General features: G+C 32.7%; 2 protein-coding genes across 5 annotated transcripts in view; one reads left to right on the top strand and one right to left on the bottom strand.

Annotated features, from left to right (window-relative positions):
• Positions 1-19,239: 19,239 nt before the first annotated feature.
• LOC18104241 (zinc finger CCCH domain-containing protein ZFN-like) lies at positions 19,240-37,453 on the bottom strand. Of its 3 annotated transcripts, XM_024583673.2 has the most exons (8): positions 37,040-37,453; positions 36,170-36,327; positions 35,389-35,451; positions 33,329-33,448; positions 31,288-31,581; positions 28,976-29,302; positions 26,502-26,642; positions 19,240-19,849 (listed from the first exon to the last, which is right to left on the bottom strand). In XM_024583673.2, exons 1-8 carry the CDS (start codon positions 37,131-37,133, stop codon positions 19,568-19,570), a joined length of 1,479 nt encoding a protein of 492 aa, XP_024439441.1. In that variant the 5' UTR covers positions 37,134-37,453; the 3' UTR covers positions 19,240-19,567. The 3 variants fall into 3 exon arrangements, with proteins under 3 accessions (XP_024439441.1, XP_006376056.2, XP_024439444.1); XM_006375994.2 differs by lacking the exon at positions 26,502-26,642 and having other exon boundaries at positions 37,040-37,449; XM_024583676.1 differs by lacking the exon at positions 19,240-19,849 and having other exon boundaries at positions 26,550-26,629; positions 37,040-37,451.
• Positions 37,454-70,360: 32,907 nt separating this feature from the next.
• Positions 70,361-72,089, top strand: part of LOC18104240 (GDT1-like protein 4) — a 6,510-nt gene continuing 4,781 nt past the window's right edge. Inside the window, exons 1-5 of one of the 2 annotated variants that reach the window (XM_006375993.3) lie at positions 70,361-70,681; positions 70,764-70,829; positions 70,905-71,009; positions 71,178-71,276; positions 71,478-71,550. In XM_006375993.3, coding sequence (XP_006376055.2) covers positions 70,592-70,681; positions 70,764-70,829; positions 70,905-71,009; positions 71,178-71,276; positions 71,478-71,550 — 433 coding nt within the window. In that variant the 5' untranslated portion in view covers positions 70,361-70,591. The remainder of the gene's footprint in view (positions 70,682-70,763; positions 70,830-70,904; positions 71,010-71,177; positions 71,277-71,477; positions 71,551-72,089) is intronic. The other variant, XM_024583057.2, reaches the window with a different exon arrangement.

Here is a 72,089-nt window from a genome sequence, read left to right as displayed (position 1 = left end):
AAATAGAACCAATCTTAGCAACGTAATCCAAATATGTATATATGACTCAAGAAGCAATAAAAACTAGAAAACAAACAAAATGAAACTGCGATGATAGTCTCACAAGTAGCAAGCGAAACTATCCGAAATACGAACGAAACTGAAGACTCGAATAAAAACAGAAATGAAATATGCAAAAATGATGAAACAACACCCAAATATGTTGGATATGTTGAAGATATACTGCAAGAAATGAAAACAACAAAAAGAAAGCGAATTTCAAAAGTTGACCCAAAACATACTTGTTTACGACAAGTTAAGTCTCAACCTGGAACCTAAAGTAAATAATGTCCAATTGAGCTAAAATTTCAGATATAGTGCGATATCAACCCAAATAGATAGAATATAAAGTTTTATGTCTATTAGGATTCAACCCAATAAGGTAGAGATTTCCTCACGAATGGAAATCTACCTTGAACCTTAAACGAGACCAACGAATAGAAACTTGGCCTAGAAAAACACTCAAACAACAATGTAGCGTACCTTAGGTAGGGTGTATGGGGTGATGCGTCTTCCCCTTGCACAACCAGTCTCTTACCCAGACTCTCGCAGACTAGAGGTTCCTAGTAATCATAATATTAGGCGGCGACTCTTGAACCTTAATCATAATTCTATGATTAAACTTAAAACTATTTCCTTCCCAATAACACATCTCTTAGGAGGCACATCATTTAAGCGCGTCAACCCTGATGTCGCCCCCACGACAGACATAATGCATGTTACAAGTTACTTTGGTCAGGTAGCCAAAACCCTACAAATGTTTTTCCTATATAATACAGTTAAAGAAATATTTTTGACAAACTAGCAAAGATCAAAAAGATTTGGGGAATAGCACGATTTGGTCAAAGTTGTGATTGGAAATAGCAATATTTTAAAAAACATTATTGAATTGACTGGCACAAGTTCCAAAAAGGAGAGATGAGAGAGAGAGAGAGAGAAGTAAGCAATCCATCATCTTTGAGAAAAGCGTGTGGCCCACTCCAGCCACTGTTGTTGACATTCTTTGGTATCATTAGATTTGTCTTGTCAAGATCTTTTCAATTATGCCAAGGATGTCATCATCAAGGTTTTTATATGTCTTTGGAGTCTCATTCATTCTCTCTTTCTTTTTCTTTTATCTTTTCTAAGGATGACAATTTTATCCAAACATGATGGATACCGACTTGAATGGGTGTAAAGTGTTTTTACCCGTTCAGGTTAGGGTATGGTATGGATATTTCCTTGCCCGACTCAAAACACTACCCAAACTTGACCTGAAATAAATAAAAAAACCTTCAAGTCTGAAAAAATTACATTTTGCACCAATCTATATAAATGTTGAATATTTAGGGTTTCCATATACTCCAGCGGTCACACTCAACCAGTTACTTGTCTTTGGCTCTCTTCCTCCCACTCTCTTCCTCTCACTCTCCTCTCCAATCTCCACTTCTCTAGCCAGTAGTAGATGTTGACAACAATACTAAGCTGGTTAAATAACTCTCAACTCAACAAGCAGTAACACTCTCTTGAAGATTATAGTATAAGTTGTAGATCCTTGCAGATATTATAGATATTGAAGATTAATTGAGCAGATACTGCAGCATCAAGATACAATATACAAGATCCTGTAGCTATTATATTTCTTATATGTTATGTTATTATATTTCCTATATGTTATGTCTATTTCCTATTTTAGATGATCATGTAATTAATATTTATTTTCTTCATAACCAAGGATATAATCAAATCTAGTAGCTGCCATGTTAGGAATTGATTCTAGCCTATATATATTTGTACTCTGCCATCATTAAATTTATGATTGAGAGATTATACTTCTCTAAATTTCTACATAGTATCAGAGCTAGGTTTCTATCACTAATTAAGCATTAGTCTATGCTCTTATGGAGGAATTTTCTATAGCCACTATGGAAGAAAGTTCTAGCTCAAAGGTAACTCCTTTTTTCAACAATAATACTAATGACATTAATATTGCTCAACGATTGAGTTTAATATTACTAAATGAATTCAATTATCTTCGTTAGTCAAGAGCCGTTACTATTGCTCTCGGTGGAATATCAAAATTAGGATTCATCAATGGTTCAACTTTGTCTCTATATGTGGACTCTCCCGAATATGAAATATGGTTACCCATAGATCAGTTGGTGATGTCTTGGATTCTTAATTTTATGGAATGAAATTTGGCTGAAATTTTCAGCTATTCTGAATCCGTACATGATCTTTGGAATGCCATTCGCAACATGTATGGCAACCAAAACAGTGCAGCATGGATTTTTCAGATTCACCATGAAATTACAAATCTTCATCTAGACAACAGACCATTTGTTCAACTATTGGGAAATTTGAAAAGTCTATGGAATGAACTAGAGATTTATCACCCTCACACCTATGATGTTGTTGTCCTACGTAGAAGAACAGAGGAAGATAAAATTTTCAGCTCTTGGCAAGCCTCAGTTCTGACTTTGAAGATCTGCGGAGCCACATCCTAATGAACCCAGAACTGCCATCTCTACAGTCAGTTACAGCAACGGTTCAACGTGAAGAAATTCATAGGAAGGTGATGAATCATGAAACTCAGTCTAGAACAGCAGCTAATCGTGGTTATCATGTCAAGACAATGCCCCGTAGTGAGTACTCCAATTCTAGTATGCCTGAGCATGCTTTTTTATCAAAACAAGCGGGTGATGGCAGATCATTCAAGGGAAAATGTTCAGAGTTGAAGTGCAACTACTGTCATAATACTGGACACCTCACTGACTAGTCTTGGCAGCTGTATCCAGAACTCAAACCCAGATTTTCTAATGAGCAAAGAGGACTCCAGAAGAGAACGAATTATAAAGCACATATGGCATATTCAACTCTATCAACTGATAACTTCACTGCCAACCCCGTTGCCTTGATACAAGATTTTGCCAATTATCTGCAGGACAAACACAACCATGGGAAGATGCAGTCTAGAATCACTAGAACTCCTGGACAGGAAACATCAACAGAACTTAACTGCATTGATAAGTCACCTCACGAATTTTCTAGCAAAGACAGACATAAACACCAGCCAAGGTATTCTGACTGCTTTTATGACTGCATTAGAACTTAATAATATGCATGATCTTTGGATTGTTGATTTTAGAGCCACTAATCATATGTCAAACAAGTTGATAAATTTCTCTAACCTTGAAAGATTTGTTTCTCCATCCTTTGTTTCGGTAGCAAATGGGAAGGGGTCTCTAGTGAAGGGTAAGGGAAAAATTAAGATTGTCTCTGAAATCATGTCTAATGTTCTATATGTTCCTTCTTTTCCTTTTCAATTACTCTCGGTCAGTAAGATAACTTCTACTTTCAATTGTGATGTAATTTTCACTCATCACAAGGTTATATTTTAGGACCGATTAACCAAGAAGACAATTGGTGAAGGTTTTTTTCTGCATGGTCTCTACTATTTTTTTCAGCATAATCGCGTTCCCCAAAGCCTTCAAACTAGTTTCAAAACATCATATGAGCCACTCCTATGGCATCGTTGTTTAGGACATCCGTCAGATTATGTACTTAGCAAAATAAATTCAGTTTCCATCTTGAAACCTCTTGAATGTGAGATCTGCCATTTTTCCAAATCATCTAAACTTTCGTTTAACAATTCTACTACACATGTATCTCATTCGTTTGAACTTATCCACTAAGATGTATGGGGACCTTTCGATACGTCTCTTGATGGTTATAAATATTTTGTAACCTTTATTGACGATTTTTCTAGAGTCACATGGGTGTATTTGTTAAAGGCTAAGAGCGATGTTTTTTCCTGCTTTCAGGATTTTCATACGTTACTTAAAAATCAATTCTCTGGTCATCTTAAAACATTCCGATCAAATAATGGCTCAGAATACATGTCCAAAGACATGACACATTATTTACATTCTAATGGCATATTGCATCAGACTAGTTACGTTGGTACACCACAACAAAATGGAGTCTCTAAACGGAAAAATTGTGATCTGCTTGAAAAAACTCGTGCTATAATGTTACAAATGCACGTTCCAAAGGCGTTTTGGTCATACGGTGTTCTTACGGCTATTTATCTCATAAATCGCTTACCCAGTCGTGTGCTAGATTTTAAATCTCCTCTTGAAGTTTTGCAGGTTACAAGTCCTAAATTGGCACATCTAAAGGTATTTGGATGCTCATGTTTTGTGTACTTACCCTCAACAAAACGGGACAAGCTTGATTCCAGAGCTGTCAAATGCATTTTCTTGGGGTATTCTCAAACACAAAAGGGATACAGATTTTATGATCCCTTACAAAAGAAAATGTATGTTTCAAGAGATGTTAGATTTTCTAAAGATACTCTTTATTACCCTGCCACAGGTCAAGAAGAGGATGATTTTAACTTGTTTTCATTGCCTAGTTCCAGTTATTATGATCAGAATGTATGTTCATTACCGCAATAGGTTCCTGAAGTTCCAGATATTAGAGATTAGCCCGTTGTTGATCAATCTCCTTCCACCACTGCTGCGGATCTTCTGGGTGCATGTCCAGCACCTGATGTTCTTCAGCCCAGTATAAAAGCCCTTACTATTCAAGTTGATGAAGTTCCTAGAAGAATGTCTCACAAAACACGTCAGCCTCCTCCCAGATTACAAGAGTATGTAACATATACTATCAAACATCCAGTCTCTAAAATTTTGTCATATGATAAATTGTCCTCAGATCACCGAGCCTTCCTCACCTCCATCTCTGAAGAACATGAACCCAAGTCATTTTAAGAAGCTCAATCCCAAGTTGTATGGCAGCAGGCTATGACAGAAGAATTGCGTAAACTTGCGATAATAAGACATGGAGCATCATGCCTCTTCCTGCAGGTAAACATGCAGTTGGTTGCCACTGGATTTTCAAGACAAAATTCAACTCAGATAGAGCAATTGAAAGGCATAAAGCCTGACTTGTAGCTCAAGGGTTCTCGTAAAAATTTGGAATTGACTACAAGGATATCTTTGCTCCAGTTGCGAAAATGACTACTGTATGTGTCCTGTTATCTGTGGCAGTTAATCAAGGTTGGTCATTGTATCAAATGGATGTACGCAATGCATTTCTGCATGGAGAACTTAAAGAGGAAGTATTCATGAAGCTACCCCCAGGACATCCACAAAGTCACTCTCCTAACCTGGTATGGAAACTTCACAAATCCATCTATGGATTGAAACAGAGCCCACGAGCATGGCATGCCAAATTAAGTGTTGCTTTACAGACACTTGGTTGCACAAGAAGTAATGTTGACTCTTAACTGTTTATTCAACAGAATTCTGCAGACAAGCTAATTGTGCTTGTATATGTAGATGACTTAATTATCACGGGAAGTAATGAAACATCTGTTGCAAAATTAAAGGCTAATCTGCAGCGGCAATTCTCTATTAAAGATCTTGGGAAGCTGAAGTATTTCTTGGGGATATAAATGGCTACTTCCAGCAAAGGTGTGTTTCTTAACCAACGGAAGTATATCCTAGACATGCTACAGGATGCTGAAATGTTGCATACCAAGCCAGCTATTACTCCTCTGGACAGCAAGCTGTGGTTGGATTCATCAAGCAAACCTCTCCTAACATTCACTACTTATCAAAGGATTGTTGGAAAATTGATTTACTTGACAATCACTAGACCAGACATTACATTTGTTGTTAGCTTATTGAACTAATATATGCATGCTCCTACAGCTCAACATCTTGACATGATAAAGCGTATTTTGCGATAGTTAAAAGGAACTATTGGTCGAGGCATTGTTATGACACGAAATGGACATACAGATATTACAGGATACACAGATTCTGATTGGGCAGGAAATGTGATTAGTACTTAAAAGTGCATTTTTATCAAGGTTTTATATCATTATTTTGCACTTAAAGTATCAATAACTCCTTAACTAAAGCATGTTTTATAATAACATATCTAATAATATAAGATACCTTTAATTTATGGTAAATGTTCATCTTAAATGCAAGCCTATCACATAAATGAAAGAATTGATTGATGAGTTGAAGTACTGAAATTGAAAGGACAAAGAGATGGCCAAACTTAGAAAAGAGATGATTGGTGCAGTCCAAACTGGAACACTGTTTGGTAATCGGGTCATATCTAGAGCTGTAGATCTCGGATTTAGGTCTGCCTTATATGGATTGAAAGCTAAGACATAGGCCTACAACTTTCATGAGGAGTCAAAGATTTAACAAGGCCTTTTTCAAGTCCAAATTATAGCAACAACGAAGAAGTCTGAATCTGTCCTGCAGCCCAGACACTGTTCAGTGTTCAGCCCATATCTCGAGTTCTAGAAGACCAAATGATCTCACATTTTTACCCTGGAAAGATGAGACAATTTCCTAGAACTTTCATGATTTAAGTCTGTTCAAATTATGACGTTATCAATGACGTTTTTGGCAGACAAGAAGATAAGAATTGTCACCAAGTCAAGATATGGCCACCCATTCATCAATTAGTCGACAAATCAATAGTTCTGAATTTTGGCCTATAAAAGGAGGCACTTGCCATGTATTTAGGCATCTTGGTGTTCAGATCAAGATCATGCTCTTGCTCTCTCTTTTGTAATACTTAAGTTTTGTTTATATTAATCTCTTGTTTATGCCTTTCATTTCCTTTTCTTTACTTAGTTAACTTCTTTCTCATTTATGTTCTTATCTTGTTTATTTATCTTTCATTATGTCTAGCTAGGTTAATTATGTCAAGGTGAAAAGGGTACACTAATGGTGTAAGAATAAGTATAATATAAACTTAACATCGGACCTTAATGTTGGATACTAACATGCTTTATATTTGTTATCTTGTTCACTTTAATACTTTGCTTGTTAAATGGTTAATCTAGATTTATGTTGTATAACACTTGGTACAACAAATACTTGGCACTTTCATAGCCCATACTGTATGGTATAACCGACACCTGAGCTATGAAAGGAACTTGATTTGTTGTTAACATAAGTTATAATCATGAATGGCCTGACAACATTTACAAGTATTAGCATTATTCGAATAAGATAACTAATGTAATCATGTTAACAATTTATAATCTGATTGGAACCTCCTTTGTGTGTGGTTTCCAATTGAATAATAAGAGTTTATATTATACTTGTTTGAAATACCATTAGTGGATCCTCTAATCTTGACATTTGTTGTTATCATTGTTTAATCCTTACGTTAATCTTCCATCTCAAAGTTCTCATCAACTTCTTCTTCTTCTTCATCTTTATTATTATCATTATTAATAGTATTATTAGTATTATTATTATTATTACTACTATTACTATTACTACTACTAGTACTATTATTATTATTATTATTATTATTATTATTATTGTTACCATTGTTGTTGTATTATTGTTGTTTATAATTTATACAATTAACCTCCCCGTGGTTCGACCCCGGTCTTCCTGGGTTATTTATTACTTCGACACTCCTGCACTTGGGAGAAGATATCAATCTTTTGGTCGTGTCAAGTTTTTGGCGCCGTTGCCGGGGAGGTAAATTCTTGTACAAATTATAGTATTTATTTTATTTTGTCTTTTCACTTTTCATTTTATCTAACTTTTGTTTCTTTTCTTTTGTTTTGTTTCTTTTTCTTTTCTTCTTCCTTTTATTCTCTTCCTACACGTGCATAAGAGTGTGGTCACGTACATTAAGTGGTAGACTTTGTAGGGTATCCTCATCATTTTCAGAAAATATGGCCGAATAGGATAATCAATCGCTTCATAATGAGAATATTCGGGTTAGAACACTTAGAGACCACATGAATCCCACAAGAACAAGTGCACCTTCATGCATAGTTTTTCCTCCTGATGCATCCCATTTTAATTTTAAGCCAGGCATTATTCAACTTTTACCTTCTTTTCATGGTTTAAATTTAGAAAATCCATACTTGCATTTAAGGGAATTTGAGGAGGTCTGTAACACCTATAATGACTCAAATTGTAGCATGAACACCATTAAGGTTAAAGCTTTTTCCTTTTTCATTAAAAGATAAAGCTAAAACTTGGCTACAAAATTTGAGACCTGGATCCATTCGTGCTTGGGATGAAATGCAACAACAATTTTTAAAGAAGTTTTTTCCAGTCCCACAGAACAAACTCTTTCAAAAGACAAATCATCACTTTCACTCAAAAACCAGGAGAATCATTTTACCAATGTTGGGATAGGTATCGAGACTTGCTTAATACTTGCCCTCATCATGGTTTTGAAACATGGAGATTGGTTTCACATTTTTATGAAGGGTTAACTCCTAGAGATAGGCAAATGGTTGAATTGATGTGCAATGGGACTTTTAAGGATAAAGACCCTAATGAAGCCATGGAATACCTAGACTTGCTAGCTGAAAATGCACAAAATTGGGACACTACATGAACTTATGAGGCACCAGTAAAACCCAACCTCATACATCTAGTGGAGGTATGTACAACCTTAGGGAAGATCATGACCTCCAAGCCAAGTTTGCATCTTTAGCTAGAAAATTCGAGGCACTAGAATTAAAAAAGAGTGGTCAACTAAAATATGTTCAAGACATTATGTGTCAAATCTGTGAAACCAATGAACATTCAACCAATGAATGTCCAACTTTGCCTTCTTTTAAGGAATGTCTCCATGAACAAGCCCATGCTTTAAACAGTTTACAAAGGCCCAATCATAACCCATACTCGCAAACATACAACCCTGGTTGGAGAAATCACCCAAATTTCAATTGGAAGAGTGATAATAATAATGCACAAACTTCACAGCCACCATTTCAAGCACACCATAATTTCAAAAATTCTCATGGATATGCACCTCCTTATGCTCCACCTCCTAGAAGAAATCTTGAGGAAACATTGCATGCATTCATGGAAAAGCAGGAGACAATCAACACTCAACTTGCTCAAAGCATGACAGATTTTAAAGATACTCTTGCAAAATTGACATCTGCTCTCAGTTTCCAAGAGAAAGGTAAGTTTCCATCTCAACCACAACAAAATCCCAAGGGGCAATACAATATGAATACAAGTAGTTCTGGAAGCCAACACATGGATCAAGCCAAATCAGTCATCACTCTTCGCAGTGGTAAGGTTATTGAAAAACCCATTCTTGAACCTTGTGAGAAAGATGATGAGTCAATCTCTGAGGGTAAGGAAGGGGTTGAATCTGAACATTGTAAAGAAAAGACTGATTCTTCGCCAGCAATTCCATTTCCTCATGCCATGACCAAACAAAGGAAAGTCAATCACAACTCTGAAATATTTGAAACTTTCAAACAGGTAAGGATTAATATACCTTTGTTGGATGCTATTAAACAGGTTCCTTCTTATGCTAAATTTTTGAAAGATCTGTGCACTGTGAAGAGAAAATTGAATGTGAAAAAGAAAGCCTTTTTAGCCGAACAAGTAAGTGTCATTCTTCAGAACAATAATGCATTGAAATATAAAGACCCTGGTTGTCCTACAATTTCTTGCTTTATTGGAGAACATAAAATTGAAAGAGCCTTACTTGATCTTGGAGCTAGTGTGAATTTACTTCCATATTCAGTTTTTCAAAGTCTCAATCTAGGTGAGTTAAAACCAACTTCTGTAACTCTCTTACTTGCCAATAGATCTGTAAAAGTGCCTAGAGGAATAATTGAAGATGTGTTAATACAAGTCGATAAATTCATTTACCTTGTGGGTTTTATTGTCTTGGATACACAACCTGTTGAAGCATGTAATTCATTTTCTATTATTTTAGGACGTCTGTTTCTTGCAACTTCTAATGCATTGATTAATTGTAGGAATAGACTGATGAAGCTATCTTTTGGAAACTTGACATTGGAGATGAATATTTTCAACATTTGCAAGCAACCTGGAGATGATAATGATTTACAGGAAGTGGACTTTACTGAAAAATTAGTTCATGACCAATTTCAAACCACTTCTAGTGAAATTGAGATTGATAAATCTGATGATTTGCAAATGGTTTATTTTCAGGAAGAATCAAAGGCAAATAGTTGGGGACTGAAAATTGAGGAATTGCCACCACAATCAATTGAGTCCATACCTTCAAGTGTTCAACCACCAAAACCGGATTTGAAGCCGTTACCATTCAATCTCAAATACTCATTTTTGGGAGAAAATAAAACTTTTCCGGTAATAATCTCTTCCAAACTTAATGCACATCAAGAAGGTAAGTTATTACAAACTCTAAAATGCACAAAAATGCATTAGGATGGACCATAGCTGACATAAAAGGAATTAGTCATTTGATTTGCACACACAGGATCTATTTGGAGGAAAATGCTAAACCCTCTAGAGAAATGCAACGAAGGCTTAATCCTAATATGAAAGAAGTAGTGAAAAATGAAGTCATTAAGCTTCTAGATAATGGAATCATTTATCCTATTTCTGACAGCAAATGGGTAAGTCCTACCCAAGTTGTACCCAAGAAGTCTGGAGTCACTGTGATAACAAATGAGAAAAATGAGTTAATTCCAACTAGGACTATTACTGGTTGGCGCATGTGCATTGACTATAGGAAACTAAATTCAATGACTAGAAAAGATCATTTCCCTTTACCTTTCATGGATCAAATCCTAGAAAGAGTTGCAGGTTATGAATTTTATTGTTTCCTAGATGGCTATTCAGGTTATAACCAAATTGAAATTGCATTGGAAGATCAAGAGAAGACTACTTTCACATGTCCATTTGATACTTTTGCATATCGAAGGATGCCTTTTGGATTATGTAATGCACCAGCCACGTTTCAAAGATGCATGCTCAGTATATTTAGTGATATGGTTGAACGTTTTCTTGAAATTTTTATGGATGATTTTTCTGTTTTTGGTGATTCATTTGATGATTGTTTGACTAACTTAGAAAAGGTTTTGAGCAGGTGTAAAGAGAAGAATCTTGTACTGAATTGGGAAAAATGTCACTTTATGGTAACAAACGGTATTGTACTTGGTCATATTGTTTCATCAAAATAAATTGAGGTTGACAAATCTAAAATCGAGTTAATTGCTAACTTGGCAACACCAAAATCTGTTAAAGATGTTAGATCATTCTTAGGACATGCTGGTTTTTATAGAAGGTTCATCAAAGATTTTAGTGTGATATCTAAGCCCTTGAGTAACCTTTTAACAAAAGATAATATTTTTGAATGGACTGAACATTGTGAAGAAGCCTTTGTTAAACTTAAAAACCTGCTTACTTCCGCTCCTGTCATTCAACCTCCTAATTTGTCATTACCTTTTGAAATAATGTGTGACGCTAGTGATTATGTCGTGGGTGCTGTCTTAGGACAAAGAAAAGATAAGAAATCCTATGTGATTTACTATGCAAGTAAAACTTTGAATAATGCTCAAATGAATTACACCACCACTGAAAAAGAATTACTTGCAGTAGTATTTGCATGTGAAAAATTCAGGTCTTATCTTGTTAGCTCACCTGTTGTTGTTTTTAGTGATCATGCAGCATTGAAATATCTTCTTTCTAAGAAAGATTCTAAGGCTAGATTGGTTCGGTGGATTTTGTTACTTCAAGAATTTGATATCACAATCAAAGACAAGAAAGGCACCGAAAATGTTATCGCAGATCACTTGTCAAGATTGACAACATATTCGAGATCTGACATCACACCAATCGATGACTACTTTCCTGACGAATCTTTATTTTTTATCTCTATAATGCCTTGGTATGCTAATATTGTTAATTTTCTTGTTTCAGGACAATTGCCGGCTCATTGGAGTACCCAAGACAAAAGAAAGTTCTTGAACAAAGTAAAGAACTTTTATTGGGATGACCCTTATTTATTCAAATATTGTCCTGATCAAATATTTCGAAGATACATTCCTGACAATGAGGTAAGTAGTGTCATTAAATTTTGTCATTCTGAGGCATGTGGGGGTCATTTCTCATCAAGAAAGACCACTGCAAAAATCTTACAAAGTGGATTTTACTGGCCCACCATGTTCAAGGACTCACATGCATTCTGCAAGACTTATGAAAATTTTCAAAAGTTGGGATCTATTTCAAAACGTCACATGATGCCCTTAAATCATATTCTTGTCATTGAGATCTTTGACTGTTGGGGTATAGATTTCATGGGTCCCTTCCTCCATCATTTGGTTTTTTATACATATTAGTAGCAGTAGATTATGTTTCAAAATGGATAGAGGCAATTCCAAGTCGAAACAATGACCACAAAACAGTCATAAAGTTCTTGAAAGAAAACATTTTGAGTCGATTTGGAATCCCTCGAGCCATGATAAGTGATGGTGGAACACATTTCTGCAACAAGCCATTTGAGTCTTTAATGAAGAAATATGGAATCACACACAAAGTTGCCACCCCTTATCACCCTCAGACAAGTGGACAAGTAGAGCTTGCTAATAATAGGGAGATCAAACAAATCTTGGAGAAAACAATGAACCCTAATAGGAAAGACTGGTCTTTAAGACTTAATGATGCACTTTGGGCTTATCGAACTGCTTATAAAACATCATTAGGTATGTCACCTTATCGACTAGTCTATGGAAAACCTTGTCACTTGCCTGTGGAACTTGAACATAAAGCTTATTGGGCTATTAATGCTTTCAATTCAAACCTTGATGATGCTAGTCAGTTGCGTAAGTTACAAATAAATGAGCTTGAGGAAATAAGAAATGATGCATATGAGAATTCAAAAATTTATAAAGCAAGAATCAAAGAATTTCATGAAAGAGAATCTTGAGAAAAACATTTGATGTTGGTCAAAAAGTTTTGCTTTATAATTCTCGACTTCATTTATTTCCTGGGAAGCTAAGATCAAGATGGAGCGATCATTTTATTGTGAAACATGTATATCCATATGGGGCCTGTGATATTGAGAATCCAAAGAATGGCAATGTTTTCAAGGTAAATGGACATTGTTTGAAAGTTTACTTTGACAATTTTTCAGTTGAAAATGACTATTGAATTGAGTGATCCTGTATATAAAGAATGATTCTTTTTCTCACATTGTTTTGTGTTTTGTTTTGGTGTGAATTTTGTTTTGCTAGTCTCTCTCACCCCGGTCAAATGGCGGATAACGGTACTCCGTGACTTCAGTCGGTTCTTTCAGTTTCCCATAATAACTGATATCTGTATATATTTGTGCAATTCTTTGCTCTTTCTCCCTTCTTTGAATCTCTTCTCCAATTCTCATTTGAAAATGGACACCACTCTTGAAAAATTGAAAAAGTACTTTCTCGCTCTGCCTCATAATGCGATTACAAAAATTTACCGTGCTAGGTGTGCAAGATTGAGGTTGTCAATGAATCATGGAATTCCTGAAGATATCCGTTGGTTGATTGAAGCAAAGGTCCGATTATCAGGTGAGTCCTCCAATTCTTTCATCTCATACATGCCTGAAACAAGTAAAAGCACTTTTGCAAAGAAACGTCGTGCAAAACGACTGAAAGTCTGTCACAGATGTGCCAGATGGACTTGTAATGCAACATGTTGTTCTTTAGGAATGGTATCTATAAATCATGAAGATAAAATACAATTCATTAAGGATGGCCTGAGTAAGGGGTCTTTAGATAATCTTCTATTAACCCTTGAGACGCATCCTAGTGGAGATGTGCATCGTGCTATTCATGATATATGGCCATAATTCCATAAAGAACACGATCGACTTAGTCTTGGGAATCTGACTATAAAAGACCATGTTTGCCAGTTTTTAAGAAAACTGGATGGGAAGCCTATCCCCGACCTATAGAGGGCGTTTAAGCCGTTCTTGGACGTAAAACCAAGGGAACATGTGAGCCACAATCACAACTACCTGTACATACACATGCTTTTTCAAAATAAATAAATAAATAAATAGAGAGAGAGAGAGAGAGAGAGAGAGTGTGAGACTCCAGCTGGCCTACATATAGATGGTATGATTGCATCTTCAATTTCTCATCTATAAAATCTTCTCTTCCTTCCCCTCATTTCTATTCAACCCATACATTTAACAAATATAGAAGTGTGTAGAAATGGCAGGTTCCTCAATTCATCACATCAGAAATATTTGTGTTTTCGGTGGATCCAGTCCTGGGAAAGAAAAAGAGTTTTTAGAATCAGCAAATCATCTTGGTCAGGTATTAGCTGAGAGAAAGATTCATTTAGTGTATGGAGGAGGCAGCCTTGGGTTAATGGGGGGTGTGTCAATAGCTGTATTTTTAGGAGGAAGTCAAGTTTTGGGGGTCGTCCCCAAGGCTTTAGCAAAAAGGGACATCATTGGAAAAACAATTGGAGAGGAACTACAGGTCTCGACAATGTTTGATCGAATGAATGCAATGTTTAACCATGTTGACGCCTTCATTGCCTTACTAGGAGGTCTGGGCACATTGGAAGAGATCTTTCATATTTCCTCTTGGGCCCAACTTCACATTCACCATAAACCTATAGGTTTGTTAAATGTTAATGGTTTTTATGATAATTTGTTGTCTTTTCTTGATCAAGCTGTGGAACAGGAATTTCTAACATCTTCGGCATGACAAATCATAATCTTTGCTGCTACTGCTGAACAATTGATCGACCAACTGCAATCTTTCACCCCTGTAATTGATCCTTCCATGAGCCGCATAAATTGGTCAACTAAGAAAAGCCGTAAAAAGCTTAGATTGGATTTGATTATTAGCATATTATTTTGTGAATCCTCGTGTCTTTTGGTTTTATTATTAGCATATTATTTTGTTTTGTTATATTTGTTTAAGTGTGTTTCAGGTTTGTCAGTGTTCGTTGTTTCAGGTGATGTCTTCTATACTCTATCTTTCTATCTTATGACATTGAGGACAATGTCTCATTCTGGTTGGGGGGAGAGGGTAGTAGTTGACATTACAAAAAAAAAAAACTAACTTACTAACTGTTTTTGCTATTATTAAAAATATTTGACAAAACTGTTATTAGGATGGCAGAGTAAGGAGGAATTTTATTGACTCTTGAGACGCATCTTAGTAAATAGTCTTATCAAGGCCTATCATAATACTTCTTGAAATATTCAGGTTTGCAAATTCTCACATTGTTATCACTTGATTCTGCTCATATACTCATTTAACAAATATTCTTAAACCTTCATTTTCACACACACACTTTAACATATGATTGTGGGTTGCACATTGGATTATTACATTATTTATGTTCTTTTGTTAAAGGTAACAACTAAGGGAAAAGGATAGTATATAATTTTCAAAAAAAAAAAAACAAATCGATAATATTGATGATAATAAAAACATAGATAAGTTTGGTTTCATAGCCTCCCTAACCTAAGCAATTAAGCCCGAAGGGGTTTTTTAACACCTAATACCCTAAAGTCAACTGACTTGGGAGTTATTAGCCCAAAGCTTGTTACATGGGTTAAGGAGAAAAGCTTAAGGGAATCAAACATTGCACTATCTACGTATCAGTATCTGCAACCCGAGTTACTAAGCTCGTAGGGGTGTCTCAACACCTAATGCCCTAAGACCAACTGGTCTAGGAGTCATTAGCCGAAAGCTCGTTACATGGGTTAAAGATGCATTGTGTTTTAAGTTATATATATTTCAAAAAAAAATAGTAATAATAATCCCAACCCAAGGAAGTTAACCTTAAACATTAGAACAAAATATTGTTTTCTTCCAATAAAAGCCTCATCATCTATGTTTTCATACATTGAGCACATAATAAGGAAGGTTTATTAATATTTTGTTTAAGAGCTATTGAGCAGATATATAAAATTTAATGAGAGTTTGTTTATCTGGATAGATTAATGAAAGTTGAATGATGAATGCCTTGCTTTGTGGAATTTGCAAATTGTTTTTTCTATTTTAACGCTTTGATTACTAGGGACTAGTAATAAGCTGGTTGGGGGGTGTGATTAGTACTTAAAAGTGCATTTTTATCAAGGTTTTATATCATCATTTTGCACTTAAAGTATCAATAACTCCTTAACTAAAGCATGTTTTATAATAACATATCTAATAATATAAGATACCTTTAATTATGGTAAATGTTCATCTTAAATGCAAGCCTATCACATAAATGAAAGAATTGATTGATGAGTTGAAGTACTGAAATTGAAAAGACAAAGAGATGGCCAAACTTAGAAAAGAGATGATTGGTGCAGTCCAAACTGGAACACTGTTTGGTAATCAGGTCATATCTGGAGCTGTAGATCTCGGTTTTAGGTCTGCCTTATATGGATGGAAAGCTAAGACATAGGCCTACAACTTTCATATGGAGTCAAAGATTTAACAAGGTCGTTTTCAAGTCCAAATTGTAGCAACAACGAAGAAGTCTGAATCTGTCCTGCAGCCCAAACACTGTTCAGTGTTCAGCCCATATCTCGAGTTTTAGAAGTCCAAATGATCTCAAATTTTTACCCTGGAAAGATGAGATAATTTCCTAGAACTTTCATGATTTAAGTCTGTTCAAATTATGACGTTATCAATGACGTTTTTGGCAGACAAGAAGATAAGAATTGTCACCAAGTCAAGATGTGGCCACCCATTCATCAATTAGTCGACAAATCAATAGTTCTGAATTTTGGCCTATAAAAGGAGGCACTTGCCATGTATTTAGGCATCTTGGTGTTCAGATCAAGATCATGCTCTTACTCTCTCTTTTGTAATACTTAAGTTTTGTTTATATTAATCTCTTGTTTATGCCTTTCATTTCCTTTTCTTTACTTAGTTAACTTCTTTCTCATTTATGTTCTTATCTTGTTTATTTATCTTTCATTATGTCTAGCTAGGTTAATTATGTCAAGGTGAAAAGGGTACACTAATGGTGTAAGAATAAGTATAATATAAACTTAACATAGACCTTAATGTTGGATACTAACATGCTTTATATTTGTTATCTTGTTCACTTTCAATACTTTGCTTGTTAAATGGTTAATCTAGATTTATGTTGTATAACACTTGGTACAACAAATACTTGGCACTTTCATAGCCCATACTGTATGGTATAACCGACACCTGAGCTATGAAAGGAACTTGATTTGTTGTTAACATAAGTTATAATCATGAATGGCTGACAACATTTACAAGTATTAGCATTATTCGAATAAGATAACTAATGTAATCATGTTAACAATTTATAATCTGATTGGAACCTCCTTTGTGTGTGGTTTCCAATTGAATAATAAGAGTTTATACTATACTTGTTTGAAATACCATTAGTGGATCCTCTAACCTTGACATTTGTTGTTATCATTGTTTAATCCTTACGTTAATCTTCCATCTCAAAGTTCTCATCGACTTCTTCTTCTTCTTCATCTTTATTATTATCATTATTAATAGTATTATTAGTATTATTATTATTACTACTACTATTACTATTACGACTACTACTACTACTACTACTATTATTATTATTATTGTTACCATTGTTGTTGTATTATTGTTGTTTATAATTTATACAATTAACCTCTCTGTGGTTTGACCCTGGTCTTGCTGGGTTATTTATTACTTTGACACTCCTGCACTTGGGAGAAGACATCAATCTTTTGGTCGTGTCAAAATGCATTAGATAGACGTTCTACCACTGGATATTGCATGTTTGTTGGAGGTAATTTAGTGTCTTGGAAGAGCAAAAAACAACAGGTGGTCGCGCATTCAAGTGCTAAAGCTGAATATCACGCAATGGCATCTGCTTCATGTGAATTAATTTGGCTCAAAAATCTACTTGCAGATCTCGATTTTGGCTCTCATACACCTATGATCTTATTTTGTGACAATCAAGCTGCCATGCATATTGCCTCTAATCCAGTGTTTCATGAACGCACAAAACATCTCGAAGTATTGTCATTACATTCGTTAGCAGGTTCAAGCTAAACTTATTCAAACATCTTATGTGCGTACCCGTGATCAACTTGCTGATGTATTTACCAAAATCATGTCATCTGGTCAGTTTCATCGTTTGCTCAGCAAGCTTGGATCAGTTAATCCACTAGATCCAACTTGAGAGGGAGTCTTGAAGATTACAGTATAAGTTGTAGATCCTTGCAGATATTGCAGATACTGAAGATTAATGGAGCAGATACTGCAACATCAAGATACAATATACAAGATCATGTAGCTATTATATTTCTTATATGTTATGTTATTATATTTCTTATATGTTATGTCTATTTTCTATTTTAGATGATCATGTAATTATTATCTATTTTCTTCATAACCAAGGACATAATCAAATCTACTAGCTGTCATGTTAGGAGTTGATTCTAGCCTATATATACTTGTACTCTATCACCAGAAAATTTATAATTGAGAGATATACTTCTCTAAATTTCTATACACTCTAAAGATTTTTCTTTCCAAAGAGCTGAGTTTTTAAGACAGATCTTGAAAAAAAAATTGCTAGTGAGTGTTGCAAGCAAACAAATCTTTGTTTTTTCTGTGGTGTAACTTGTTGTCCCACTAGCAGCAAACTTCACTCGCAATGATTTTCAAGAACTTTTTGACTCAAAATCTACAGTTTTAGTTTTATTTTTTAAGGATTGCTTTCATTTTCCACTCAATGGGGATGGTTATATATCTGCAATAATAGAATTTTCTTTTTTCTTTTTTTTTATCAATAAGAATTAGTCAAGTATTTTTTGTGTCTTGGAAGCCTGTGCTGTTTTTTTTATAGGTGTGGAAAATTAAAAAAATTGCTGGTATGTACTATTTATCAATAGTACCATCGTCTTTCAAAGTTTTATTTTTCAAATTAATTGTGCAGAAACTGGAGTGTGTTGAAAATATTGAAATCATATTAATTGCTTGCTCGTAGTCTCCGATTTTCTTTGACAAAAATCATATCCTCAGAGTTTCGTTGCAGTTTAGGCATTAAATTAAAAAGAAAGAATTACAAAAACCCTTCTTTGATCTGAATTTTACTTTTTCTCTAACAAAATACATTGTTAAGGATATAAATTATTATTGAATTTATAAACTAACAGAAGTAAAATATAATTTATAAAAATATATAAAAAAATAAAATTTATATCAAACTATGAAAAAAAATTTATAACTATCCCAATTAAAAAAAAAAATCCAAAAAATTTATACTTTCAATTTTCTTTAATTTCGCTGATATAAAATTTCTTTTCTAACATGCAAATTTAAAAAAAAAAAAAATACCATGCCCTTTGCTTGTCAGAGAGGTCCCATAAATGTTCTTGAATCGTTGGCAAACTTTTACATTATTGAGAGAAAAAAAAAAACCCCCTTGTGACTAAACCACATTGAAAAATGTAATTCCGAAAGAAATGCTTTATATAACAAACTGAACAACAAAGAATCAGAAATTGGGAATTCTGAGAGATGAGATGTTCACACTGGATTGACCAGATGTGACAATATTTTACATATTTTTATACAACGCGGCAATATGAAGTTCGCAGTCCAAGTCCCTCAGCTGAATTGCATTAGCAACTTGGCATAAACCCTGTACATCTCCAGCAATGGGAAATGAATTTACAGAAAAGGCTTCTTCTTTTTTTAATCGTCCATAAGATTGTAAAAAGTAACTGGACGATATCTTGGGGCACCGGAGTCATTCACCGGCATCATTCACCCGCCCGTGTCAATATTATCATCACCCGGGGGCATTTGTCTAGGCTCTGATAGTGAAAGTCGCCTTGGCTTTGTCGGGCCTGCTTCAACAAGCCCTTCTGATGACAAAGTTAATCCGGGGGATCCTGATGAGGACCCCAATAGCCGTCGAACTGGGGCATCAGCTGAAGATGATGCTGTGAGATTGTATGTGAAAACCCCCATGGGGTGGTCAAACTTGCAACTTGGACCAAACTTGCAGATACCGTAACGAGAGTAGAAGATGCATAGAGGTTCTCCCTGTCATGAACAAAAACATCAGCTTCCACAAGAATTATAAAGTAAAAAATCAGAATCGAAGCACAGATCCCTGTCATTTAATATCAGCACTGGCACCCATAACTATTATTTTTATTATAGACAAATAAGATTTGTAGTAGGATCATAAAATCAGTTCCTGATTATGAGTTCCTATGGAAAATTGGATTCATGGTTTCAGATTGAGGATGGTTCACAAGGCCCGCACGAATCTCAATCATGAATAATCCATGCACATCCCTTTTATTGTTTTCTGGTTATTACCATATTATGGTCTAATCTTATGCTGCTTGTCGCCATATTATTGTTCAATTTCAAAGCTTCCTCGTCAGTGGAAGCCACCTCCAAATTATGTAATTCTTGCACTTCTACATTTGTTAACTACTAACTAATCGAAGCATTACACCTCTTAATACAAAACTGTCTTATTCTTGAGCTAGTAGCCCAAATGATAATAGCAATTTAGTAATTTTGATACAAGTATCAAGGTTTGAATTTTTCTACTATATCAAATTAAAACAAAATGAATTCAATTTGATGTAAACTTGACTTGAAAATACGCAAGTTTAATTTTACATAATCAAGTCTTTATAAGATTTAATTTGACATTACAAAAATAATTTTTATCCAAAAGAATTTTTATTGCCGAAGCATATTGAAAAATACTTCATGAGAAAATCTTTTATTATATATTTCAGCACTATTACTCAAATTCATTCTTTTTAAATGAAAAGCATAAACTTGATCAAATAATTTCTTCTATTTTGATCATACTAAAATTTTTTCATCCATTTCTAACTAAGTGGTTAAGTAGTACTTTAGATGAGTTGAGTATAATTTATTTTACACTCAAAACTCAAAACAAAGAGTGAACTTGTCTTGAACACAATACCTAACTTGTTTTATACTTAAAACTCTTATCATAAACAACTCTTTGTTTCTAACAAAAAGCTACCTAGTTGTTTCTACAATGATGGAATACCTTAAAAATTCAAAATGTTGAACTCTAAATTTTGGTTTGTGAGTAACGACTAAGAATTTCATTTTTGTCTATAAATATTGCTTGTTCACTTCATGTGAATATACACTTGATGCTAGCCAACTCTTTAATCTAAAAAGCTTTCATCACTTCCATAATTCTTTTAAAGCTTTGAACTTTATTTGCATCAATCATCTCTTTCACATTCTTCAGCTAGATCATTTTTTATAGAGACTTGACTTTAATTCATTGTAATTTTCTTTTTATTGTGAGGTGTGAGAAATCTGTGAGAAATTATTCATTATGTAAGTATAAGGGACACTTGAACCACTTGGAAAATTGAGTGAAGGGTTTTTCTAGTCTTAAACCCGTGAAAAAAAAATAATGAGGTATAAATTGCAAGACAACCATGTGTTTTTAGTGAATACTTGAACGGTTGTTCAACAAGTGAAGTAAACAAGATTGGCTGAACAATTATAAATTTGGTCTCTCCTAATCTCTATCACCTTTACTTTGTGCACTCTTACATTGAATCTTTGTTTTGGCATTTTGAAGTGTTCAAGGATCTAATTTTTTAAGATATCAAATCTTCAATTAAGTTTTTTGGAATAGAATGCAAACTTTTCTTGAGACAATAGATATTGAATTAAATTATTAGATGTTGAGAGTGGATATACTGGACATACTAAGATAAATTTGGATGGAAAAGTTAGTCCAAAACCCACAAGTGAATGGGATGATCAACAAAAAAAAGAAAAAGAAAAAAAAATACATGGTTATAATGTTAAGGCTATGAATTTTTTTTATGTTTAATCATGTGGATTTCACTAGGGTAAGAAATTGTAAAACAGTTTATGAAATTTCAAAACTTTTAGAAGTCACCCTTGAAAGAATAAATCAGATTTATTAGCCTCACTAGAGAATATAAACTTTTTAAAATGGAGCTGAAAGAAAGTATTTGTGAAATGCACACTAGGTTCATTACCTTTGTTAGTGGAACTAGTTAGCTTGGGTTAAAAAATGTTCAATGAGAAAATGGCCAGTAAAATCTCGATGTCTTAACCTAAAGCTTGGGAACCTAAAGTTACAACCATAGAAGAGGCTAAGAATCTTAAGGCAAGTGACTTTGATGAGTTTATTGGATCGTTAATCGCTAAGCAAAGATCAAGGAAGGAGCTTGAGATTGAAAATAGTGGAACTAAAAAAAATCTTTAGTGCTAAAATCGTTGACTAATCTTGAAAAAGAAATGGAAATAGTGGTGAAGAAGATGATGACATATCCTTGATTACTAAAAGATTCATGAAGTTTTTAAGGATGGAAAAGTATAGCAACTGATGAAATTTTAGAAGAGAAAAGGGTGATAAGGGAAAATCAAGCAAGAGAGATGTTATTATATGCTATGAATGTAAGAAACCGAGTCATGTGCAGCGTGATTGTATTATTGTTAAAAATAAAGTAAAGTTTGACACAAAAGAGGCAATGAAGGCAACTTGGGATAACATGGATGATAACTCAACCTATAGTGGAACTAAGAAGAAATCTAGAGCGCTAAAATTGGTGACGAATCTTAAAAGATGCATCTAATTCATTTATCTCCTATAAGAACTTAGTCAGAAAATGAGATCTTGAAAGCTCAAGTTAGTTATTTAAATTCTGCTTTAACTAAATTCACATAAAAAATAAGAACCTAGATCATGACTTTTAGGTAGTCAAAGATGTGTATTTGAAAAAAAATGGTTTGAGATATAATCAAATGAAAAACGAAAAGCTTCACTCAAATTTCTTGTAATTCAACATCTTCAAGCTTATGTCTTTCTTGTGGGAAAAATGAGTTTCATGAACATGCACAAAAATATTTCGACTAAATTCAAATATGTTTGGATGTCAAAATGCACATTTACTAATCCAAATGGACCCACGAGTTTATGGATAACAAAACCAATAAGTTGAGATTTGTCCTCGTAGAAAAAGAAGGATAAGTGGTATTTGGATAATGGATGTTCAAGACAAATGACGGTGACAAATCCAAATTCTCTTCCTTCAAAGAAAAGACTGTCAAACATGTCACATTCGAAGATGATACCAAAAGGAAGGTAAAAGAAAGAAGGTAAAAGGTATCAGTAATGTTGAAAATCCCCCTACTATTGAGCATGTTTTACTTATTGATGGTTTAAATTATAATTTACTTAGTATTAGTCAATTATGTGATAAATGTAATAAAGTTACGTTTGAATCTTTACATGAAATTGATAATGATGTTTAGTGTTTTAGTGTATATTACTCACCTGGCATTTGTCAAAGAAATTTTGGACTTATTCGATCCTCTTCATGTTTCTAGTCTTATTGGTAAAAATTTTGTATTTGTTATTATTAATTATACTAGATTTACATGAGTTTTATTTCTTACTCACAAAGATAAGGCAATTCAAGCAATCTCAAATTTTTCCAAAAGTGTTTAAAATGAAAAAGGTTGTTTAATTTTCAAAATTAGAAGTGATCATGATGGAGAATTTGACAATCTTGCCTTTAAAAATCTTTATGTAGAAAATGGATTTAAACATGAATTTTCTACTCTAAGAATTCCACAACAAATTGGAGATGTTGAAAGAAAAAATCGTTATCTTCAAGAAATGAGAAGAACTATGCTAAATGAGTATAGTCAGACTCAATATTTTCGGGTGAAAACCATAAACACTTCTTGTTATGTTTCAAACCAAGTTTTCCTTTGATCTATTTTACATAAAACTCCATATGAGCTTTATTTTGGAAGAAAACCCAAAAAAAAATTATTTTCATGTATTTGAATCAAAATGCTTTATTTTGAATAACAAAGATAATTTAAGAAAGTTTGATATCAAATTCGATGAAGATATATTTCATGGTTATTCCTCTACTAGTAAAGCTTATAGAGTATATAATTATAGAACTCTAATATATGTAGAATCTATACATGCTGTTTTAATAAGTATACCTCATTTGATCTTTAAAAAGCAAAAGAGGTTGGTGTAGATGTTGTTTTTGATAGGTTAAACTTAAATGAAGCACAAGAGAATGCCTTTAGAAAGAACAACAAAAAAACCTCAAGTGACTCCTTAACAAAATGATCAATATAATAAAGAGCAAATCTTTCCAAAGCAATTCAAAAACCAAAAGGACTTTCTTAAGATTCAATACTTGGTGACCTATCAAGTGGAGTTAGGACATGATCCTTTATAACTAATCAAGATGGTAATTTTGCTTTCATCTCTAAGATTGAATCTAAAAATTGTTGTGCTCAAATACTTTGGATGAAGCAAACTCTAATGGACTTTGATCTCAAGTCAGACCATATTCCAATATTTTATTATAGTAGTGCTATATATTTGATCAAAAGCCCTATCGAACACTCAAACTAAGCATATAGAAATTAGCATCATTTTATTTGTGATCATATTAAAAAATGTGACATCTTTCTCGAGTTTATGGTAATGGATAAGCAAATTGCGAACATCTTTACCAAGCTATTAAGTGAAGAAAAATTTTGTGCTCTTCGACTTGAACTAGGTATGGGCAACCCTCCTTGAACTCAATCTTTGTAATTCTTATTGCATACATAGCATTATTGCATGGTTGATTTCTTAAGTAAAATCATTACATTGATTGCATATCTATGTACAATGAACTAAATGATGAAAGCAAGAATATAGTGTCACTCTTAATAAATTTGGAGCCTTTTCAAAAGTTTGTGGGCTAATCAACCATGCTCAATGGTCCACATCCATGAGGTATATGTGCACATGGTGAGACAAATTTATGCCAATCTTGGTGCCAAATCAAGGGCAAATGGCAAAACTTTTGAGTTAACAAGTATGGTGAGCAAGAAACCCACCATCACTCTTGAAAAAGTAGTTCTCTACTTGGTCTTGCCAACTAGAGGATATGATGTCTTTAAGGAAAATGATCTTATGGACATGGATGTTTCTTTCCCTCCAACCAAGCAATATCAGCTCTTATTTCTTATTCAATCACAATGAGAAAACTCAAGCCACGAGATCTCAATCAACCCATCTTCTCACAATTTTAGACCATGTACTATTTGAGGTTGTGCATCATATTCTTGTTCCTCGTGGCAATCAAAATGGTGAACTTGATTGGATTACCATTTGGATTATGGCTTGCCTTAAGTCACAAAGGAAAATCAACCTTCCAACTCTTCTTCTCCACAATGTTTTGATTGTTTCTCACTCTCCAAATGTTGCCCTTATCTATGGCCATCTCCTCACAATGTTTTTTTTCATCAATAATCACATCACACTCAGAGGTCTACAAGTTGAATCTTCCATTTGTCTTAACAATAACTACTATTGTAAAATTAAAGATTTTATAAATTAGGAAATAGATTTGTTATTAATCAACTCTTATAAATTAGAGGTCACTTCTAATAGGATATATGATTTGATTTGGTTCTTGGTTTCATGCTTGTATTCCCTTTAAATAGGAACCTTGTTCAGACTATTTTGAACAAGTCAATAAATTGATTTCCAAAGAATACTCTCTATGTTCATGATAACAGAGCAAGGAATTGATCACTCGCTCTTTAAAAAAAAAACCGATAACTTTTTCCATCCTTTTGTTTCTTTTGTTCACCATGTCCGAAACAAACTCATTGTTACCCAATTCTCCAATAACGAGCCACACTTAGTGTCCGTTTGGAACTCTATTTTAATCAGAGTTTTCAAAGATTTTAATTTCTTTTTTGCTTCAAATTATTTTGTTTTTTTTTTTATTGTTTTGACAAGCTGATGTTAAAATAAATTTTAAAAAATAAAAAAAATATTATTTTGATGCATTTCCAAGCGAAAAGTACTTTGAAAAACAACCACTATTAATGTCTCCAACACATCCTTAGTCTAGATCACCATCATCCACCTTAATGGCGACAAATTCTTGCATTGGTCTCAATCTGTGCGCATGTATATTCGAGGGCGAGGAAAAATAAGTTATCTTATTGGCTAGAAAAAAGAATCAACAAGGGAGGACCCAGTGTATGCTACCTGGGATGTTGAAAACTCCATTATTATGACATGGCTAATGAACGCCATGGACGAAGGCATCAGCTCCAACTACATGTGTTGTTCAACAGCAAAGAAACTTTATGGTAATGTTAACCTAACGTATTCTAATATGGGTAATCAATCCTAAGTCTATGGCTTGACTTTGAATCTTCGTGAGATCCGGCAAGGAGAAAACAATGTCACAAAGTATTAACACACTAAAATGATTGTGGCAAGACCTTGATTTGTTCAATGATTATGAATGGAAATCTAAAGAGGGCTACAACTAGTACAAGAAAACAAAGGACTTCTGGATTTACAAGATCCTAGCTAGACTCAATATTTAAAAGAAAATTGCTATCTTGATTGTTTATGTAGATGACATAATCCTGACAGGTGATGAAAATGTCGAGCTAGAAAGACTTAAAAAAAACTTGTTGGGGATTTTAAGGTCGAGGATTCAGGTGCTTCAAAATATTTTCATGTAATGGAATTTGTCAATTCTAAGGAAGTTATATTTGTCACTCAACAAAAAATATGTATTTGAATTACTTTATGAAACAGGGCTATTGGGATGCAAATCAATTGAAACACCAATTGAAGCCAACTTGAAGCTCTAACCTGCCAAAACTGAAGAAGAGGTGAATCGAGAGCAATACCAACGACTCGTGGGCAAATTAATTTATTTGGCCCAACATGCGTAGATATAGCCTTTGTAGCAAGTATGGTCAGCCAATTCATACATTCACCTGGCATGGAACACTTTGATGTCGTTAATAGAATTTTGAGGTAAAGGGACTCCTGGAAAAGGTTTGTTGTTTAAGAAACATGGACATTTACAGGTTAAAGTCTACTCCAATACAAATTGGACTGGAAGTATAACTGATAGATGATGAACTTCCAGTTATCGTACCTATGTTAGAGGGAATTTAGTGACTTTGCAAAGCAAAAAACAAAATGTTGTGGCAAGGAGTAGTGCATAAGCTGAGTTTAGAGCAATTGCACAAGGAATTTGTGAAGTTAGTGTGGATTAAAAGGTTGTTAGAATACTTGAAAATTCTTAACTCCTCGCCCATAAAGGTATGTTGCGACAATAAGTCGGTCATCTCAATTGCTTATAATCTATATCTTCATGATAGAACAAAGCACAAGCACATGGAAGTTGATAAACACTTTATCAAAGAAAAAATTGATAGTAGAATGATTTGCATGCTATATGTTCCAACTACCGAGCAAGTTGTTGATGCACTTACAAATAGGGCTTCACATGATTCAATTTGACTACTTGATCGACAAGCTAGCAATGGAAGATGTCTTAAAGTCAGCTTGAGGAGGAGCGTTATAAAATAGAAGATTTTATATTAGGTTGTCTATAAATTAAGAAATGGATTTGATATTAATTAACTCCTATAAATTAAAGGTCACTTCTAATTAGAATATATGATTTGATTTGGTTCTTGATTTCATGCCTTGTATTCTCTTTTAAATAGGAACCTTGTACATACTATTTCGAATCAAGTCAATAAACTGATTTCCAAATAGCATTCTCTGTCTTTAACTACTTTCTTTGTACTTGGTTCATTTACAAGAAAAACCCTTCTCCTATTCAAAATGTTACCTGACCATTTTTAAAAAGATGGAATACCTTAAAAATTCAAAATGTTGAACTCCAAATTTTGATTAGTGAGTAACGACTAAGAACACCATTTTTGCCTATAAATACTACTGAATATATGTTTAATGCTAGCCAACTCTTTAATCTAAAAAACTTTCATCACTTCCATAATCCTTTTAAAGCTTTGAAATTTATTTGCATCAATCATCTCTTTTACATTCTTAAGCTAGATTACTTTTTATAGAAACTTGAGTTTAATTCATTGTAATCCTCTTTTTATTGTGAGGTGTGACAAATATTTGTGAGAGATTATTCATTGTGAAAGCATAAGTGGCACTTGAATCACTTGGAAAACTTCGTTTGTGAGCTATTGAAAAGTTAAGATCTTGATCCTTGAAAAAGATTGAGATTGAAGGGGTTTTTAATCTTGAACCTGTGAAAAAAATTAGTGTATCGGTAAGATCTCACCCGTAAAAAAACCTTGAATTGTTAGTGAATACTTGAACGGTGATTTAAAAAGTGGAGTAGGAAAGATTGGCTGAACCACTATAAATTTAGTGTCTCTCCTAATATCTATCTCTTTTACTTTGTGCGCTCTCATATTGAATCTTTGTTTCATCATTTTGAAGTGTTAAAGAATCAAAAACTTTAAGATACCAAAGCTTCAATTAAGCTTCTAATGCAACCTCGTCTTAGGTGCTTTTAAGACTTTCAATTGTCTTAGGTGCTTTTAAGACTTTCAATTCTGTCGACTCCAACCACTACAAAGAAAAACTTTTACTTCTGTCATTGATTTGTGTGGGAAAAATTGATCTAATAAGGTGGTTTATGTTTTCCTTTCGTTCTTTCTTTCTTTTTTTAAATGTGCTTAGCTGATTTTTGACACTTCATTTCTCTTTACAGAACCTAGAGTGTGTCACTACCTCACCATATTGTCCTAGATTTTTTTGGTCTTTTTATTGGAGACCCTATTTGTAGGGTGAGCAGAAGTGCAATTTCAATCATATTGTTTACATATTGAGTGGGAATTAAAACTCCATTTTGATAAAAGAATTTGATTTGTTACCATTTGCTTTTTAAGATGCACGCAACAGAAAAATAAATTAATATGTTTTTATTTAAATTATAGAATGCAAAGGTATTTTGGTAATTTCCAGGTTTGCTGGAAAATTTGTAATGTTATAGCTCTAGGTTTTATTTTCTATTTAATATTTATTAGTGCTAATGTAATTAGCTCTATTAAGGTTTTTCTATTCTAAATAGGATTACTATTATTTTCTTATATAGGAATCTAAGTCTTTCTTCTAGGAAGCAATTTTGTTTTGCAATTGAAACACAATCTCTCTTAAGTGTGACTCCTACGATTTTGAAGCTCAGTTTTTCCTCCTCCTAAGCTCAGGTTTTGGTAAAAGCACTTCACATAAACTAAATGGAGATAATTAGATGGTAAGAAAAAAGGGATGATGAAAAATGAACTCACTGGACGTAAAGGCAGCCCAATTGGACTCAAGACACAGTCTGGAGCAGGAATTAGTCTCTCCCTTGGATGATGGAATCTACAAACTGCACCGAACTTACAGTCTCCAGTCTTCATGTAAAACTGGCATTCAGGCTGACCAGGTCTCTCAGGAAAAACACTCTCTCTTTGCAAGGCATAAAATCCCAAGGGGGCAGAGCCAGAACGGTATGGGGAAAATGTCCCTTGAGATCCTGCATTAACTGATTCACTGTGGCGTGAGGTTCCATATATCTGACTGTTTCCTGTTTGTTGCTGACTCTCTGGAGATGATACCGACCCAAGCTGACCCTGGAAATTGACCAACAAGCAAGTCACATTTCTTGATACTCAACTCAAGCATGCAGAAAGCTTACATATCAACTGCAAAACAAAAGTGCATTGAGAAAAATTCATTATGCCTTTGATGCAGCCATAAATGCAGATGTCAGAGCCTACCACCAATCCATTCGTTGGAGCACAGCCCAAAATAAAATTAGAAACATCTGGAAATGTACTTATTGAACACAACCAACCTTAGAGATCAGGATGGATGGTGTATTTGCAGGCCTTGTTTCAACTCCACACACAGGTACCAAAATTTTCAGAGGAAGCTTAGTTCAAATGCATTAGCTAAAAGATTGGTCACACTTTTTTGGAAACATTAACTTTGCCATTTTATTTTGTTCTTTGGAAATCTTGACACTTTCATACATTCACAGCTATGGCTGCATATATTAGAAACTTCCCTGCAATTTGTAATCCCAAAATTGGACTATGTCATGCATTAAAATGCAAGATTTCCTCTTGAAGCAGAAAAACTGTGCCCCTGTTTGGCTATTTCATTCTGAAAGCATAGCACACCACTAAACACCTCTAAAATAACACAAATTAATCGCACAAGCAGTGCCGGTGCGTGAGTAAAAATTGTTGGGAAATTGTTGGTGGTCAGAGGAATTAGATATGTTAGGACATAAGAAAAGAACTACAATTTTAGGAGGGGGCAAATTAGAAAATTACAGGGTGTGAAAAATATAACAACTTTCAGGGACTACAATGAGCTTGGGGGCATGGTGCTCTTATGAATGACCTAAGTGTCGCCTCTGTGCACGTGAAATATTGAAATTTCACTCAATCAACTTTCCTATTGTTTTCAGCACTCTGTCATAACATCTATCATTAAAATTACCAAAAACACCCACCTCCAAGTCCAAGATCACCATTACCCCAAAACAAACACCAGCACCTTTTACCCCAAATAAGCAGAGTCACTCCATCACCACAATGAGTAGCCATGCAGCCATCATCACCAGCCAACTCCAATCAACTTTGACTAAGCTTCAGCTCCAGACTCATCCCCTAGTGCAAACTACTGGGCAGCTGATTCTTACATGCCAAAAGGTTGAATGGCATTTTGACCCAGAAAATAAAATTACCAGAATTTTCAGCAGAACAAAGAAAATATCTGTATAAGGCTACCAAAACATTATTCCAATCATAATTGGAAGTAAAGCCTCTAATCACTATTTATATACAACTAGCAACTTGTACAAAGAGTTGAATAAATTTAATGTATGAAAAGAAAAGGAAAAGAAAATTAAGTCCCAAAAAGAAATCAATGTGCAACCTGAGCAACATCAAAAACTAAGTACCATGACTGAAGGACCTTTTTGACATATGCAAAAGACATGAGCTAATGAAGTCAGCAATATTTGTTAGTGGAAACAACTGTGGACCCAAGATTTAAGACTTGGAGGGGCAAAGAAATTTCATTTAATATTGAGGTGGATTTGGTTTGTGATCAAGTGAAATGGTGCAGGAGGATACATAAAGCCAACCCCGACTAGTTTGGGATTGAGACTTTGTTGTAGTTGTTGGGTAGTAGAAGAAAGCACTTAAAAATGTTAATAAATATCTCTTTTAGGGATGGAACAAACAAAACTTTCCTTCTTAGGGATGAAACTATAATCTTTTTAAGGAAGGAAAAAACTTTGCATCCTTGAGGGCTAAAATATGTTTCAGAATCTTTGGGGATTGAAGGAAAATTTTATGCATCAGATTGAAATCTTTTTCAAGAGACTGAATTTACCATAATATTAAAAGGGGAGGCAAAATTTTCTTCCTGGCAAAATCATCAGGTAGCATACCAAGTGACCTAGGATAAAAACCAGTCCATGCCCGGGATTTGAGAGATTAAGGGAGGTGCCTCATTGTGTGGTCTACGCCCAATAGCCTCCAATTTAACCCAAAAACTGTTCTTAATTGCATTCTCTGACAAAAGATAAAGAGCAGCTTACACTGTATGCATTCCAGCCAGGGACTGACACGACTCCCTGAGGTAGAATCAAAGGTGTATAACTTGAAGGAGCTTGCCAGCGTGGGCTAGTAATAAAAGATGCCCTTGACCAGGTTGTTGCAAGTCCTCCTGGATAGGATTGTTGACCAGGGGTAGTTGGAGAGCTGACAGTAGGGTAAATAGGAGAGCCACGCAGTGGAACCATCATATTAGTTGGCTGAGGATGGTGAAATTTACAAGTGCTACCAAACTTGCACTGTCCTGTTCTTAAGTAATAAGCACACTCGATCTCATTCTGCAGGAAATAAAAGAAAAGAGAAATGAAGAAAAAAAATGCAATTCATCCTAGGAAGAACACACAATATAGAAGTGGGGAGACAGGAGATTTGCAAGGCAAACACATCCCACAAATGAACAAAGACATTATTTATTCCAACAGAAGCATTGCAGATTTGAATGCTACAAACTTAAAACAAGCCAAATCTTTAATCTTAGTTCGAGGCATGAGATAACCATATGAAACTAATGAGTTCTCATAATCTAAAATATATTTCAACCAATCACAGTTGATTTTAAAGGCCTGACACTGCAGCTTGTTCATTACACGACAAAGATTCTTGTACTCATGCTCTTTGGAAATATCAATATAAAAATTATTGATGTCACCGGTACTTAACAGGCAGTAACGATCATATATTTCACCTGTTGGCCCACTTAAGTAACCCCCTGTTAGATCAGACAAGTTTCTAGGTGTTTGACCCGACGGGCATTCACTACTCCAATCTATAGGTTTGCATAAGGAACCCTCAAACAGTTTTCAACATGAAATATCTCCCATTCATTTCCAAGAAAGCCCTTGGACATAGATAGTGCAAAAATATAAAACTAATGGAAGAAGTACGGAGATTAGTAAATTTGAAAGTCTTAAAAGTAAAAACAAGAAAATTGACACCTAAGAGTCCACCAAGCTCTCCTAGACATTTCTTTGGCTTTTCTCCATAAATTTATAGATTCTTCGTATCTTAATTTCTTTTTACTCTTGCAATTAGCTTCCAATTTACCTCTCACTTTTGTTTTCACATTGTCAGCCCTATTGAATGGACTGCAATAATTTATGTTAAAATTGTATCTAGATAATTTGGTCAAAATTTTGCACTTCTCATCAATTATATGCTACATGATAATTATTGAATGTCTACACAGCAATGCATGTGTCCTAATTTCTTCAGGATAAAAACGTCAAAATGAGATTCCTAGTCTTTTATGCCCACAAAAGTGAAAAAAAAAAAAGAGAAAAGAAAAGAAGCTAGGAAGCAAACAAACGTATGTTAGACTATAATGTCAAAATGTTATCATAATTATTTGATTGTTTGTTTGTTTAGAATAAGTTTTATTCGTAAAGAAAAGAAAATGATATACATTATGATTATAAGGGATTCTCCACAACAATAAAAGGCACTATCAAAAACACCACTCCATTCTCTCTAAATGTCAGCTAGAAATTCCTCTAAAGCTCCTAAGAAAATACCTCCGGCCCAAGTACATTGATCATAGAGAGTATCAAACTTTCCAAATTTGACTGGCTAAAGACAAGGTTCAAGGACCTCTTCAACCACAGAATCCAAAAAACAAAGATGCAGAGGACCCCTTAAATGATCTAAACGCCATCTTCAAATGACACATCAAGCAGATAAATAAAATTGAGGGAGACATTGACAATAGGTGAATGCCTGTTAAACATTTTTTGCATGTGTTATTCTTCACTCTAGAAACTTTCTCAAAGATTTGTGGCAGGGAAAACATATTCAAGAAACCATCTGAATGATCATATATGAAAATTGGAAACTGCTAATGAAATGCCATAGTACAAATGCCAGCATGAAAAGCCTTCACAAGATTCCTCTATGTGCCTTTACAAATAGTTCTACTCAAAGAATCATCAACAAGAGTGAATAGAAATGGAGATAGAAGATCAATCAAATACATCAAGTAACAAAAAACATACAATTATTTAATTGAGTTAAAAAGTAAAAGGCCCATACCGGTTGGAGTGGATAGCCCAAAATATTTAAAGACACTCTTCCAGAAATCCCAGCCTTGTCTCTAGGGTGATGAAACTTGCACGTGGCCCCAAACTTGCAAGTTCCTGTCTTCAAGTAGTACTGGAGAGCAATTGAAGTACAAAATTAGTTTTACAAACAAAAAATTACAAGAAAACGAAATTGCTATGACTTACAAGATACCCAAAAAAAAGGGATAAAAAAATCCCTGATGGCATAAAACAAGATAGTGGACATTAGGAAGGAGAGGAGAGAGGACACAAAACAAGAGAAAGGAGAGAAACCAACAAGAATTGTAGTAGAGAGAAGAGAAAGAGATCTTGACATCAATTCTGAATCATCAACAAGGCTATCTAAAATATAAAATCAGAGCTCTTAGTCTCTTAGAAAACACCAAGAACTCAGACAACACCCTTTAACCATTAGGAATAGGACTTCCCAAACTCACAACAAAACTCTACTAGTAAGAAAATGAAATGAACTTCTAGTTAACACCTAAGTCCTCAAATGATTAGATAAGAACAACTAAAAATTCTAACTGATCAAAAAAAAAATATCAAATAAGTGAATAATAGTCCTAAATTTTGATTGGTTCAACATCACCATATCAGATCTATGAACTAGAACTTCAAGCACCACAGGCTGAATTTAACTTGTACCACAATCTTCTATCACTCATTCTGAAAAAAATAGTGAATTAATGATTTATCATAAATTTTCAATTACCTGACCAACTCAGTACTCGAAATAAAGTGTGAATCCTGATAACTATCGGTAAGTAAAAGATCATGGTTTGCAATTATACAACTAACAAATATTGACTCAGTCATCAACATCATTTTTGGTCTTTCATTGTGATTGTTGGAAATTAGTCCATCTCTATTGTGAAAGCATAAAGGAAATGGAGAGTACCAGTTAATCTTCTTTATTTGCATATATTTTCAGGCCATCAACCTTTCTAATTCTATAATTTCCGTCTAATATGTCATCTAACATATATCACTTAGGAGATGTCCAGCAATTAGTAGGTGGTAGGCATTCCCATAATCTTTTTAAACCTTCCAAAAGCTTCAACTAACCATATCTTTCCAGATAATTTATGAAGGAAAAATATGTCATGAAAAAGTCTTGCATGGTGGGATAAGATCTAAGTGGCAGAATGGTCAGGAATCAGACAAGGACCCAGCCAGGACATTTGTAAGAGAGAAGGTTTAAAAATCAACTAGAATATGTACATTCATATTGAGTCATTTGACACAACTATTACACTGTAAACAGTCAAAGAATTAAGCTTCCTATAAAGACACTTCGAAATCCCAAACTTGACGAAACAATTCTCCAAGACACAACCCAAACAACTAGAAAACCAGGGGATTTTGGACAACAGAACATGTTAGGTAAACCAGCTCATGGTCATACATCGGAAGACTTTAGAACCATACAAAAGAGAAGTTAAATATCCATGTGAGATAAATAGCATCTCTCAAGGGCTTATGGAAACCTAATCCTTAAAACAAAATACAGGTTTCGCCACAGCAAATACAAATGAAAAGCTTCACACAAAAAAATTCATGTCCTCATTTACTGTTAATTACAAAACTTCAAAAACATGTGAGGAGGGTATGGGGGCCACACCTGATGAATTGCTTCAAAACATTCACATCAGAGTAAAGTGAACTGATGAAAGTTACTTTGAACAAAAAGGTAAAGTCAAACTCGTTTGGCCCAGTCCCTCAGTTTTGCAATTATGATGAGTATTGTGATAACTACATTGAATAAGATCTACCAAACAGCTAGTTTTTATGAAGAGAGAACTAAAGAATACTAAATAGTAGTTTCCCACTGAGACAACTATCATTCCCACTGATACAATGGTAGGATTCAGATCAATTCCCTTTTCCTTTACAATAACGAAAGGAACAAACACAGTTTTCTGATATTAATTCCTCGTGGTAAAGTAAGTGACACAGTTCTTGAAGATGGTAAATTTGAAAATGAAGTCTACATAAAACAAGCTAATAAACAGTTGACACAGAATATACCTGGCATTCTGGTTGTCCTATTCTTTCTGGAAATTCCCCCTTCATCCTGGCTGCTGCAATTGCCTGGAACTCAACAGATCATAGTTCAAAATATCAATCTTATGTGATTTTTTTTGTATAACAAGGAAACGTAAATATTAAAAATGCTAAGTGAAAATGAGCATGCCAAAACATGCATTGCGATTGTGCATCTCCATGCAGGTCACCATTTACATTCTCACCAATATATATGCATATGGAAAACAATTGTCAATACAAAAAATCCCCCCATTCCCACATCCAACCATTCATTATTGGATATGTCTGCATTCAATCAGACAAAGAAACACATGCACAGCTAGGTGTGTGGATGTGTGATAGACTGACAAGGGAAAAGCAAACAAATACACCCCAAAGGAAAATAGAAAATTCAGAAAGCTTTCTCTAGGATGTTGACTATACTTCCCTAATAGGGGAGTTCAATGCATTTTGCTTTAACTTACCAGTAAATTATCTTTTACAAGCAGACTACATTCAGAAACATTATTTGATAATAGAACCACTGAAATCTAGTACATAAGTACAGTTAAGTATATATAATTGTTAATGCTGATTGTAAACAACCAAATAGAAATTTATGTAATAATTGTATAACATTTCTATAAAAATAAGCCAGAAATCACAATCTGCAAAGACTCAGGTGCTCAGTTCAATTGCCTTCATTGATTCAAGCTAAGAATCTAATTGAAAATGTAGTAAAATTACAGTAGTGTTTGTGTTCCAAGAACACTGCAGCTCATACCAGCTTCCGATTAGGGGGGTGATTAAATCGGCATGTAGCCCCAAATCTACAGAGGCCTGTTCTTATATAATATGAACAATCTGGCTCTCCAGGACGCTCAGGATATGGCCCAGCTTCCATTGTTTCACTCGATCTCAGGTTCATTTGCCACATTGCATCTGAAAATGAAACTGGATAACTGAGTTCAAACATCTATGAGAAATATCAATCAAGGAGAAACGGAGAATAATTTCCCAACAATCATTTTCTCCATAATCTCCTCCTATAATCTCTAGAATTCTGTTTTCGCTGTCTCTAATAAGTAGAGTTGCTTCAATTAGAAAGTAAAGGGTCCAAAAATTGAGAAAAGTTTTCAGTGAGGGATAAATACTTGGGATTTTGCATAATAAAGAAAAACAAACTTGTTAGATTCTTGAAAAGTTGAAATTGTTGTCATTCATTACATGCAAAACATTAAAAAAAAAATGTTACAGTGATTAAAACAGAGGTAAGAATTCCGACCGTTTAACCAAACAAAGTAAAAGCACCGACAAAAACCAGAATTTCTTCCTACCTACAAGATTTAAAAAAAAAAAAACGAAACCTATGTTTTTATACAGAAACAAGCTGGAAATTGAACAAATTCAGACACGATCAAGCAAAATCTACGACAGACAGAGGGTAAAACAGAGAATTCCCAACTAGCACCACCAAGGCAAGCAACACGTGAATTGCATTTTTTTTCTCTCTCTTCTTTTCTGCATGAATTTTATTTTCAATGAAATACCACACAAACCTAATTCCTAATATATATTTTTTTTACTACTACTACTACTATTATTATTATTATTAAAAAAAAACAGAGAGAAAGAAAAGAAAGAAAACGAGAACCTTCGCTTAAAGACGGTGACATAGAAGTTCCCTCGGTTACAGCTGGTAGACCAACACCACTACGAGACATCGGAATTCCGGCATCAAAATCCATTTCTTACTCTGATCGTTCTGTATATTACGAAACTGACACTTTACCATTCTTTTCCAGAATCCCCATTCCAACAAATACACAAAAGCTGTCACTCTATCAAACCCTCCAAAAAACCAAGAATTTGTGTTTTTTAAGTGAAGGGGAGAGTGTTTTAGAGGGAGAAAGAGAGAGTATGCTTAGTTGTTTTCTTTTTTTTCTTTGTTTATTTATTTTTTAGAGAGGAGGAGAAAGAGAGAAAAAGAGGGCGTAGTGTCCTCCTCTCCACAAAAACTCACGGAAGAATAAAAACCAACCAACAAACAATCCAAACAGAGACACTCCTCCCTTTCTTTCTCGCTTTTCTTTTTTCTTTTCCTTCTTTACCCGCGTTCTTACATGATAAATTACAAATTAGTCCCTTTAGTCTTCTAAAATGAATTGCATAGTCCCTATAGTTTCAGAATCTAATTAACTAGTCCTTATCAGTTTTGTCTTTTTTTTCTTTTTCTTTTTTTTATTTAGCAATAAAGATATCATAACACGTTACACGTCAACAAAGATTAAGTCTCTCCTAACCATCTAGTAGGTGGCCCAGTGGTAAGAGTTTGAGACTAAGAGGTTTACTCTCCCTGTGGTCTCAGGTTCGAGCCCTGTGGTTGCTAATATGATGGTCACTGAAGGTTTACATGGTCATTAACTTCAAGGCCCGTGGAATTAATCGAGATACGCGCAAACTGGTCTGAACACCATATTAATAAAAAAAATTAAATCTCTCCCTGAGCAAGTAATCATATAGATGCACAGTCTATATACTAGTGTAATGCATTTAGAAGAATTTAATAAATTTTTCAAGATGCTGATATGAAGTTTGAACCTAGAAAATTAATAAAATGAGCAAGCCTCCTTAACCTTTTGGAATTCCTTAATTAGCATTGACCATGTTTAATTTAATATTATTTTTGTTTAAAAATATTTTTCTCTGATGGATCTTTTCATAATTTCTATTTTTTCTTTTTTTATTTATCTGAAAAAAAATTGGAAAGGGACATCAAATGGATAAAAAGGACTGATTAATTAATTTTTAAATTAGAAGGACTATTAATTTATTTTGCTAGGAGAGCTAATTTATAATTTAGTCCGTTTCAACACCAATGTCACATATTCTCCCGTCTGTAAATAATTTCTCTACTCTCTTTCTTTTAAGGACACGTTGAGGTTGTCTTGGCTTCTTTATTCATGTGTATGCTTTTGTTGCTTTTCTACACTTGACGTCAAAGCTGATATTTAGCTGGGATAACTAACATATTAGTCACTAACTTTCAAAATTTTGCTAATTTTTCCCCTATTTTAATTGCCTTAAAATAAAATTGAAATTAAACAAACTTTATATTTCAATATATGACTAAGAAAAGAGTTAATACTAGAATTCATAGCTTTATAAGATTACATAGTTAACCTTATTATTTTTAAATCTATTTTAACAGTCCTTTCCTCAATTTTATATTTTTTCCTTCTTCCTTTTTTGAGAAATAGAAAAAAGAATAAGAGTGGATAAATGGGATATTTTAATGGAGCAAGAAGGAATATTTTTTATGATAGTATAATGATGAATTTTGCCTCGGAAAACATTTGAACTAGATATTAAAGGTAAGGTAATCATTTCATCATGACATAAATATCTTTTATAAATTGGATAGAGTTAGATTAGTTATTTTGTTTTTTTATTGCATAGTAAAATTATTAATTTAACCCTAGAATAAAAAAAATATAATGATTGTCACTCATGGGTGTTTTGGTCTTTTACTTTTTTTCAAAATAGTATAATTACTTTAATGTCTTTAGAGACAAAATCAACACAACTCTTTCTCCTTTTATATTGGTTTTATTGTTAATTTAAAGGTTATTCACGAGCATTATTATAATTGACCATATATTAAATATTATTAAAAAAACATGTAGGCACTTGTGTAACACACATCAATGAGTAGAGAACCCTCGCACCTTTTAGGAAGCACGTACGAGGTTTTTTGACCATCTGCAAGGCAGCGTTTGAAAGATCGCAGCGCCCCCTACACGATGAGAAGAAGCGTGTTCCAAACGCACCACTAGTTTGGCACCGATGAACATTTCTTTCTTCTTCTTCTCTCTCCTTGAATCTAGCACCAACTTCTTCAAAATTTAAAACCAACCCCTTCAATTTCGTTTTCCTTCATATTTGGTCCTTATTTTTTTATCACTATTTTTTATTTTGAATAATTTATGAAATTTAAAATGTTTTTTATTTCACCCCCTTCAATTTTTTAATCTTTTAAATTTGGTCATATTTTTGTTATTGTTATTTATTTTATTTGGGGTCATTTTTTAGATTGTTTTTTTTCTTACAATTTCATCCTTCATGGTTTTTTTTATTAAATTTCATCCTCATTTTTTTATGGCTATCTTTTATGCTTTATCAAGTTTTTAAAATTGATTTTTTTTTCACGATTTCATCCTTGAAAATTAAATTAGTTAGAAATTAAGCTTCTTAATTGAACCTAAGTCTAGGATTTCACGAGTTGCAAGTTTTAGATATCATACCAGGTTTAAGAGGTTTGCCTGAGTTTGCATGTTTTTTTTTCCTTGTTTTAAGTTGGTGTTTTTTTTATTTTTTAGCTGTTTTTTTTAAGATTTTTGCTTTGTTATTTTTTATGGTTTGTCTTCTATGGTGTTATTCTCGAGTTCATGACCAAAGTCACTAGCTCAAAGATTAACACAGGTTGACTTTTATTTTTTTTTATCTTTTTTAAAATTGATTTATTTTAATTTTATCATTCAACATTTGATGAAATGAAAATTAGTCTTCGTGCTTATTCCCCCATTTCTTTTCTATTGTGTTATCATGACCTATGTCTGTGATCGTGAGGTTAGCGAGTTAACCCAGGTTAACTCCAATTTTTTTTCATAGCTTTTTTTAATTAAATTTCTTTTTTTTGTCCTTGAATATTGGTTATTCGATGATTGAATTTCATGATTTTATCACGATTTGGTTAAAGATTTTGCATCTTAACCCAGGTAGGCTCACATCGATAACTTTTGACCTTTTTAAATTATATATTTTTGATATTTTTTATCATTCAATATTTTATTTGCTATAAATTAAGCTTCATCCTTTTTTTTTCATTTTATTTTTGATGGAGTTATCACGTTCTTATTTGATTTATTAGAAATTGGCTTTTATACCTTTTCTCTTGCTTTCATTTTATAGGCTGCGAGTTTTAAAGATTCGACTACATTTATTAGGTTTTTCCAGGTTTTTTTGGTTTTTTTCCCTTTTTTAAGCTGATTTTTTTTCTTTTTCTTTTTAATTATGCTTTGTTATTTTTTATGATTTGCTTTCTATAAAGTTAGTCTCGGGTTTATGACCAAAACCACCAATTTTAGAAGTCAACGCAAGTTGCCTTTTGTTTTTTTTTTCAAATTGATTTATTTCGATTTTAGCCTTTATTTATTAGAAATTGTTCTTCATGCTTTTTTTTTTTCCATTCATTTCTATTGGGTTATCTTAATTGTATGGTCATGGTCACTTGATTAGTGGATTAACTTAGATTAACTCAAAAAAATTTTGTTAATTTTTTCAATTATTTTCTTGTTTGTTTTTGTTCTTCAACATTGGATTGTTCGATAATTAAACTTCATGATTTTATTTATTTTTCTTTCAAACACGATTATCCTAGTATTATAACTAGGTCAAAATTTTGCATCTTAACCTAAGTATGCTCAGATTGATTTTTTTTTTACCTTTTTTTAATTATATATTTTTTTAATTTTCATCATTTAACATTTTATTTATTAGAAATTAAGTTTTATTTTCTTCGGTTTTGCCCATCATCATTGGGTTGTTTAGTAATCCGGATAGGTTCAAGTCAGGTTTTTTTTACCTTTTTTCATTGTCAATATTTTATTAATTTATTTTTTATCGTTGTGTTTTTTTATTCATATTATTTAAATTAACAATTGAACCAATGACTCAAGTCTCAAATGTTTTTTCTTTGCATTTTTTACGTCAAAAACTTTTTTATTAGCCTACACCATAGCACAAACCACAAATCTAAGTAGAGACTAAGTTATAATTAACACCTAGACAATAAAATATTTTTTTTCTTCTATTCATAAGAACAAGACAACTACTTTAACTTTTTGCTGTTTTTAATTTTTAATAATCAAACACATTTATTTACGTTCATCAATTTTATGCTTTTTTTTTTGAGAAATAGAAAATAAAAAAAGGAATAGATTAATGGAAAATTTGAATGGAGCAAGAAGGAATCCACTAAATTGAGGACAGAAAAATAGCCAAAAGGACTATTCAAATTTTCTCACACTACAAGATTGATAAGTTTGAATAAACTATAGAGATTAAATCATAATTAACACCTAGATAATAAATTAACACTTTTTCTTCAATTCATAAGACCAATACAACTAATTTAACTTTCTCCTGTTTCTAGTTTTTAATAATCAAACACATTTATTGTATATGTTATGTAAATATTTTAATTGATTAAATTTTATCATTGAATAGAATAAACTTTTATTAAAAATTAAACGGATTGTTAAAAGACAATTCCCATAATTGCTATTTAGAAAAACAATAGTTAAATTAAGAAATTTAATATATGTATATATAATTTTAAAAGGAAACTGAAAGAATTTAAATGGAGAAATTAATATTGTTCATGTTTTAAAAAACCATATCCCATTTTATTATATTCTTTCGCTAGTTTTTTTGAAGCTCCTAATTTAACTATATTTCTAAATAGTATTTTTTATATAAAAAGATGTTTTGGTAATATTGGTTTTATTAAATGGAGAGGGTTTTTGTTGAATCTTCGAATTGGATGGTTTATATAATTTCAATGGAGTAAATGTAATCTATCCTAAAAATTCTATATGTTTTTTCCACTTAATTTTTCTCGATAATAAGATTTATGTAATAATTATATCTTGTTCAATAAATTTACATAACTTATAAAAATATTCATACAGTCAGGATTAAAAATGTATTTAATATAAAAAAATAAAATTATTTATAAAAGAATGCCTTGTTTGCAACTGCATATATAATTGCAAAATTGGTGGCAACTAAATATATAAAAACTTTTGTTTACTTTTCTTGTATATAAAAAAAATTGAAAATAAATCTTTTCAAAGGATTGATTGCAAATTTGAAAATAAGATTAAAAAAAAGGTGCAAATGAAAGAAAGGGAAAACATATAGAATGTTCTTCCACATTTACAAGGTGATATAATCCTAATATTATTTGTTATTTATTAATTTCATCTCTATTTTGTAAAAGAATTAAATTATTTTTTTATTAAAGACTTGAGCTTTTCTTTAGTAAATCTACTCTTTGATTGTGAAATTTATTATCATTTTCTTTCTTGAATAAAATTCTTGGCAAGGTATAAATTTTTTTAATATCAATCTTTAAGAAAGATTTTTATTGTAAAAATGTGAGACATCATTGTTGAGTAATAATAGCTTACTGTTTGCGGAAGACAGTAAATGATAGGATCAAACTACTGTATATATCACCATGCAAAGCTCTTTTTTCCTTCTCCTTTAAATTATTGTTCCATGTTATATTACTGTTAAATGCATGATTAGAAAAATGGGCTAATTTGTGTTTATTGGAGAATTAGTTTAAACTTTGGTCATATCACCTAATTCATTCCTCTTTTTAAGTATTTGGGTTTACATATCACATAATGGTGAAACTAAATTTACTTTTCTTGTATATTATAATGCTTATTAAGTGAAAATTTTAAGTTATTAGACCATATGATATCTTTAAATCTGATATATTTGATCAAAATTGGGAATGAGAAAAACCATCCACTTTTTATTTTTTAATGAAATTTTCAAACTTGTTATTTGGTTTTTTTCCTATCAATTTGTGATTTTTAAAATTAAAAATATATTTAAAAAAAAATTCTTTGTAAATGTAGAAAAAATATACTGACACTCCATGTGATATGTAATTTTTTAAAATGAAATTGTTCCATTGATTTTTGAAACCATAAAAGTAAAGGTACAAGATAGAGTAATAACTCTATATGCGACTCTCAAATCTATAAATAAAAACTCGGATGGGGCACTTATAGTGGTAATTTTAATATGAAATTTTAACAAACTCTTTTCATTCCTTTTTAACTCATTGATCATATCAAGTTCTTTCTATTCATTTATAACTTTTTTATATGTTTTCCTAAAAAAATACATTCGAGATAGGATGGAACTGATGTTCAAAACTCACAAGTAAAGATTAGATAAGTAAAAAATATATATTTAGTTTATAATCATGCAAACATATAAAAATATGGTAATAATTATAAAAATGTAGCATGCTTGCTAAGCAAATACATAAACTTGCAAAACAAATATAGGAAAAACAATTATAGCATGCAAATTAAACAAGTATTAAAATTATACTTAAAAAAACTAGTTTAGAATACTTACTTGTTGAATTTCTTATGTAATTGCTTGTCTATTTTCATAGTGAGCAATTGACTTTTTCTTCAAGGAATTAAAGGAGTATAATGAATCCATACTGAAGTGTTTATATATTTCCACAATAATGTGAACTCTTGATGTTTTCTCAAAGATCTGTAAGAGGAGTGTCCTAATAATTTGAATGTTAAATTTAATCAGCTTTAGTCAATTCAAGGCACATTTTACTCCTCATTAACTGATAGCATACTCGCTTTTAAATCAATTGTACTTTTGCTAATAGTAAGTAAAACAACTTGAATTCTTCATTGTGCTTAAGATAGTACCTTTACTAGGGCTTTTAAAAGAATAATATTTCAAAAGTGAAGACCATACAAAATAAGATTTGCCTTGATTATAGCAAAATGAAATTTGTGAGATTTAAAGATATTAAATTAGGTATATTTACAAGGTTTGTTTCTGTGCTTTAGTGTTAACAACCTATCACTTGTTTGAAAAACATAAAAAACACAAACAAAACTTTCCACACACATATTTTTTTATTTACAAATTTTATCTCTTTTAAGAATTAATGCATGTCACATACACCAATAACTTTCCTAAGAAATTAAAATCATAGACCATCTAAAAGTTTCGTTAATAAGTCGGTCAATTGATATTTGATGTTCATATATTCTAAAGACATAATATTTGATTCAACCAAGTCTCTAATGAAATGATGTCTTATATCTATATACTTGGTTCTTGAATGGTGCACAAGATTTTTGAAGATACTAATTGCACTAGAATTATAACAATAAGTAGTTATAGTTTCTTGCGAGAAACCATAATCCTCTAACATCTTTTTCATCCAAAAAAGTTGTGTTTAACAACTTCCTGCTACAATGTACTCAACTTCTGCAATGGACAATGATATTAAATTTTGTTTCTTACTCATCCATGCTGTCAAGTTGTTACCAACATAAAAACACTCTCTAATACTTTTTTTGTATCGTCAATATTACATGTCCAGTCAACATCTAAATAATCAACTAGAGTCAAGTTTGAATCTTTTGAATACCATACACCATAGTCAATTATAGTACTAAGGTATTTTAAGATTTTTTTAATTGCTATAAGGTGTGATTCTTTAGGATTAGATTGAAATCTAGCACAAACACCCCCATTAAAAGAAATATCAAGTCTGCTAACAGTAATTTAAAATAGACTCCTTATCATGCTTCTATAAAGTGTAGAATTAACAAACTTACCTGTAGAATCTGAGCTAATTTTGACAGATGTGCTAATAGGTGTCTGAGTATGACTCTTTCTTTCTACAACAAACTTCTTAAATAAATCTCTAATATACATAGATTTAAAAAAAAAATTCAATCTTCACTCTACTTAATTTGTACGCCAAGAAAAAAGTTTAATACACCAATCATACTTAATCCAAAGTATGATTCCACAAAGCTCAAAGGGCTGACTAGAGATAAAGATAATAAATAGGTAAGCTTGAAAGACTCAATCGATTCAAAGAATACCTAAATCATTTCCTAGGTAATATTTTGTCTATGGTTTCGCCTCAAGTGTCATCAAACAAGTTCTAGAGTTTGTTAAGATCATACAAATTTGTAATATTTGTATAAAATTTATCTAGGTATGCAGAACAATTGATAAGCATGATAAGCATTCATTGAATATAGAAAACCTTAAATTAAGGATTAACAAATAAACTCAAGCAATAAGAGTTTTTTTCCCTAAAATTATAATCAATTTCAACCATATTCTTATCATATGAATATTTTTTTATTCATCAAGCTAATTCTCTCTCTCACTCTCTCTTTTAACATAAATTAGCATAAAACTAACTCTCTTCCCCTAAACTTAATTAAAAAATTGTCCTCGATGAGAAAGAAGAGAAACGAAAATAAATTGAGAAAAAGTAAGAATTGCTCCCTTGATTTCTAATTGAAAGTTGTCCTTGAAAGCGCAATCGTGTAACTTATTGGAGAGCCCTAAACTTACACAAACCTATAAAATGACATAAATTAAAAAAAATCTAAAAATTAAAGAGAATAATAATATAAATAAATAAATAAAAACTTGGGTTCCGTCTAAAAAAGTGCTTTGTTTAAAGTCTATAGCTAGACTTCCCTTGGTTCTCATCATCCTACATCCAATAATTTTAATACTTTAGCCTGCACCACCTCTTATATAGTTGGGTTTAATTGCCATTGTAGTTGGGTAGTTGGTTTGGAATTTTCTTTCATCAAAACCTTATTCATAAAAAGAGTTGAGTGGTCGCCTTTAATGTTTGTTATGGTCCATTCCAATGCCATTTCATGCTTTGCCAAAATCTTAAGCATCTTTTCTCTTTCCACAACACTTAAATGGGATGGTAGAGGCTTAAGTTCATTCTTAGGAGTCTCTTGAATGAATGATTTTATATTTTCAGTGTTAGCCCTAATATCTTTAACTTTTGGCTTCCTTTCTTAAAGAAATGGTGAAAAGGATTTCAAGTATTCATTACATTCTTTAATCATGACTTGCTTGGCATAAAAAACTTGAGAGCTGGTAAGACATGCTTCAAGTGACATCTTTGGATTCTCCTCTTTAAAAGTGTTGGCTACTAACCTAGCAATGCTATCCACCTAAAAATATGAATCATAACTAGATGAAGATTTTATAGACTTAAACACATTAAATATTACTTGTTCATCTTGAAAATTCAAAATCAGTTTTCCTTATTAAACATCAATTAGTTTTCTCCTCCAATTCTCCATATTTGACTTGGTCTCCTCATGATCATCAGCTCTATGTTGCTCAAAACTTGTTGTTTATTGTTGCTCAATTGTCCTCCCACTTCTCAATGATGTTGCTATGACATGTTTTTTTAGGATTGGTAATAGTGTTATTTAGCAAAGTTCTCTATTTCCTCTCTATAAGAATGTTTGAGAGCTGACCAATTTGAACTTCAAGGTTATGAATCAAAGCTTAATCATTTTGGATTGCTAATTCTTTCTTTTGCATGTATTTCATGAGCATTTCCTTATGTGTCGACTTATTTTCTTGTTGTTGAAAATTTTGAGGTGGTCTAGTTGCCCTTTGATTGTTACTCTATGACAACTTAAGGTGATTTCTCGATTTTAAATGTGTTTGAATAAGAATTGTTTTGACATTGAAATTGAAAACATAATTAACTTCCTCGTGATTTAGTTGAGCAAAAGGCATTGATACTTGAGTGATTTTATGCATAATAATCACACATAACATTAGTTTGAATAACATTAACATTCATCTTACTTAGTTGTTTAGATAAAGTTGCTATTTATTCTGTCAATATGGTAATAAAATCAAGTTAAAAAACTTCATCCATTTTTTCTTTTGTATTGCTTTCTCAAAAGGCCATTGGTAGTTGTTGGATGCCAATTCTTCTAAAAATCCATAAACTATTTCAAGAGTTTTACTCTTCAAAGCTCATTTAACTACTACATCAACCATGACCTGCTTGTAACTCTTAAACCATTCTAGAATGTTTGGACTTGAAGTCATGCTAGGAGTTTATAATGCGGACACTTTCTTAATAAATATTTGATATCTCATACAAAGACTTATTCTTAAATTAAGTGAAAGTTGTAATATCATTCATTATCTTTGTTATTTTGGCTAGAGAAAAATACTTTTCCAAAAACTTTTGTGCTAACTCCTTCCAAGTAGTAATGATACCAAGTGGTAGAGAATTCAACCATGCCTTCACTTTTTTCTTTAAGTGAAAAAGAGAAAAGTCTCAAAGAATAACATCATCCTTCACTTTGTAATACTTGAAGGTGTCATAAATCTTTAGAAAACTTACGATATGAACATTAGGATCCCTCTGTGATAGCCCTTAAACTAAACAATTTGATATATCATTAGAATTTTCATTGGTTTTATCTCAAAATTATTGGCTTGTATAGTCGGCCTCCTTATGATAGATGCATACTCATTAATCGAAGGCATATAATAATATTTTAACGCTTTATTTGCCTCTTCATTTCGCTACTCCGCCATAATAATGACAGACGTGGTGATTTATTTTTTCTTCTCTTTATTGATCTAATGCAAAGTTCTCTCAATCTCGGGAGATAGGTTCAAATGGTTTAGAACGGGGCATACACTTCTAAATATTGAAATAAAAAAAGAAAAGAAAATTTGAGATCTAATCAAAGCAATATTTAATGATGATGAAGATGATGACGATGATGATAATGATAATAATAATAATAATAATAATAAATAATAAATAAATAAATAAAATTATTAACAATTTAGCTAGTATCAATATCAATAACAAATAATAAATCCTCGGCAACAATGCCAAAACCTTTATGTGATAATATTTGCAAATGAACAAAATCACAACAAGTAGTAAAGTTTTTGTGAAGAAAAGAGTATTGAATCCATAAGTATTAATTACGCTATTAAGTATTAAAATGTACCAAATTAATTACCATTTAGAAATCAAACAGAGATTTTATAGAATTGACCACCTAAATCAAACTAAAGTGATTGACAAAAGTAAATTAAAAGAAATAGAGAATAAAACTTAAGGTTTTAGAGATAATAAAAATAAATCTAAAGCTTTTGATTTCACCTTATTAATCCTACACAATTTATTATTTCTTGTTATAAAATTCAAAATCCTCATGTTAATGATTAAAAGATCCCTAATTATTCAATGTTTTCTCTTCAATAGCATTAAAAATATCTCCACCTAATAATCCAACATATCTCTATGTAAATTAAATTATTTAAACATTCATTAATTTCTTTGATTTTTTCTACAATATCACTAATCACAATAAATTATCTTTATATTTCACTCAATTAATGGTGTTTAATCTTGAAAGTTTCTAATCATAAATTACCTTTTAGTCTCATTATGATTCAATAGATCAAACAATAATTGGTTAGAAAATTATAAGCAATAAGATTAATTATAAACACTCGACATGAAAGATATTGAAAATAAAATAACTTGGAATCTAAATTTTCCAAGTTACCTAATAAATAGGCCTTGGATACTACATAGATTATAAAAAAAGGTAAAAAGAAAATAGCCTCATGTGTTAATTAGGTTGTTTACAAGAGGTATATTAAAGAGATTAGTACTTAATATGATTTTACCTACTCCTATTATCATCTTTGCTAAGGAGAGGGTCATTAAACAACCATACAATATTGATAAAAAGGGTGCAGAGAGTTCTTATCTCTACACCACCTCGTATTAAGAGGTTATAATAGACCATGATCTAATAAGAAAAAAATAACATAAGAAATCTATAGAAAAATAGACAAAATTATCACTAAGATAATAAAAAAGATGGTGAAAAGTAGTCAATCTTAAGTTGGAAGAGTAACGTATGTTATCAAGGTCAAGGTTGAGATTAATCAACAACCACAATGATCGAACGAAATTGTCCAAAGTGTTAGGCCAATAACCTAGAAGCTTGAACACGGGAGACAAACACCATAAAATTAGCCCAAGTCACTATTTGATATATATATATATATATATAAAAGATGACATTAGCTCTTAAATAATAGCAACGAGAAAGTGTTGTCAAGAAAGCCACCATAATATAAGGAGAACAAACACCAGTTTTTGAAGAGATAACACTGATAATGCTTGAGGACAATAAAATTCCCAAAGCTCTAAAAAACCCTATAAGTTATGTGAAGGCTTTAAAAATTTTTTTTGTTTAAATGGAAGACCAACTAGACAATGAAAATGATTTGATTATCGATGCAAATGATTTTCTGAATGATGAAATTATAGGAAAAAGTTTGGAAACCCCTTTTGATGATAACACATAATTAAATGAGAAAAAATAACTATATTTCTCAGTCCTAATACAATAAATAGGTGAGTAAGGTGTATTAAAGGATAGAGATTTGGAAAACATTTTAATATAAAGGTGAATTACCATAAGGAAGTTACATTAACTGACATAATGTTTAATCTACTATATTCCCTTAAAGCCAGACCTAACTAATTATCTTATTTGGACAATGATCATGAAGATAAAGAAAAAAAAGGAGAAAATAGTTGAGGTCAACCAATGAGAGCCTATGGTTGAACAAAAGCTTAGAATCACATTCCCAGGCTAACATTGGTAATAATTTGCTATTTAAAACCTTTGTATATCACAATTATCTTTAATAGTGTACAAATACATATGGTTATAATTGATGATGGTCTCATTTAACAATATGCCCTAACATTTGATTGCTGAAGTTGGTCATAACAAAGCTGATATGATCCTATTAGAAGTGGTCATGTCCAAATTCTATAGGAGGCATAAGAGACACTATGAGGGTGTTATATGGAGACCCAACTATTAGGTCAAGAACCTCTAGTACAACCTTCTTTGTGATAGAAGCAAGGATAAGTTATAACATGCTATTTAGGCGAGACTAGATACACGCTAACATGTATATATGCCATTATATACACATCAAGTATTGATTTTTTAGTTATCATATAGATCAATTAAAATAGTTCATATAGAAGATAATGTTAGTGTAATGGCTTGTGGTCAATTTAGTAGTTACATGTGGTATTGATATTATTCATGTAAAACATATATTTTTATATATAAATGTATTTTTTTTATCTTTAGTATTTATTTAAGTTTGATTATTGAATCTAAAGTAAAGATATCCCTTGAGATAAATTTTTTTGTAAATGAAAACTTAATTGGTTATAATTATGAGAATTTCTATTGAATCAAAGCATTGTTCCTAAATATTCTTGGTCAATGCTCTATTAGAAGTGAATATTAATTATAGTGGTTGAGACTAATACTTATTATGCTATTTCCTTTTATAAAATAAAGAAAATATTCTCATAGGATGAGATATGAGAAATACCTGGAACTAATATGTAGGTGCTTATTAAATAACAAATATACTGAATTCATATATATATATAAGGATTCCATATGGAGAGATTACAATAAGTTTATGGAAAAAATCATATGGAAGTTATGAGTTTTTTTTAAGCTATAAAAATCTATTATGGACTTAAGCAAGCTTCAAGAAGTTTGAATATGCATTTTGATGAGATAATCAAACAATTTGATTTCATAAAAAATATATGAAGATGACATATATTTACTTTAGTTAGTAAAGATCTAGTTTTTTGAGAATTTCAACATGAATAATATGAGAGAATTAACCTATAAACTAGGAATAAAGATCTATAAAGAAAGATCTAGAAGGTTTTTTGGATTGTCCCAATCCAATTATATAGACAAGATGCAAAAATAGTTTCGCATAAAAGAATCCAAGAAATGATACTTACTTATTTCAAATGAGATTTATTTTTTCAAGGTTATATACCCTAAAACATAAATTAAAAGAGATAAGGTGGAAAATATTCCTTATGCTTTGGTTATAGGATCCATTATTTATGTGATATTATGTATAAAAGCAGATGTATCTTATACTTTGTGTATAACTAGTAAATACCATTCTAATCTAGATGATGGTCACTAGAAAATAGTGAAAAAAATTCTTAAATACTTAAGAAGAACTAATAATGTTTTTGTAGTTCATAAAGAAGATAAATTGGTAGTTCTTGGTTATTTGAATGCTAGTTTTCAATCATATAGTGATGATAGAAAATCCGAGTTTAGATATGTTTTTACTATGAATTATAGTATTGTGAGTTTGGAGAATTCTAAACAAAAGAAAATAATAGATTTTACAATTGAAATTAAGTATATCTTTATGCATGAGGTGATAAAAGTTCATCACTTAACTACGTGTGGTCCCTAACATTATTAATCCAATAGCCCTATATTGTGACTAAAATAGAGTCATTGCACAAATATAAGAATGAAGGTCTCATCAACAGTTTAAACATGTACTAAGGCGATACCATTTGGTTAGAGAAATCATAAAAATAAAAGATGTAAAGATAAAATAAGTGTAAAGATAAAATGAGTACCCATTAAATTTTTTTTATAGATCCTCTCACTAAGATAGTATCCTAATAGAAGCGTGATTACTATATAGAGCAATATGGTATAATATTCATTAGTGATTGACTTCAATACAAGTTAATGTATATATCTTATAGCCAAATCGAGCAGTTACAGATGACACTGATATGAATCATGTAAAACATAGATTTTTATATAAAAAGGTATTTTTTTTATCTTTAATACTAATTTAAGTTTGATTAATGAATCAGAATAAAGATAAAGTCTTTGAGACAAAAATATTTTACAAAGAAAATTATAAAGTGGTTATAATTATAAGATTCTTAATGCATCAAAGTATTGTTCCTAAATATCCATTGTCAATACTCTATTAAGACATTAATTATAGTTATTAAGACTAATACATATTATGTTCTTTCCTTTATTAAAGGAAGTAATTGTTTTTATAAGGTGAGGTATGATGAGATACCTTGATTTAATATGCAAGTGCTTATTAAATGACAAATATATTAAATTAACCTGTATAATGATTCTATATGAAGAGATTACTCATGCATATAGAAAGACTCACGTGACAGTTGTGTAAGTAATCCTTATATTTGAGATCATCGAGTTATTTTATATAAAAAATATTATGTTTTGATCTTGATTATACATTGCCTCAATCAAAGGTAATAAATGGTATATATTGGGTATAACATATATTATAGAAAGGTATTTGAGTGATCAAGAGATTATCATTATCCTAAGTGAATTAGAGAAAATATTTCATATGTTCTTGTATAGTATTGATTATGAAATCCTTAAGTAAAGTAGAATGCGATTGTAAAAAGGTTTTAAATCTTATTCAAATAATCAATGATTGTAATGTTGAGAGCAAATATGATTTGACAAAATAGACACACTTCATACTTTAATATCTAAATCAAAACATTATTGATAAAGAGATAATAGTTACATTGACAAACTGGTCATTTAAAGGTTAAATCAAATCACATATGACTTCTCTAATATTTAGGGGATCATAAAACATTACTAGATGTTGCACTTAAACTTTAAATATAAATTAATTAATTTATTAAATTAATAATAAATTAATTTTTTTTAATTTATATAATCTTGTTTTGATTAGGATTATAGTTTATATTTGGGTCAATATATTATGAACCTAATAGGTCACACAATAAGAATAATTAGTAAGAATATAGACTGTCAAGATTGAATAAAGTAAGACTTGATTGTAAATAAGTTTTAAAAATTAAAGACTATAGTATAATTATGTAATTAATATCAGGGATTAAAATTTTACACATAGAAAAATCAAGTAGAGATTTGATTGCATAAATTTCCAATAACTACCTTGAAAAAAAAGGTGATGTTTTTTCTATTAATAGGGTTGTTAGGTTTTTTCTATAAATAGAATGATATGCTTTATTTTTTTTCCTTCAAAACCAATACACAATAAAAATACCTAAAGACCTATAAATACAGACATTTAGAGAACATAAAAAAGCAAGAATTAAAGGTATAACAACCCTTTTCTCCTAAAAGGATTTAGAAGATTTTTAATATATTGATCCATGTTAATTACTATTAAAGGCTAAACAAGTAGATGTGTTGGGTTTATGACAACCTAGTCTCAAAAAGTTAACCACACCCTATAAATAAGAACTAATCATTAAGTAATCTTCGCAAAAACCCTAAACAACTTTACATTGTCTAACAAGATCAATGAGACTCCCGAAATTATTAAAAAAAACCCATTTCTGTTGTATTTATATCCTTAAGAAAACCTAACAAATAAATTTATGGTTAATTCAAGGATGATAAGTTGATGGATATATACAGTGATGACGCCAATCTAGTTCAATTCATGGGTATGAACAACATGGGTCACCTTATTAACTTCTCAGTTAGCAAGAAGATAACAAGTATAAAGAGACTCATAATATATTTTTCTAGACTTAACAACCTATTATAGGAGAGAAATGGAATAAAATTTTAAACATGGGATTACATGAGGCACTATGACTTAATATCATATTTTGAGGTTTTTGATGAAGCATGTAGGCGTATTGAGTAACATAATAGAATTTGTTCTATAAAATCAGGTTAAGATAATGAATTAATCTTGGTCGATATGACAAGTCTTCCTCTAGCATCACCAAAGATGGATAATGAACAAGTTGAGGTTTAGGACATGTTAATTAAAGTGAACTTGAGAATGTAAGACGAGCCTAAACTAACATTTATAAGTGCAAGCATGCTAGGAGAACTTAAAAAAGAAATAGTATAATTACAATAAACTTATAAAGATTGTTTTATCTAGTATTATGATAAAATTTCTAATTCATACAAAAGTTTGGTCAAACATATCAGTCAAGTCTGGATTTTAACCACTCATAAAACCTTCACGAATAATGGTTATGGACATGATTAATCATGTGAAGAAAGAAATTGAATGGCTCCTAGGATCTAGATTTATTAGGTTAATAAGATATGGTAAGCGAATATCCAATATAGTGTTAGTGTTTAAAAAAAATGGCAAATTAAGGGCATGCATAGATTTTAGAAATCTCAATCCTACAGCTCCAAAAGATGAATATCCTATGTCAATGACTAATATGTTGATTAACCCAACATTTGGCAATAAAATACTTAGTTTTATGGATGACCACTCTAGTTAAAACCAAATCTTCATAAAAGAAAACGATGCTTCTAAGATTACATTCAGATGTCCTAGTTTATTAGGTGTTTATGAATGGGTGGTAATGCCTTTTAGGTCAAAAAAATATTTGTGTAACACACTAAAGAGTAATGAACTTAATGTTTCATGATATGATCAATCATACTATGGAGGTTTACATTGATGATATTGTGATAAAGGCAAAATCTAAGTCCACCCAACTAGATCAACTATGTGCTCTTTTTGAATGAATGAGGATGTATGACCAAAAAATGAACCTACTAAAATATGCCTTTGGAGTGTAAGTAAGCAATTTTCTAGGATTCTTAGCGTATCAATAAAGCATGGAGGTGGCTAAGAATAAAGCATGGGCAATCTAGAAAACAAAACCTCCTTAAAACAAGAAGAAACTCTAAAGTGAGGAGGACAAGCTTGATGTTTGGAAGCTGTATGCCGTGGGTTACGTTTCTGGTACATACCCAGGCTTTCAGGCTTTGAACAACCTCGTTTCCACTATTTGGAAATGTAAAGCCACCCTCTTTACCCATGAATTGGGTTGGCTGGTGTATAGATTCAAAAGTGAGGAGGACAAGCTTGCAGTTCTACAAGGCGATCCTTATCTTGTTTATGGACGACCACTTATTCTAAGGCCAATGACACAATACTTTGATTTCTCTAGTGAAGAGATGTCTAGAGTCCCTGTTTGGGTGAAGCTTCCAAATCTTCCTCTAATATGCTGGTCGTCGATATGCTTATCCAAAATTGCTAGTGTGCTTGGCAAACTAATCCAATGTGATAAGCTTACTTCCAATATGGCAAGACTATCTTATGCTAGAATGCTGGTTGAAATTGATTTGCTGAAGGATTGCCTCAACCTGTTGATGTTCTTCTACCAAATGACTCTACCCTTCATCAAAAGGTTATCTATAAAACCTTGTCAAAATTTAATAGCCCCCTAAAGTAGCATGAGGTTATCAGCCTCATGAAACGAAACAAGGTTGATGTTTGCTATTTGTTAGAGACCAAGTTGTCTTATACTAAAGTTGGTCTCATGCATAGATTTCGGATTAAGTCTTGGAAATTTCTTTGTAATAGTGGGGTGGCCTCTAATGCCCGTATTGTTATTTTCTAGAATCCCAGCACTGTGCATATTAACTTATTTAATTTTTCTGCTCAAGCTGTGCATGTCCTCATCTATAGCTTGGAAAATCAGTACAGTTTCACTACCACCTTTGTATATGGTTTTAACACTATTTCTGCTAGGAAAACTCTGTGGGATGATCTTCGACGGTGGAGTCCTAATTCTCCATGGTTAGTCTTGGAGACTTTAATTCTATGCTTTCACAGGATGACAAATACAATGGAGCTCATATCTCCAGCTATGAAGTTTCAGACTTTAAGGAATGTTGTACTGATTTGGGTCTTTCTAATTTAAACTCTACTGGCTGCCTCTTCACATCGTCAAATGGACATGTTTGGAGCAAACTTGATAGAGTCATGGCTAATCCTTTTTGGTTCTCTATGTCTCATCAAGCTCATGTTCATTTTGGCACACCTAGCACTTTTTCTGACCACTCCCCCGCTTCTATTCAAATTGGTACAAGGCCAGTTAGCAGGAACATGTGGGCTGATCATCCTCAATTCCTGGAGATAATTTCTCAAAACTGGAATTCTCATATCAACGGTTCCCCTATTTTCATTTTTTACAGGAAACTGAAATGCTTGAAGAGGCTTCTGAAAGAGCTTAACAAGCTTTATTATAGTCATATTTCTGAAAGAGTTGCTCATACTAAAGAAGAACTGGCTTCTCATCAATCTCTTCTGCATCAAAATCACGATAACATCCATCTTCTGCAGCAGGAAAGAAAACTCAGGTCATCGCTGCTAAACTTAAAGTCTGCGAAGCATCTGTTCTTTAGGCAAAAACTTAAGTTAAATTTCCTCAAGGAGGTAGATAAAGGCTCTTGGTTCTTCCATGCTTTGATGAGTCAAAAGCACTAACGAAATCAAATTCCAACTATTAAAGTTCCCTCTGGTGAGCTAACTTCTTCAGGAGAGGAGGTGGGTCAAGAGTTTGTGAGATTCTACATTGAACACTTAGGCAGTGCTAAACCGACTCTTCCAATCAATGAGTTTGTCATCCTTTATGGTTCTTGTCTTGATGCGGCATCCCAGGAATCTTTACTTGCTCCGGTGATAGATGATACTATCTAGAAAGCTTTATTCAGTAATGGCAAAGAAAAAGCTCTAGGGCCAGATGCGTTCTCTTCTCTTTTCTTTAAAAGAGCATAGGGTATTATTGGGGCTGATTTTTGTGCTGCTGTTAAGGATTTCTTTGCATCAGGAAAATGCTTAAACAATCAATCATTCTATTATTGCTCCTATCCTTAAGTTAGCCAATACAAATTCTGCAGCAGATTTTCGCCCGATCTCTTGTTGCAATGTAATATATAAGGTGATCTTGAAAATTCTTGCATAAAGAATAACCAATGTCTTACAGCCTATATTATCAGCCCTACTTAGAGTGCGTTTCTGGGACGAAGGAATATGGCTGATAACATCTATCTCATGCAAGAGGTTCTACGGCAATATAGGCAAAAACGGATATCCCTTAGATGCATCATCAAACTTGATTTTCGGAAGGCTTTTGATTCTGTTCAGTGGTCTTTTCTGCAGAGTGTTTTGCTCGGTTTTCCAACTCAGTTTGTCTCTTTTATTATGCAATGTGTTGAGACTGCTTCATATTTAGTTTCAGTAAATGGGGATCTTTTTGGCTTTTTCAAAGGACAATATAGTGTTTGTCAAGGTGACCCTCTTTCTCCCTATCTCTTCATTGCGTATATGAAATACTTCTCTAGGATGCTTCAACAATGCACACAGCAAAGTGTTCTTAATTTCCATCTAAAATACAGAGCGCTAGGGATCAGCCACCTAGCTTTTGCAAATGATATCCTCTTACTCTACCGGTGTGATCTGTCGTTTGTTTGCATCTTTCATCAACAGCTTCTTGATTTTGGTAGGATGTCTGGCCTGAATACTAATGCTGCTAAATCATCCATCTATTTTAGTGGGGTGGGAGAAACTACTAAGCAGGCCATCCTGCATTTTATCTCATAGGGTTCTCTGAAGGTAGCTTCCCCTTCAGATACCTTAGCGTCCCTTTAAGTCCTCACCGCTTATTGGCTAGCCAATTCTCCCCTCTTCTGCAAAAGATGAAACATCCATTCAGAGTTGGATGGGGAAACATCTCTCCTATGCTAGTCGCCTTGAGCTTATAAGACCGGTTCTGCACGGCATGGTTCAGTTTTGGATTTCTATCTTCCCGATTCCAACTATTGTTATCAACAAGATTAATAGTCTCTGTAGAAGCTTTCTTTGTTCTAGGAACTCTTCCTCGTGCCATTATGCTCTTGTTGCTTGGTATAAGGTGTGTCTGCCTAAAGTTGAAGGGGGTTTAGTGCTTTTAGATATCAAGGCCAAGAACATGAGTTTTCTTGCTAAACAGCTGTGAAATATCCATCTTAAATCAAACTCTTTATGGATAAAGTGGATTGATCACTTTTACATCTCCCATAACTCTGTATGGGTTTCTGATATGAGGAAAAGTTCATCTCCTCCATGGAAATCCATTTGTTCTTTTAGAAACCAACTGTTAGCACTTTTGGGAGAGCCCTTCGAAGTAATTGCTACTCTTCAAAGCTGGCATAATGAGGCAGGAACATTCATTGCAAATGCTCATGAGTTCTTCCATTTCAAAGACAACCCTGTCTCTTGGACTAAAGTTGTCTGGGAGAAATGGTCCTTGCCTAGGTATAATTTCATCCTATGGCTTGCAGTCCTTGGTAAACTCGGAACAAGAGATCGACTCACTTTCCTTTCCAATGAATCTCTTTGCACCCTTTGCAGCAAAGATGATGAATCCCATGCCCATCTTTTTTTCAGCTGTGACTGGACTTCTTCATTATGGGGTTGAGCAAAGCAATGGCTTCGGTTGACTAGAACAATGTCCACTCTTCCCAGTGCAATCAGAGGGCTTTCTGGCAGGGGCAATGGGCTTCCACAACGAATGAGAAGAGTGTCGCTGGGTCTACTTGTGTATTTAATTTGGGAATAAAGAAACTAAATAATTTTTATTAGGTGGCCAAATCAATGCATGTTGTATTCCTCAGGTTTCAAGTCTTGTTCTTCACAGTATTACATTTTCATGAAAAAAAAATCATTATTAATGTGACATTGCTGCATAAAGATTTGTTGGTCATGCTGGCCACAAACTGCAACTTTTGTTCTCTTCTATCGTTTATTTAAGCCTTGTATGGGTTCCAGCTATATTCGGTCATGTAAGTTGCGCGAGCTGAATGATGTTCCACATTCAGTTTTATGTGACTGCATGCAATTATTTTTGGTCATGCATGGCGAGCAAGATGGGTGTTTACTGCTGGGTCCCTTTTTTTGGTCTTCGGCTACTGTTCTCCTTTGTATTCTATGTGTGTTATCTGGTTGTATTTTCTGCACAGTTCTCTCTTTGTAACTATTTGGTTAGGCTGGAAACCTTATCTAGGATCTGGTTTCTAATCCAACCATTGTTTTAGGCAGCTTGTTGTTTCTTGTTTTGTTCAGGGAGCTTGTTCCCTTTTTGTTCCATATGTGTTTTATCTTTTGAATTCCCGCTGGTTACCCAGTGTTGTATATGTTTTTTGATCTTTTTATATATACTTACATTTGATTAAAAAAAAGAAGAGAAGAAACTATAAAGACTTATTGGCAAGATAATTTCTTGAGGAGGTTCATACCAAATATTGTAGGAAACATTAGACTTTTTACTAAGTTGTTGAAAAGAAAGAGCTCTAATAAGTTTCCATGGATAAAAAAGCAATAATTTGTCTTTGAAGACATAAATGTTTATCTAGCCAAACCCTAATATAAGCCCTACCAAGGTTTAAAAACCCTTTAAAGTTGTACATTTTAGCAATATAAGGATTAATTGGCAACATGCTAGCACAAGAAAATAACCATGGACATGGATAAGTTATGTATTATCTAAGTCATGCACTCATAAAAGTAGAAGAAAAACATACATCAACAGAAAAATTATCTTTGTCTTTGTATTTTGCTTGTGTTAAAAATGTGCCAGTACATGTTCTCGATTGATATTTATGAAAATAATCTTGAAAATAAGATTAGATAATCTTGTTTTCATTAAAAGAATTATGAAATACAAATTAATGGGAATATAAAAAGTATAAATGGACAAAGATTGACCATTACAAAAGATGAAAGATATAGGAAAAATCCCTTTCTAAAGCTAATCCTATGATTCTTTATGAATTACAAAAATCTTGGTTTCTACATAGATTTTTCTTTGTTAATCCATTGATGTCCAAGGTTTATGAGATCAAAGTAACCGTGAAGTTTCAGTTAAAGAAAAAGAAAATCTTCAAAATAGGTATTGTTTTTAGTAGTTATGACATGGAAGGTGAACAAGCCTCCTAGAGTGTTCGTAAGTTCATAGACTTTGTTGTCTACTTGATGATGAAAAACTAGAAAAGTGTCAAGTATTTGTAATTGAAATAGAGGTTTGGTAACAAACTTTTCTTTGGCAGAAGCCCTAAAAATTAAGATTTTAAAGGTTTTTACATTTCAAGACTAAAATCAAAATCCTTATACTTTGAAAACACTCAAAATTTTCAACTTCAAGGATTTAATTATCTCGATTACTATCAAACCTAGTACAATACCTTTTTCCTTCAAAATTGTGATCATTCATGATTTATTCATTTTTATAGAAATTATACAAAAACATTTTCAGTATGGTTTACAAATCATTAATGGCTTTATTTTTCTCCTATTACTGAAATCATAAATCAAATTTTTTTGAAAGGATAAGAATTATTTAAGCAAAAAAGACTTCTAAAAATAATTCTTCATTTCCCATATTTTATGTCAAACTTTGAAGTCCCATGAATTTTATGTTAAGATTATATATCTTGATGGAGCTAGTGGCTACTTTTTAACTTTAAAAAGAGACATTAAAGTCAAATTGTGGTTAATTTTCAAAAAAGACTAAGCATGTATTGAATTATCAACCACTTGATTGCAATCTCAACACCTAAGATTATCATTAACCAAGTCAATTAAAAAATATAACTTTACTTTTCTCACCTAAAAAGCAAAATCTAGGAAGACCTTGCTTCTTCTAGTTTTAAATCAAAATACAGGAAGAAACTTTAAGAAGCCCTTTCTCAAATCTCATATTAAAAAGATGAAGAAGACTATGCTCAAGATAATGAAAACCCTAACTATGACCATATTTCATGAGTCACCTATGTGAATAAAACTCAAATCGCAATAATATTGAAGCTTATAGTCATCTAAATCAGCAATAATATCATGAATAACTTGCATATAGCTTTAATAATACAATAGAAGGACAAACATCAATAATGATACCATGAAGTCTTCAATAATTCAACAAAATGACAAATAAACTCAAGATCATTTTAATCCTGCATAGAATAAAATAACAATTTAAGAAAAAGACAAATGGATTCAAAGTTATCTTATGCCTTTACAATTCAAGCATTTCATGCATAAATATATATTCAAAGTAACTACCAAGCTAGAATTAATTTCTCTAGTTTTATCAGTTTCACTTTCAACTTTTAGTTTATACTATATAAGAGACCTGCGCTATGCCTAGGCCGACCCAATTTGTTTTCCAACTTAAAGAAAGGATCTAAGGCAATGCAAACATTCATAAAAAAAAAAGAGTCATTGACTCAATTGTGTTTAATAAGCTTGACTAATTCAAATAATTCGAACAAAAAAAAATACAATAACGATAAATAAATTTAAAAAAATTGACAGCAAAAAAACTTGACACAAACCCATCCAGGTTATCATGTCAAATTTATGACTTGGTCGTGATACCGAGGTAACCCCATCGAAAGCAAACTGAATAAAATTATGAAGCTTAATTATCAAATAACTCAATGTTGGAAGGCAAAACTGAAAAAAATTAATAAAAAAACAACGTAAAAAAGATCTGAGTTAACTTGAGTTAACCCACTAACCCTACGACCATGAACACAAGATTGAGATAACTCCATAGGAAGGAGATTGAAAAAAAAACACAAATACAAATTCCTAATAAATTAAATATTGAAGAATGAAATTGAAATAATAAAAAAAAGAACCTAAAAAAAGATCAAAATCAACTCGTGTTAGCCTTCAAAACCTGTGAACTTTATCATAAGCTCAGGACTAACCCCATAGAAGGCAAACTCGTCGCCCACTTGTAGCACATGCCATCAACTTTATTTTTTTAATATAATTATATTATTCAAAAGATCAAATCGGCCCCTATCAACTTGTTTATTACAAATAAACCAATATGAAAAGATGAAAACGCCCATTGATGTAAATTCAATATTTTTTTTGTGTAAGAGGAATATTTTGTTTTTTAGAGCAATATAATTATTACACTATGCATTTAAAAGCTAAAAAATTAAATTGTGTTCTACCAATCTTATAATGATGACCAATGAATCATTATGAAAAGACTACTATATTATCAACACCAATGCTATTGTTTTTTTTTAAGGGTAAAATGGAAATTATATATGTCATAACTCAATTTTTTACCTTTATTTTTCAAAAAAAATCAAAAATTACGACAAATAACGAAACAAATCAAAAATATATATTTTTGATGTATTTGCGTCATTTTCGGTATTTTCACCATCTTTTAAAAAAAAAAATTTAAAATTTCTTTTTCTACGCATTCAGCTTTTAATGCGTTCATTTCAAAATCATTGGTCAATTTTATTGATTTGGCGTTAACACTGTCTTTTTTTTCAAAAAACAATATCAAAATACAAAACATAAGAATAATCGAGAAAACAAAAAAAATATTTATAAAGGGACCAAATATGAAAACAAAGAAGTTGAGAGACCAAACTGTTTTTGGGGTACTTGGTCACCAAGTTTGCTTGGAGACCAAGCAATTGAAAATAACAAACTCCTTTTACCTATAAATAGATACTTACACCCACACACAAATGGGGGGAGTTCTAGGGAGAAATTTTGGAAAAAACCATAACAAAAAAAAACTAAAGAAAATATATAAAAAACCCTAGCCCCTACTAAACCTAAACCTAGCTACCACTACCATCTGAACTAAAAACTCCATTCCCTCATTCTCACACTCACAAAAATAATCTTGGCATTTCATCTTCTTCTTTCAGTCAAAACCAAGACCCCCTGTTTCCTTCCCTATTCAACCGGCTACCATCCCTATAGTCTCTTTCTTAAAAAAACCCATTTACCTCAACTTTATGCTACCACCGTGACCAACCACCAACATCACCCCAAACTAAACCATCACCTCCCCTCGTTCTAGCACCACCGTAATGTACTTAAAAAAGAACACTACAACCACCATTTTCTTAAGATCACTACCACCATTACCTCCTCCTCACTAAGATCATGGCCATCACTGTCAACTAGTTTACCACACCCCCACAGCCTTCCTTCCTAATTTCTTCAACTACCGACCACACAATCTTTCCTTCATAGCTGATATTTTCATTTTCCCCACATAGACCAGCCTTGACTCCTCTCCTCTCCACTACGCTAAAAACGTTTTCCCCTTTATTTTCTTTCACTTGCATCACCACAACAACAACGTCTCCTCCCTAGCGGCAACATCCTTTACAACGTGACCTTGCTGAAAATCCAACAACTGGAACCAACACTACAAGAAATCACAACCTCATCTCTTCTTCTTCATTACCAACAACTACTCGAATGGATGGAAACACATCAAATAGGAGATTGAATCAGAAAAATTAAACAGAATAACAAAGAAGGAAAATAAAACCACTTGTTTGTGTGGTTTTCTTTATTGCAAGTAACAGTGACACTCATTGACAGCACAAGGAGTAAGAAAAGGAAAAACCACTCTAGATCAACCTAATCTTTGGGTTTCACCCGTGAGGACGCGTGAACCCACGCGTTGCTAGTGGCGATGGCACGTGGATAGACGTGCCACCACTGTTTTCCTTATTTCCAGCACTGATACCAGGTTACAGAACCCTCTCAAGTAGATTTTAGACACGCCAAACTCCTCGGAAGGTCGATTTATAACCTCAAATATTTTTTTTTATAAATTGATAAAATGTGGTGAGATTTGGGACCAAACTTTATTATTTTGTATACTATTCAAGCTGTTAGACACTTAGTTTGGTTTGAAGTATGTTGCAATTTGAGATGATTTGTGTTGGATTGTTAGTTTTCTTTTAGGTTGTAATTGTTTATTTAAACAAAAATGTTAATACGTGAATTTATGCTTGGATTCATGTTAATTTATTTGAATTAACATGAAATGTGAATATAAGTTCGTGAAATTAATAAGATTGTTTTGAATGTTTGGCGTTGTTCGGTTTTGAGTCGGTAAACGATAATTTGTTTTGAATTAATATATTGATTAAAATAGCCTTGATAAAAAAACAATATTTGTGTTTTGCCAAACTTGCAATTAATTTTTAATTCCTAACTTTTTGTTACTCTTCCGTATTTAATATTTGAAATTGTAACCTACGAGCATAATGTTTTTTTGGTATTGAATGAAATCGTTTCCCTCCCACAAAAAACAACAAAAAAATCTTTCTTTTTTAAAATACAATTTTTATTTAAATTGTAAATGGCTAAATCACTCAAAAATATAAAAAATCATGTCTTTTGCGTGGTGTGTTTTAGTATTTTTCATACAAAATTTAAAATATATATATATTTGCATGCATTTTGAATTTTGTAACCGGTTTATTAAAGCCATGAGAATTTGACCTATATTTCAAAAAATACAAAAGAATTATTTTGTTTCATTCAATATTTGAGATTATGAACTTATATATAAGACATATTCTCGATGTTAAATAAAAGAGTTTTTTTTATATATGTTTTAATCTTTTTACCAAAAAAATGTTTTGTTTAATATCTGGGATTATAAACTTATACGTAAGATGTATTACTGGTATTAAATAAAAAGACAAATTTTCTCACTTTTTCATGTTTTGACTTTAGAATGACTAAGTTTTAACCTGATAAGATAAGAACTTGTTTATCGAGTAGGATTTTTCTTAAGCTTTAGACATACCAACAATTAGAAAACACAAAAAGACCTTAGTTTATTTTAGACAAATAGTAATGCAGCTTACCCTAGGTAAGGTATTTTAGGGGTGATACATCCTCCATGTTCACAACCTATCCCCTTACCTAAACTTTCATAGGCTAATAGGTTTTCTAGTGACCGTAATATCAGGTGACGACTCTCATTCATTTGGTTTGATTAGTAAAGGGCAAGAATTCCTTGTTCTTTCTACCCACACCCTTTCATATTAAATCCTGCTTTGGAAGAACGATCTTTATGACGCCGCACACGTGCAACAATATTAATGTAACGAATATTAACACGTGTCTAGATAATTATCCAAGTTTTTTTTAATATATTTTTTTAAACTAAAGTTTATTGAAATTGTTTTTGACATGTTCATAATAAATAAAAAATATATAATTGCTCTTGTATAGGTGTACATGAAGGGGAGTTGAAAGAGGTACAACATAGCCAAAGCAAAGAAGGCAGAATGCATGTTTTTGTAAAACAAAATGATTTTTTTAAAATTTTAAATTAATGTTTTCAGTATTTTAAAAAAATTTTAAAGTGTTGATATGAAAATGAAAATTTAAAAAATAAATGCAGTTGTATTTTAATAATTATGTAAAAATTTTGTTCCACGCGTTCACCATTTATTATAGTATACTTTAAAAGGCGTGGAAAAAACACTGTACATTTACTGTGGATATAGACTCATTGCACTATGGATCACACTATAGATATAGAGTGTTTGCACTGTGAACCACACTATAGCGTTATGAGGGCGTTGTCTTAGCTATTTTTTAGTCAAAATGTGCTTTTGGCCACACTCAATGCATTATCTTATCTGTTTTCTGTGCCAAAAGTTGGTAGGTCTGGCTTGACAGCCAGACTCATTACTATTGGGTATAGCTTAGAAGCCAGACTCAAATCGCTTCCAAAAGGTGTTGGGTCTGGCTTGGCAGCCGGACTTGGTGCTATTAGGTCTGACTTGCAACCAGACCCACCGATCTTGGGTCTGGCTAGGCAGTTGGACTTGCAGAACACCAAATATATTGGGTTGTGACACCTGAAATCTTATTAATAACCTTAGGGTTTAACTCAGATCTTTGTGTTGTAAAGCGCCAAATATGTTGGGTTATGACACTTGAAATCTTATCAATAAGCTCAGGGAAAGTACTCATCACTTCCAAAATGCTTGGTGCTAGGTCTGGCTTGGTAGCCAGACCCACCGATTTTTTACCTCTTTAGATTTGTTTTCATACGGTAAAGAGAAAATAAATCGATGAGACTTTTTTTATATTGTACAAAAGTTGGGTGATGATATTTTTTTATTTGAGGTTGGGTTGGGTTGAATTTATTTTTTCTTAGCATTGGGTCTTGCTGCTAGTAGGACCCAATATTGATTTTTTGCCTCTTTATATTTTTATTTCTTTTCTCTTATTTTATTTTTCATACAGAAAAGATGAAATAAATTGATGAGACTTTTTTTAACATTGTACAAAAGTGTTTGCACTGTGGACGACACTGTAATGTTATGGAGGCATTGTCTTTGCTATTTTTCTATTCAAAAAGAGCTGTTGGGGCGCTGTCTTTTCAGTTTTCTATACTAATAGCTGTTGGGTCTTGCTTGACAGCCATACTGACACGACCAAAAGATTGATGTCTTCTCCCGATTGCAAGAGTGTCGAAGTAATAAATAACCCGGCAAGACCGGAGTCGAACCACAGGGAGGTTAATTGTATAAATTATAAATAACAACAACAACAACAACAACAACAATAAAGAGAGCTTTGAGATGTGATATTGATATAAGGATTAAACAATGATAAAATAATTATCAACGTTAGAAGATCCACTAATGGTATTTCAAACAAGTATAATATAAACTCTTTTTATTACTCAACTGGAAACCACACACAAAGGAGATTCCAATCGGATTATAAATTGTTAACATGATTATATTAGTTATCTTATTCGAATAATGCTAATACTTGTAAATGTTGTCAGACATTCATGATTATAACTTATGTTAACAACAAATCAAGTTCCTTTCATAGCACTGGTGTCGGTTATACCATACGGTTGGGCTATGAAAGTGCCAAGTATTTGTTGTACCAAGGGTTATACAACATAAATATAGATTAACCATTTAACAAGCAAAGTATTAAAAGTGAACAAGATAACAAATATAAAACATGTTAGTATCAAACATTAAGGTACATGTTGAGTTTATATTATACTTATTCTTACACCATTAGTGTAACCTTTTCACCTTGACATGATAAACTTAGCTAAACATAATGAAAGAGAGAAACATAAATAAACAAGGAAAGGAAATGAAAAGCATAAGCAAAAGATTAATATAAGCAAAACTTAAGCATTACAAAATATAAAGAGAGAGCAAGAGCATGATCTTGATCTGAAAACCAAGATGCCTAAATACATGGCAAATGCCTCCTTTTATAGGCCAAAATTCGGAACTATTGATTTGTTGACTAATTGTTGAGTAGGTGGCCACATCTTGACTTGGTGACAATCCTTATCTTCTTGTTTGCCAAAAAGGTCATTGATAACGTCATAATTTGAACAGACTTAAATCATGAAAGTTCTAGGAAATTGTCTCAGCTTTCCAGGAAAAACAGTTGAGGTCATTTAGACTTCTAGAACTCGAGATATGGGCTGAATACTGAACAGCATCGGGGCTGCAGGACATATTCGGACTTCTCTGTTGTTGCTACAATTTGGACTTGAAAACGGCCTTTTTAAATTTTGGACTCCTCATAAAAGTTTTAGGCCTATGTCTTAGCTTTCCATCCATATAAGATAGACCTAAAGCAAAGATCTACAGCTCTAGATATGACCCGATGACCGAACAGTGCTCCAGTTTGAACTGAACCAGCATCTCTTTTCTAAATTTGGCCCTCTCTTTGTCCTTTCAATTTCCGTACTTAAACTCATCAATCAATCCTTTCATTTATGTGATAGGCCTGCATTTAAGATGAACATTTACCATAAATTAAAGGTATCTTATGGTATCAGACTTGTTATTATAAAACATGTTTTATTATAAAACATGTTCCAGTTTGGACTGAACCAGCATCTCTTTTCTAAATTTGGCCCTCTCTTTGTCCTTTCAATTTCCGTACTTAAACTCATCAATCAATCCTTTCATTTATGTGAAAGGCCTACATTTAAGATGAATATTTACCATAAATTAAAGGTATCTTATGGTATCAGACTTGTTATTATAAAACATGCTTTAGTTAAGGAGTTATTGATACTTCAAGTGCAAAATGATGACATAAAACCTTCATAAAAATGCACTTTTAAGTACTAATCACATACCCATCGCTATTGGGTCTGGCTTGGAAGCCAGACCCAAATCGCTTCTAGAAGTTGTTGAGTCTAGCTTGGAAGCCAGACCCACTGATTATAGATCTGGTTGGGAAGCCGGACTTACAGAACGCCAAATATGTTGGGTTGTGACACTTGAAATCTTATTAATAAACTTAGGGTTTAACTCAGATCTTTGTGTTGCAGAACGCCAAATATATTGGGTTGCGACACCTAAAATCTTATCAATAAGCTTAGGGAAAGTACTCATCACTTCCAAAGCACTTGGCGTTCAGTCTGGCTTGCAGCCAGACCCAAGGCTATTGGGTCTGGCTTTCAACCAGACCCACCAATGTTTTGCCTTTTTAATTTGTTTTTCTTTTTTCTTTTCTATATCTTTTCATAAGGTAAAAAGAAAATAAATTGATGAAACTTTTTTTATATTGTACAAAAGTTGGGTGATGATAATTTTTTTTTCATTTGAGGTTGGGTTGGGTTGCATTTATTTTCTTTTAGTGCTTCTAGCAAGACCCAATAGAGTTGGGTCCTATTGCCCAACATGACTCAATAGTGTTGGGTCCATCTGCCCCGCAGGACCCAACATCGATTTTTTGCTTGTTTAGATTTTTTTTCTTTTTTTTTCTTTTTCCATACGATAAAGAGGAAATAAATTGATGAGACTTTTTTTTATATTGTACAAAATTTGGGTGATGACAAGTTTTTTTCATTTGAGGTTGGGTTGGGTTGAATTTATTTTCTCTTAATGTTGGGTCCTGGTGCCTAGCAGGTCCCCATAGCGTTGGTCCTTCTTCCAGCAGGACCTAACACCGATTTTTTGCCTTTTTATATTTGTTTTTTTTCTCTTATTTTTTTGCCTTTTATTTTTTTTCATACGGTAAAGATGAAGTAAATTGATGAGATTTTTTTATATTGTACAAAAGTGTTTGCACTGTGGACGACACTGTAGTGCCATGAGGGCGTTGTTTTTGCTGTTTTTAAACAAAAAAATGTTGTTGGGGGGGGTGTTGTTTTTATGTTTTATGTGCCGAAAGCTGTTGGGTTTGGCTTGGCAGCTGGACCCACCGCTATAGAGTTTGGCATGGAAGCCAGACCCAAATCACATCTACAAGGTGTTAGGTCTGGCTTGAAAAGCCAAACCCATCACTATAGGGCCTGGCTTACAGTCAGACCAACATATCTTGGGTCTAGTTGGGCAATCGGACTTGCAGAACGCCAAATATATTGGGTTGTGACACCTGAAATCTTATTAATAAGCTCGAAGTTTAACTCAGATCTTTGTGTTGCAGAACACCAAATATGTTAGGTTGCGACACCTGAAATCTTATCAATAAGCTCAGAGAAAGTACTCATCACTTCCAAAGTGTTTGGTGCTGGGTCTGGCTTGCAGCCAGACCCAACGGTATTGGGTCTGCCTTTCAGCAAGACCCACCGATTTTTTGCCTCTTTTCTTTTCTCTAATTTTATTTTTTCATACAGTAAAGAGAAAATAAATTAATGAGACTTTTTTTATATTGTACAAAAGTTGGATGATAATATTTTTTTTTCATTTGAGGTTGGGTTGGGTTGAATTTATTTTCTCTTAGCGTTGGGTCATGCTACTAACAAGACCCAATTGCGTTGGTCCTGCTGCCAGCAGGACCCAACATCGATTTTTTGTCTCTTAATATTTTTTTCTTTTCTCTTAATTTTTTTATACGGTAAAGAGAAAATAAATAGATGAGACTTTTTTTATATTGTACAAAAGTGGTTGCACTGTGGACGACACTGTAGCGTCATAGGGGCATTGTCTTTGCTGTTTTTTTTGGTAAAAAAGTGTTGTTGGGGGCGTTGTCTTTTCTATTTTGTGTGCCAAAAGCTGCTGGGTCTGGCTTGTCAGCCAGACCCACCGCTATTAGGTTTGACATGAAAGCCAGACCAAAATCGTTTCCGAAAGGTGTTGGGTTTGGCTTGGTAGCCAAACCCATCGCTATGGAGTTCGACTTGCAGCTAGACTCACAAATCTTAGGTCTAACTAGGCAATTGGACTTGCAAAATGCCAAATATGTTGGGTTGCGACACCAGAAATCTTATTAATAAGCTTAGGGTTTAACTCGAATCTTTGTGTTGTAGAACGCCAAATATGTTGTGTTGTGACACCTGAACTCTTATCAATAAGCTCAGGGAAAGTACTCATCATTTCCAAAGTGCATTGTGGTGGGTCTGGCTTGGCAGCAAGACTCACCGCTATTAGGTCTGGCTCCCTACGAGACCCAAGGCTATTCAATCAGACCCATCGATTTTTTACCTCTTTAGATTTTTTTTCTTTTCTCTTATTTTATTTTTTATACGGTAAAAAGAAAATAAATTGATGAGACTTTTTTTATATTGTATAAAAGTTGGGTGATGATATATTTTTTTTCAATTGAGGTTGAGTTGGGTTGAATTTATTTTCTCTTAGTGTTGAGTCTTGTTACCTAGCATGACCCAAAAGTGTTAGGTCCTACTTCCTAGCAAGACCCACTAGCGACAGGTTCAGCTACCCAGCTAAAACCAACAACTTTTGGAATTTTTAGGTCTAACTTGACAATGCGAGATTCAATAACATTGGATGACCCAAGACATTTGATATTATTTTATATTTAATTATTTTTTTAATTTTAACCCCGGAATATTATATTGCAAAATTTATGCTTACGCACGCTTCTTTTCTTCTTAGGGATCTTGTCTGAGTGCCAGATCTCTTGCTACCTCTCCCCCGTCTGTCTCTGCTTTCTTTCGTAGAGATCTCGCTACTTGTAAACTTTTCGATTTCCTTCCGATCCAAAATCCCATATTGCCTGCTCGCTGATGGGGTTTCGTTCAAACCCTAGGGTTCTCTTTGTAGGTGCTGCTGCTTTTCTTCTACTATTCTCCTTCTCTTACATCGCTGCTGCTGAGGTCTGTTACTTCTGATCCGTATTTCTTTTTATAATTTTTGTCCGTATATGTTTTTTTTTTCTTGTGATATTATTTATTATAGGCAGATGGGGTGGAAAATGAGGGAGATGAATCAAGATCCTTTCAAGATCTCGGCCGCCGTGGCATGGTATTTATTCCTATTACCATTTTGTTTCTTTCTAAGAAAACCTATTTTTGGTCTTACACTCATTTATGGATGCAGATTGTTACAAATGGCGGTGATGCCAAATCTGTTCTTAAATTGGACTCTGGTCTTGGACTTTTTGATGCATTCTTTGCTAGCTTCTCAATGATTATGGTCAGCGAGGTCTGTGCTATCTACTCTTGTCTTACTTATTTTTTAGATTAACCAGGGAAGAAAAGAAATTGTTATTATCATGTTTTTCTGATTGGTGCTCGGCTGTATCTTCTTAAATTTTCTCGGCATTGATTTTGTTAAATGTTTCTATTGCTTGACTTTTATGGTGCTTGCTAGATTGGAGATGAGACTTTTATAATAGCAGCTCTTATGGCAATGCGACACCCTAAATCTACTGTTTTGTCTGGTGCACTCACTGCATTGATTGTTATGACAGTAAGTTATCTGGTTATTTGTTTCAGTTTCTACTTCAACCAAAGAACTCTACCTTTTCTTTGTTTCACATCTTTTTTATCCCTTTCTTTCTTCTGACATTGCAAAGTGATTGGATAGCATTGAATGGAATGTCCAGCAACTACACTGCACTTTTCTTATTCTCAATGTTGTGAAGATTAAAGCTGTTGTGCTATCATTTAGGTACTTTCTACTGGACTAGGTAGGATTGTGCCAAATTTGATATCAAGAAAGCATACAAATAGTGCAGCCACAAGTACGTATTATATAAATTACATTTATTTATTCCTTCTCAGATACCAGTTGCTATATCTTCTTTTTATTATTCTTCTTCCCTAGGAAATGCCTTCCATGCAGCAATTTGTTTGTGGTTATAAGCTTCTTTAGTCCATAGCTTTAGGGAGGTCGGTGAACTATGACAATCTATATGTTCTATTATCTGCATTTTTTGATTTTCTCCTGTTTTGTACCATGAAAGATCTTCTGCCTTGTTCAGTCTGTTCCCGTTTCTTGCCCTATTTCTTGCCCCATCTTAAGTTTAAGGGGTAAGGCAGAAAATACGACTACCGTGTCCATGCTAGGAGGAAATACTCATGAATACTGGCAATTGAGATACGTGGTTGTAGTTCCAGTAAGTTCTAGGCAGGATTCAAATAGGATTATTGCAAAACATTCTATCAAACCTAGGAAGGCTAATAGTTGGTAGTTGGTGTATAGTTTCTGTCTTAAATTATTGCAAAACATTTTATTTTCAGAATCTCAGTTTTAGTCTTTGCCCATATATCAAAAATGCCA

The sequence above is a fragment of the Populus trichocarpa genome, chromosome 13 (genome assembly GCF_000002775.5).
Source record: "Populus trichocarpa isolate Nisqually-1 chromosome 13, P.trichocarpa_v4.1, whole genome shotgun sequence".
Lineage (NCBI taxonomy): Eukaryota > Viridiplantae > Streptophyta > Magnoliopsida > Malpighiales > Salicaceae > Populus > Populus trichocarpa.
This window is presented reverse-complemented; position numbering and strand designations above follow the sequence as displayed.

What these genes read in the sequence shown, in the direction of transcription:
- LOC18104241 (XM_024583673.2), bottom strand. Translation starts at nt 37,133, where the DNA reads ATGGATTTTGATGCCGGAATTCCGATGTCTCGTAGTGGTGTTGGTCTA. An exon ending in GTCACCGTCTTTAAGCGAAG is followed by an intron (nt 36,328 to 37,039) that starts GTTCTCGTTTTC and finishes TTTCATTTTCAG; the next exon opens with ATGCAATGTGGCAAATGAAC. An exon ending in TGGGCTATCCACTCCAACCG is followed by an intron (nt 31,582 to 33,328) that starts GTATGGGCCTTT and finishes TATTTCCTGCAG; the next exon opens with AATGAGATCGAGTGTGCTTA.